A 56,425-nucleotide genomic window follows, 5' to 3' on the forward strand; every position below is an offset into this window, starting at 1 on the left:
AACAGCAGCAGCATGGAAGGCAGTGACAGAGGGCTGGGGAGGAAGAACAGTTGTACCTTGGTAGGGGGAGGTGGCAGCCTTTTCCCTACTTCCCTCCCCAACCAAACACTTTGCTTCTTAGGGCAAGGACCACCCCATCTCATTGATCACTTGTCCTGTGCCTATCTCAAGGGAGGCAACAGACAGGGACTCATGTTTGGATCTTCCCTTGGCATGGACTTGCTCTTGGCCACTCACCTTTCCCTACAAGCCCCATAAGGTCAAAGCCCTTCATGGCTAGCAGAAGAGCAGGGGGTATGGAGTTGGAAGCTCTAGGTTGGAACTGTAACTGCCAGTAACTTGATGTGTGACTTCGGACACTTCCCTTGGCCTCTCTGAACCTCACTTTTTTTTTGAAAGACAAAGCAGGATAATAACAATTTCCTATCTCACAGGGTTGCTGCGAAGATCGAATGAGATGACTAGTGGATTCAACAGGGACAGGGAGGCCTGACACCCAGTCGGTGAGCAGGGAGTAACCGTTCATTCATCCGCCTCCCTGGGTTCCCCACACTGCAGAAAACCAGAGACAAGTCAGCAGCACAGTGGAGCTTTCCATGGGAGACAGAGCATTTAATGAGAGCAAGAGCTGGACGGTGTGGTCAGGAATCATCCCACCCAAGGAACCAGACACATACTCGGTCCTTGATGGGGTTTCCTGAGGCTCTCATACTTTCTCCTGCCCTGGAAAATGCCATCCAGGAGCCCGTCTCTTTGCTACTGCCCCTCTTCCAGAGCAGCCCAAGAAGGAAATAAAATGGACTTGCGGGGAAAAGAAGGTGCTTGTCTCTCATGTCCGTCTCTTACAGGGGGGTTCTGAAGATTCCCACAGCCACTCTGGAGTTGTTGCCCCACTTTGGGGTCTTTGTCCAAGTAACTTCAAGTAGATTGGCCCACAGGCAGGGGTTGTTTGCTGAGAGACAAGCAATCCTGTTGTCACCAGCCATGGCTGTGAAGACCAGTCAACAAAGGAAAGGCTTTCCCCAGAGGAGCTCAAACTCTGGCATGGAAGACTCTGAAGTGGCGTAGCCAGTGGAAATTAACAGCTGTGTCCACTCTGGGCCTCAGGTGGGGAGGACCTAGATAGCCCACTGTGGCCCCCAGAGCACCATCACTGCCCATACTTGGAGTGTGATCCTAGCTATTTGGGGACGGCAGGGGAAGCATCTCCCAGAAAAGATGACCTGCCTGGGAGAAAAGGGGGACCCCCAGAGAGTGCCAGCCAGGGCAACTCGGCAAATGCTGGCCCAGACAACAGGGGACCAAGGAGTTGAAGGAGGCTCACTGGAGAGGTGGGACGGGGTCCAGTCGATTAAAACAGAACAAGGTGACAAAGGGAGTAGGTCGGCCTGTGTTGCGCTGTGGGTGGGAAGCCAGGTGTCATCCTGAAGTTAGCAACTCAGATTCCTCATCCTTTGGTGGTGGCCACACGAGGAGTTCCCAGAGGCTCCAGAAAGTTCTGATTCCCACTCTCGCAGCGGGAGGTTGCGCAAGACCAGGCGTTCTGTCCCTGGCTGGGGTGTCCCTTTCAGAGTGACAGAGATGATCTGAGGCTGCTCAAGGAGAGCCGGAAGGGGCATGGGCAAGGGTGGGTGGTTGTCTTACCTCTCAACCAGGGGGTCTGATTCCCATTTAAACTACCTAGGACGAAGCGAGTGAAAACCAGAGCCCCGTGTGGGGGATGCTTGAGGCAGAGCGGGTACAGGAGCCTGCATCTGATCCCTCAGCTACCTGCCCTCCCTCACAGAGATAATGGCAAGGCTTGGGAAAGATGGGTCCAGCACGCCACTGAGGGGTTCCCTTCATTTCTGAGCCTGCCCTCCAGCTGCCCATGACCATCTCTGCATCCGAGCCTGGAAGAAGAGGTGGCCCATTGGCTGGGTTTTGGTGGTGTGTGGACATCATCGGGTCGCTTTGGGGTGTGAATCCCAAAACTCTGTACAAGGTGTGCCAGAAGGTTCGGTAGTCCTGAGGAGGGCGAGGGCTGTGTGCGTGGTCTTGTGGCTCTTCCTAAGTCTCAATATGTGTCACATTAGCCCAGTCAGGGAAATGATCCAAGTCAAATATGGCCCGTCCCCAGGTGTTGACAGCCAAAAACACACAGAAGACTCCAATTATGTTCATTACGACTCCTGTTTTCACCTGGAAAAGAGACAGTGTCAGAGCCAGCACCCTGAGGCCTCCTGGGAACTAGCGCTCTCAAAGAGGAGGACAAAGCGTCGGCTCACTGGACCTCAGTGTCCCCGTGCCATGCTCTGTCCCTGGCTGGGGTATCCCGACCCCCAGGACAGAGCGACTTCATGTCCCCCAGGTATCCTCAGTGCTCAAGGCATCCCTGGGAAGTAGGCAGAACAGATGGGTTCTCTATGCCCGTGAGCATTTGGAAAATGACCTCAGAGAGGTGACAGGAGGCAACAGCTTAGGCCATTCAGGGAAACGGTGACAGAGCCCAGTGTGTGAGTCCAGGTTCATTGCTCACCCCAGTGCCTTAACCATCCTACAAGGACGTGCCAGCTTCCCCATGGACCTCCTCAGGCTCTTTCTGATGCCCGCTCTGCAATCTTCCCTCATGATCACTAACCGTTGCTTCACTAGCCCGTTATAGATATTTTACCGGGGACTGCAATCAAGTTTGCAGTTCATGGTTTCTGGGACCCACCCTATTTATGAAAACGCTCCTTGGAGTCCCCGAGATACCCAGCCGAGGTTCTGAGATAACGAACATCAAATGTCCAAGGGACATTTCTGGCCTCCTGGGCTCATACACTTGCCCCTTTCCCAGCCCAGAGCTGCAAAGCTGCCCTTCTCCCAGCAAAGGTGACAGAGCCAAGCCAGGCATGAAGAGTTCTTTCGCTGACTACATTTGTTTCCAAGGCATCATCTACTCCCAAGTAGTGGTCTCTCTCTTCCTCTCCCTGCTTCTGCCTCTTCAGACACCCCTACCAATCTCTGTGACTGTCACTAGCATCCCTTGCTGCCTAAGCCTGCCCTGCCTATCTTCATGGTTCTTGCTAATTTGTCAAGTCCATCCTTGGCCATGTGAGTCCCTCAGCCCCATCTTCACCCCTTCCAAGGACTCCCCTGGTGCCTGCATTGGCTTCTCCAGGTGGGAGAGTCTATAACCCACCTCAGAGAAAGAACAGTGTGTGAGGCTTGAGATCATCTCAAAAAAAGAAGAAAAGCTCCCTTCTAAATGTCAGCAACGGCTACGGGTCTGGATGCTCCGCGGTATTCCCAAATCACGTGACATCGTTTCGAAACTCTGTCATTCATAAATGGGGCATCCCTTATGACAACAGCATTATAGTCCGATGGGAGTAAATAAAAACAGCTGTTACCATGTCAGCAACCTTGAGGTGCCCGTAGGTGAACACGATGGCATTCGGAGGGGTGGCCACAGGCAACATGAAGGCAAAGGAGGCGCTCAGGGTACAGGGCAGCATGACGTACAGAGGATTGAGGCCGATGGAGCGAGACTGCGGAAAAACACAGCACTGCAACATCACCGTAGAGAACACAGAAGCTCTTGGGGATGCGTTTCTGAAAGGGATTCTCTGAATGTGCCGGGTACGTTTGAACCTCTGGGCCTCTGTCTTGATTCCTCTCCCTTTTGCCACGTCTCTAGCAGATAATTCCACCTACAGAGCACTGAAGGCTGCGCTTAGAGGTTACCTGCCCTGGAAGCCCTTACCCCCTCAATTCATTCCACATGTATTTCTTGGGCACCTACTATGTGCCAGAGACCATGCTGAGTACTTAGACTGTGCTCAACCTTACAGTGCCACGTGCACTTGTCTGTCTGTCCTGCCACAGACTGAGACAGCCTAGAGGCCAGGGACCACATCTTCTCTCCTGCATATAAATCTGTGGATGTGTGTGTTTTTATACATGCGTGGGGTCATTTTGCACATGGAATTTGGTAGCCCACCTTTTAAATTCTACACTTTAAAATTTAGCCACATCTAACAGCACCTATCAGAGAGTAGGCACTCATTAAATAGTTGCTGAGTGTGTGAAAGAATGATGTAATTCCTAAAATCTATCAAATCAATCATGTATCATGCAGATTTACATGCACATGAGGGCAGACACATGCAAACATGTTTGTTGCAACAATGTAATGGCAAAACGCAGCAAGCCAACTCAATGGTCATTAATAGCGGGATGATTAAATAAAATATGACACATACAAATGATGGAATAGTATGCAGCTGTAAAGAATTGGATTGGTTTTTTGTGTCAATAAGGAAAGATCTCCAAGACCGATGGTTAGATTTTTTAAAAATTAAGATGTATGTCCAGGCGCAGTGGCTCATGCCTGTAATCCCAGCACTTTGGGAGGCCGAGGTGGGCGGATCACCTGAAGTCAGGAGTTCGAGACCAGCCTGACCAACGTGCTGAAACCCCATCTCGACTAAAAATACAAAAATTAGCCCGGCAAGGTGGCGGGTGCCTGTAATCTCAGCTACTCGGGAAGCTGAGGCAGGAGAATCGCTTGAACCCAGGAGGTGGAGGTTGCAGTGAGCTGAGATCACACCATTGTACTCCAGCCTGGGTGACAAGAGTGAAACTCTGTCTCAAAAAAATAAATAAATAAAATAAAAATAAGATGTGTAATGACTATAGAATGATACCTTTTATTTAAAAAGAATGTGTGTATGTGTGTGTGTGTGTGTATAATATCCAGAAAGATACCTGAGAAATTAATAACAGAGGTCATCTCTAGGGAAAAGGCTAGAGGATTAAGGTCTGTATACATCTTTGCATTATTAGACATTTTTAGCCATATATCATCTGCAATTTAAAAAATCTATACTATGAGCATGTTCCCATTTTATTACCCTTTGAAACTGATTTTTAATGGCCTGATAGTGTTACATTACATGAATATATGATAATTTATTTCAGCAAACCCCCTTTTACTATGGATATATTTGTATAATAATTCTGTCATACATCATCATAACATATGTTGGTAGGGATCTCTGATTACTTTCCTAAGAGATATTCCCAGACACGAAATTGCTGAGTCAACGGGTCTGAGCAGGTTTAATGTTTTGGTTCCCCGACCATCCTCATTTTCCTGGCTGTGGGTACCTCATGGTGTCTGCACCCCACACTCCTCTGCAGCCCAGCCCAACGACCATCACCTTTTCCTTTCTCATAGGTGGGCGTGAGACAGGAGTGTGATGGGCCTTAGAGGTAGCTGGGGGAAATTTTACTTGGGGTTCCTGGTTCTAGCAAAGCTTGTTTTCAAAGAGCCTGTTAGGGCCTGCATTTTCCTGGTTGGGGCCCTCGGTGCTCCCAGTTAGGGCTGGAGATGACAAAGCCAGGGTCTGTGCTAGGAGAGAGGAGGCATCACCACCACGTGCCTTGCCTAGCATCAAAGGTGCTCCTCCTACCGCGCATCTGTTTGGACAGTCTGCTTAGGAGAAGAGGAGACAGACCACTTCGTTATTTTTAACGCTTTCACCTCCTTGCTATTTTTAACACTTTCATCTTCACTTGGAAGAGAAAAAAAAAAAAAACCACTTAGGTTTGCTTTTTATACACGCAGACACCCAGGCAGCTGAACGGAAATTCACCACCTTCCATCCTGTGTCCAGGCCCTCTGGAAATCTGTCTCCCAATTCCAGAATAATGACAGCCTCTCCCATGCTCATTGTGTAGTCTACAGAGGCTTTTCACAGCCCTCATCTTACGTGGCCATCAGCACAGCTCTCAGAGGAGAGAACTGAAGGGCCATGTTCAGAGATCCCACATCTTGAACTCGGGTCTTCTGACTGCGAGACCAGGGATCTTTCCATACTACCCTGAAGCGGGTGTGTCTTTGCAATGGATGACAGAAGGAAATGCAAAAAAAAAAAAAAAAAAAAAAAGCCACTGATTTTCCTATAAGCTCTCCTTTCTTCTCAATCCCAACCCAAAAACATGCTTGTCCATAGAACAGAATGCTTTAGCCTGGTACTCAGCAGCTTTTCCCACAACCAACAGCTGCCCCTCTCAATTCTCCAGGATCCCTTATCCCTCTGCTCACCAAGCAAGGTGACTCTTCCAGGAGTCCTCGGTCATGTGCACCATTGCCTTTACTTGTGCTGCTCCATCTTCCCAGAATTCTCTCTCCCCTCCTACCTACTCCCAAGTCCCCACTCCTCCAAGGCCTCTTCCTGGGGGTTTCCAGCCAGTGGTGCTCCCGGTCTGCAGTCCTCCCGCCCACCTGTGCTACATGCTCAGAGACCATGGCACTGGCCTGCTCCTCCTTAGCCCAAGTCCTGTCTCCCCAGCTTGAAAAACAATCCAGTTAGATTTATAAAATAAACTTGAGCACTTGGTCCATGGTTGGTGCTTTGGTCAGCACGAGGGGTACAAAGAGGAGTGGCAAAGCAGCAGAGGCCTCAGGGGCAGAGGCATCCAGGGTGCACAAATCCATGTCACAGCCAGACCCAGGTCTCCAAAGCCTGGTCTGACTCTGGCCTGGATATCGCTGCCTCGTCAGGGACCCACAACATGGCCATGGGTTGGCGGCTTCCTGTGAAGTGGAAGGGCCCCTCCCCACCATCAGGTTACTTACCATGGAGGCAAAGATGGGCAGGAACAAGGTGGTGGTGGCCACGTTGCTTGTGCACTCAGTGAACACAGCAACAAGCAAGGATAAGATCAAGGTGATGGCTGCTGCGGGCACTGCATGCAAGGGCTCCATCTGCTTCCCCATCCACACGGACAGCCCCGAGGCCTGGGAAGCACCAGGAGGGCAGTCATCTGAGGGCTCCCAGCTTGCAGTTCCTTCAGGGCCAGAGCAAGCTTGGTCCGTCCTCCCCTCCCCACCCTGTTTCTCTACACCTCATAGATGACCTCATCCATTCCCACCATTTTCATTCCCATCCTCACTCTGCTGTCTCCTAAATCTGTATTTCCAGCCAGCTGGCCTACTATGTGGATTTACATACCCCGACGCCTTCTGGAAGTGTCCACCCAGATGTCCCAAGAGCACAATAGACTCAAATGCTCCACCCGGCATTCATCCTCCATAGACCGGAATCTGCTTCTTTCTCTGGGCCTCCCAGTCTGGTGAAGGGACTCACCATCCACCAGCCATCCAGCCCAGTAGGCTGGGAGTCATGCTGCTGGTCTCTGTTCCCCTCCTTCCTTAAACCTAGTCAGTCACCAAGTCACCCAAATGTCTCACATCCATCTCCTCCTCAGCCCTCCACAGTTTTGGAAGCTCAGAAGAATGATTTCAGCCAGAAATTGAGGGTTTAGATTTAGGGCTTTAGGCTGAGAAGAGATTGTCCAGGGAGAGAATGAAGTGTGAAAAGAGGAGAGGCCAAGGACAGAGCCTGGGCAGACGCTCTTATTTCGGGGAGAACAGAGGAGAAGTCAGCAATGAAGGCTGAGCAGGAAGAGTCCGAGTCCGAAGTAAAGCTGGAGACTGTGCTGAGCTGGGGGCCAGAGGAGGAGAGAAAGTCCACAGAGTCCAAAGTTCTGAGCTTGAGTGAGATGAAGGCTGCAGAGTCTCCGCTAGCTCTCCTCCAAGCCCTGCCCATCCCAGGCCCCCACTCCAGACATCAGAGTGATTTCCTCAAGTGCAGATCTGACCAACTCACCCCCTGGCCTCAGTCCTTCAGTGGCTGTCTACTGCCTTCACAATCAAGTCCACACCCCCCTATCTTGGGGCCCTCAGAGAAGTGGTTTCTGGTAGCCTCACCAGCCTCCTCTTCTACTTCTCCTCAGCTAAATACCTCACATTTTTCCCTCACCTGTGTGCCACTTCCTGAAATGCCTTTCCACATATGTGCCCCTCCCTAGTCTGTTAAGTCTGTCACTAACAGGGACCATATCTCAATCTCCTCTGTAATCTCTGTGCCTGGCCTAACACTAGAGACATAATAGGAATGTTGGATGGATGGACGGATGGATGGATGGATGGATGGATGGATGGATAGATGGGTGGATGGATGGATGGTTGAATGAGTGGATGGATGGATGGATGGATGGATAGATGGGTGGATGGATGGATGGTTGAATGGGTGGATGGACAGATAGATGGGTGGATGGAGGGATGGATGGATGGATGGATGGATGGATGGATGGATAGATGGGTGGATGGATGGATGGTTGAATGAGTGGATGGATGGATAGATGGATGGATGGATGGACAGATGGATGGATGGATGGTTGGATGGATGGATGGATGGATGAACACATGAATAGATGCATGGATGAATGGATGGAGAGGTGACTAGATAGATGGATTTGTTCACCCCCACAAAAACTTAGCACCCACTAGGCACCAGGCTGTGTCCTAGATATTGAAGAAACAGCAATAACAAGACCAAGTCTGTCTATTACACTCCTGGATGGCTGGGTGGATAGATGGTTGGTTGGAGGACAGCAGCAGCAAGCTGGCTCATCTCTCCTTCTGGTTCATTTCTATCCCCAGGAGGGATAGAAGGAGGTAAAGAAAGTTATATTTTTGTGTATTTTCCAACATGTTCTTCTCTTCCTATGCTGCTACATACTTAGCTAAAGAAAAATTTTGAAGTAGCTACCATGTTAACAAAGAGTTCAGCCAGTAGAAGGACCAAAGGTAGTAGCAAACAATATTGACAAGGACTGGAAAGAAAGATTTCCCTCAGACAAATCAAAGCAGAGATTATGGTGATCAAACCCCAGAGGGTACCTGACAGTGTCCTCTGCCTCTCTTGGCTAACCACGGTCACTCATTCCCTCATTCCTGCAATCGCTCAAAGGTTACTTTCTGTCTTCCAGGCCCTATGTGTGGTGTAGAGTTCCTAGATTACAAGACAGAGCCCATGTCCTCAAAGAACGTGCGATTGTACGAAGGATGTAGGCATAGAAACACACAAGCCCATGGACGGAAGGGAGGAGAAACGCCACCCTCTTGACCAAGAAGAGGGCTCTGGGCAGCCTGTGGCTGGAGAAGTTACCTCGGATCCTTTAGCCAGAGCAAATCCGCCCCCTAGTAGCAGCACGATGCCCCAGGGCACTTTCTCCTGGGTTACCTTCCAGTCCAGCAGGGGAGGGGGATAAAATGGAGTTTTCCTTTCTGGGAAGAAAAATAAACACACACACACACGCACACACACACACACCCCAGAGCATCATTAGGAGACAAAAGAAATCTAATCAAGGGGGAATAAAGCCGTTAAGGACAATGAGGTATCATCTCCTACCTATAAATTAGCTAAAGTTTACAATAATATATACATTGCTGGTGAGGATATGGTGAAACTATTACACACTTTCCTAATAGCATCATAAATTGGTATAACCTTTTTGAGAAGCAATTTGGCCATACATTTTAAGGGCCATTAAGACTTTATATTCTATCACCCCAGCAATGTTACTCCTAGAAGTTTATCCTAAAGAAAAAATACCCTTAAACGAAAAGCTATAGAGAAGAAAACATTAATTTATGGAAATAAATTCAAAACAGCCAAAATGTTCTATAACAGCAGAATGATTGCAACCCCTCAGTGCAATATAATGCCATTATTAGAGAAAATATATTTGAAGACTGTAGCAACAGTAGGCAATGTTTATAGTGTAATATCAATCAAAAGCGGAAGAAGAAACAACAAAGAAATAGGATTCAAATGGTGTGTGTTTTGATTATAATGTAATAGATAGGCATATTAGCAAAGACTGAGAGGAAGAGAGAAAACAAAAAATTGCTGAATGGAAATCAGTGTTATGGAAAATTTGAAACATTTTCGGTTCCTGTTGTAATATAGATAAAATTTCAAATGTTAAATTCAAATGTTAAAAAGCAAAAAAGAGATTTTGCACTAAATAATACCACCGGTAGCTTGAAAGCCACTGTCTCCCAGGCTTTATCTGGGAGGCACTGTCTCCTTCTAGGGCCCAGGGAATCCCATAATGACCCTTTGCTTCTAGGGCTCCAGTCCCGATGACTGGGCCATCAGAACAGGAGACTTACCTTCCTCAGTCTGGTTGCAGAAGTTAAACTTGGGCTTCTGTGAAGGCACAATGAATAGCAGGGTGGCCACAAAGATGGCCACAGTGGCATCGGAGACATACCTAGGTGGAGAAGAGCACAGTTCAGGTGCTGCAGAGACAGTCACTCAACAAACCCATCCGAACTCTGGCAGTTCTGTGTCCAAATGCTCCTATGCAAAGAAACAGGCTCACATAGCCCTAAAAGTCAAGGTTAAGAGTGGTGGCTGGGCGCAGTGGCTCACACCTGTAATCCCAGCACTTTGGGAGGCTGAGGCTGGTGGATCACGAGGTCAGGAGTTCAAGACCAGCCTGGCCAACATAGTGAAACCCCGTCTCTACTAAAAATACAAAAAAGTAGCAGGATGTGGTGACGGGCGCCTGTAATTCCAGCTACTCGGGAGGCTGAGGCAGGAGAATTGCCAGGAGGCGGAGGTTGCTGTGAGTCGAGATCATGCTATTGCATTCCAGCCTGGGTGACAGTGTGAGACTCTGTCTCAAAAAAAAATAAATAAAAAGATAAGAGTGATGTGGTAGACTGAATCCTGACTGGAAATCAAAATGCCCATACTCTTGACCACCAACTTTGGGTGATTCTAAGCAGCCTAATTCCCCCTCTCAGCATGTATTCTCCATAGGTGTATTTCAGGACCTCTTCTTGACCAGGTTCTCCAGAATTCTGGGTTCACCAGGATGACCACGAAGACTTTGGTGCTGACCCAAGCCTACCTTCCAAACGAAATGGCCATCATAGGCAGCATCTCCCTGCCCACATCTTCTGCCTTTTCTAGGATGTACATGTTTCTCATCCTTTCTTACATTCTGACAATGTCTTAGCCAGGAAAGAAACCACATGTACCCCCTTTGCCAAGTCTCTGTCTATGAAGCTCCCTAGATGTGTGTCTTTGAAGGGATTTGACCAGATGTGAAGATAAGAAAGGGAAGATGGCAGAGCAGAGATTTGGAAACCAGAGCTCTGGGAGCCCTACTCCCAGTCCAAGAAATCTCTCACATCACAGCTCTGGACACCCCTGCCTGGCCAAGGATTTTCTGCTCAGCCTACTCAGGGAGGAGAGGATATCACAGGAACACATTTGGGGTCTTATTGTGAAGCTTGGTCAGAAAACAAAAATAAGTCATGAAACCACAAAGTGCTCTCTGAAACCCAGCTCCCAAAAAAGGAGAAGTCTTGACCAAGCAAGAGTGCCTGGGCCACATTCCTCTTGCCACCTGTAGCCGAGAACAGCAGCATTTAGGCATCAGTGCACTAAGCCAGTGATGTGGGTTTTTAAAAAAATTTTATTTTTGTTTATTTATTTTTTTGAGACAGAGTCTGTCTGTGTCGCCCAGGCTGGAGTGCAATGCCATGATCTCGGCTCACTGCAACCTCCGCCTCCTGGGTTCAAGCGATTCTCTTGCCTCAGCCTCCTGAGTAGCTGGGACTACAGGCACCTGCCACCACGCCTGGCTAATTTTTTGTATTTTTAGTAGAGATGGGATATCACCTTGTTAGCCAGGATGGTCTCGATCTCCTGACCTCAGGTGACCCACCCACCTCGGCCTCCCAAAGTGCTGGGATTACAGGTGTGAGCCACCGCGCCTGGCCCTAAGCCAGTGATTTCTATTGAATCAAAGACTTACTTTGTCTCACCCTCCACCCAGGCGACAGTCAGCCAGCCGGGCATGAAGCCGGGGTCTCGGGAGAACCACAGGACGACCAGCAGGAAGAAGCAGATCAGGACGTTGATCTCCGCGAAGGACAAGGGCCCCAGCTTCCGGTATTCCTCCTGCAGCACCTTGAGGGCAGCCTTCTCGTTTTTCTTGCTCTCTAGCCCGCAGCCCCAGGACTTTTTAAAACTGAAGAATGCAAAGATGAGAGAAGGGCAGGGCAGACTGGTTGGCTCAGGTGCTGGTCAGATGGAGCCTAAATGTTCTACAGCAGAATGTAGCAAAAAGACATAATGCTGTCCTCATCGGCTATGGGGCCTGGAGAAAGGTCCTTCCTGCCTCTTTCCTCCTCCCGTTCCTCCATCCCAGAATATAGTAGGGAAAAGTCTCTGTAGAGAGCCTAGAGGGCCTTGGCAGGTGCCCAGCCACCTGGAGACTGGCTGCTCCAGGGTCACTTGGGGGAAGGCCATAAGAAGTTCCAGAGCCTGTGCAAGGTGGGATCAGGGCTCCCTCACACGCTCCCCAAGTCTTCCTCCTTCCACCTCAGCCTAGAGCGGCCTTCGATGGTGTTGGGATGCCAACCGCCATCACCAAGGTGGCTCAGGGAGAGGCAGGGAGTGAGTATGAACCCTGGCAGACAGGGCTAGTCAGGGGCAGAATGGTCCTTGTGTTCCCTGGAGCTGGAGGTGCAGGATTAGGGATCCAGGAGACCCTGGGGTTAGCAGCAGGCATGGCTAGGGCAGGAAGGAAGCCAGCCCAGGATGGGTGCCCCCATCCTGGATGGGACCCTTGGGACCAGTATCCATTGTCCAGGGTGCCCTGCAGGGCCTTCCCTAAGGTGGTGTTGGCATGAGGAGGCAGGGAGGAGAGGAGGTTCTTGGAGGAGGTGTAGAGGGGAGCTCAGCTGTGGACAGGGGATAACTGGGGCCACTGTGCACAGGACAAAGGCCTTAAGGTATGCTGAAGAGTCCATTCACACATTCCAGTTCCAGCCACTGTTGGTTTGAAGGGGTGGGCAAGACCAGGAGTATTGTCCTGGAGAGCCCTCCCTTGTGAGAGCCCTCCCTTGTGAGAGCCCTCCTGGGGGCCCTGAGACATAATCAGAGGAAGGCAGGGATTGATGGAATAGGATCTCATTCCTGGAGCCAGTGCTGGATGTGAACAGCCTTGGAGAGTGTGAGGGCCAAGTGTTGGTGTGATGGTGGCTTGGCCTGGTACATGGGGGCACCAGGACATCAGGTCACAGCTTTCTGGGGGTGCTCAGGGGTCAGAAAAGGAGGCAACACTGATGGGATCTCAGGTCTGCACCGTTGGCTATCATTTCCCTGCCGGGCAAGGGGGCAAGGCTGTGTGTCCTGAGGGCCACCCGCTAGGGACACTCTCCCGACATCGGGCATGGGGATGGCTCCGCTGTGTAAGACGTGGCCTCTCTGCGGTCACGCCCTTGGCTTGGTAAAGTTTGTGCTCTACTAAGCACCTATCTGCTGCCACCTGTCGTCCTAGAGATTCTGGGGCTCAGCCAGGGGCTTCAGGTTTCCAGCATAAGGGGTGACCTTGGTATTACTAGTGGCCCAGGAGCCAGAGCCTGCATTTGGTGCTGGCGGCTCATCCCCAGCACCACAGTAGCTGCAGATTCAGGGGCTGCATGGAGTATGTAGCCGTCCAGTGCTGGTGCCCCACAGTGGTACCGCTAAGCCTTCAGAGTTTCTCGTGCTAAGCAGCTTTGCTCTCATCTCTGGGTTAATTTCATCTGCTGATGACTAGGCTGGCATGAGATGCAAGTAAATTGGTCCAGTTGGCCTGTGAGGGGCCTAGGTCAGGGTCAGGGGGTGGGGACCACAGCGTCCTGCAGCAGAACAGCCTTCACCATGATGCACCATGGTAAACTTGGACTGAATGTGCTGCAGAGCCAAGAAGAGGGGAAAGATCCTTGAGCTTTGCATGCCTCCGCCCTGGCAGGGGTCCCAAAGAACCCTCATCACTATTACAGGAGGTGAGCCTGGTTGGGACAGTTACATATAACCAGTAATAATATCCCATGTAGTTCTTGGGGGACCTGGAGTGGGGTCTGGCCCTTTTGGCTACATATAGCCTACGAGGCTACACGAGGCTCCTCAGCAAGATAGTTTTTCTGGATTAGGCTAGAGGCCGAGACCTTAACCCCGTTCTCCACGATCGTTCAGATGAAGAACTCAAGTGAGGGCAGAGCCGACAGTGGAGCTGCTTCCTGCAGCTGAGACAGGTGCTCCCTGGGCTCAGGTGGGGAGGCCCATGAGGCCACAAAGGCAGGCAGGGACTACCAGGTCCTAGTTTGTGGCAGGACGTGGCCTGGGCCAGAGCACTGCTCCCATTACTCAAACCGAATGTAAAAGCTGTCCTCTACCTTCCAGATCTGGAACCAAAACAAAGCTCCTGTGAACCACCACGGCCAGCCACACTGTGTGCATCCAAACCAGAGTGGCCCGTCGGGAAGGGGTGGGACTGGACTGCAGCCACACACCCCACCATGAGCATGCTCAGAAGACCCCTGTGCAGACACTCTCAGGCTCCCCTGCCAGTTAACGAGAGCTGAGAAAGGCCGTGCCAGGCTGGGTGGACTCAGCTTCAGGTTCTTGGCTGCGAGTCTCCAGGGGCCTGACATCCACCTCTGGCCAGACAAGAAGCGGATGGTGCCCTTTTGGCCCCAGCGCCATGCTGTCTCCCTCCTCTTTCTCAGCAGGCCTTGGGGTTCTAGGGCAACCTCGGGCCCCAACTAGTGCTTGTGACACCTGGTCATGCTTAGGTCTGGAGGCAACTAAGGGCAGCAACCCTCAGCCTCCCCAAAAGCAGATGCCATGTGCAGTGGAAGCCAAAATGCCTGGGTTTAAGTCTCAGTCCCCCTGCTTCCCTGTGACACACCCCTGTGTCGACTACATAACCTCTCCATGCCTCAGCGGCCTTGTCTGTAAATTGGGAATAATAATAATAGTGCTGACCTCACAGGTTGTTGTGAAAATTAAGTTTAAGAGTGCTTGGGCCAGGCGAGGTGGCTCACATCTGTAATGCCAGCAATTTGGGAGGCCAAGGAGGGCAGATCACCTGAGGTTAGGAGTTCAAGACCAGCCTGGTCAACATGGCAAAACCCCGTCTCTACTAAAAAATACAAAAATTAGCCAGGCGTGGTGGTGGGTTCCTGTAATTCCAGCTACTTGGGTGGCTGAGGCAGGGGGAATTGCTTGAACCCAGGAGGTGGAGGTTGCAGCGAGCTGAGATTGCACCACTGCACTCCAGCCTGGGCGACAGAGCAAGACTCTGTCTCAAAAAAAAAGAAAAGAAAGAAAAAGAGCACTCGAAATTGTGTCTGGTACATAATGAGCACTCAATAAATGTTGGTCATTATTATTTCTATTGCCCCATGAGAAGACACACATGGTCACCTGCAGCGGGTCCAGGACCATCTCCTGAGCGACCTGTTCGATGGATGCGAGCAAATGAACAGGACTTTGGCCCTGGTGCAGATGCAAGAGGCAGGGCAAAGACAGCTACTGTCAAAGTCAAACTGGGTGGCCAGGCAGCCATGAAAACAGTTTCCCCTGTCCCGTCCATGGGCAGGACAGAGTGGGGTTTGGGCAATGATCATTAATATTGTTATTCTTACTATCATTATTATGATTGTTTTGAATGTGTATAGCAACTTTTTTTTTTTTTTTTTTTTTTTTTTTTTTGAGACAGAGTCTTGCTCTGTCGCCCAGGCTGGAGTGCAGTGGCATGATCTTGGCTCACTGCAACCTCCACCTCCCGGCTTCAAGCAATTCTCCTGCCTCAGCGTCCCGAGTAGCTGGGGTTACAGGCGTGCACCACCACGCCCAGCTAACTTTTGTATTTTTAGTAGAGACAGGGTTTCACCATGTTGGCCAGGCTGGTCTTGAGCTCCTGACCTCAGGTGATCCGCCCGCCTCGGCCTCCCAAAGTGCTGGGATTACAGGCGTGGGCTACCACGCCCAGCTAATTTTTGTATTTTTAGTAGAGACGGGGTTTCACCATGTTGGCCAGGCTGGTTACAAACTCCTGACCTCAGGCGATCTGCCCACCTCGGCCTCCCAAAATGTTGGGATTACAGGTGTGAGCCATCGCGCCCGGCCTGTATAGCAACTTTTTAATAGGAGTTTTCAGAACAGTTCCTCCTTCAGAAGAAAACTTAGGAAAATTCCCTATTTTCCCCGTGAAATCACGGGTTTCCGTGGGCACTTCTGCCTCGCAGCTTTGGAGTCTCTTCCCTCTGGTCACACATTCCCCTGGTTTGACTTGACTCAAACTCCCTGTAGACGGAGGCACAGAGCACATGCACTTAACTCAGAGCTGAGTACTTTCCATCCTGCTGTGGTCTCATCACCTTTGCACCACAGATAAATTTGTGTGTTTTAGAAAAACAATAACTTTTCTTTTTAGCTATTTGTCAGCCACGGGTCATGGTTTCTGTCCAAAGTCTGGCTGCCATCAAAGGTGACCCCTGATGAACCTGCTTGTGTGCTAGGAACAGGAAGGTAAACTTTCTAGGACCTGTACACTACTGGGAACATCAGACGTACTCCGTAAATGTCTGGGTTTGGATGGATTCGGTTGTAATCACTCCTGGTTTTACTCGACTTAAACTTCCCGTGCATTGAGGCACAGAGCATATGCGCTTAGCTCAGAGCTAAGTCACAGGTTTGCCGTGACCTGGCCTGATGAACCCACATGGCCAAGAGGAAGCTCACCCAGCAATGTCGAACTGGCACGTGGGGATCAGCTTATCTTTAATTGCTTTAACCTGCCTGCTCTTGTTCCCTGTGCTGGGAGCTGTGTGGGGTGTCTGGCATCAGAGTGGCTCTGGAGGAATTCAAAGTCACTGGAACCCAAACGCAGATACTAAAGGACAGGACTGTGATATGCCCAGGGGCCACTCAGAGATGGAATGGGGGTTGGAGGGAAAGTCAGGGAAGCAGCATTTGAGCTAGCCTCGAAGGCTGAGGAGGTGGGAAGGTAGAGAATGGCATTCCAGGAAGACGGGACCACGTGTGCGCAAAGCTCAGCCAGCAGCCTGGGGTGGAAGGAACAGGAGGGCAGACTAGCAGGAGACGGGGCTGGAGAAAGATCAGGGTCAGACGCGGAGGACTTTGTAAACCCGCCTATTGAGTCTGAAGGCTCTTCTGCAGCTTGGAGGCATAATTAGGTATAATGAGGCCGTGAGCGGCTCAAACTTACTTGAATCTCATGTAAGCAAACTGGAGCCACAGCCAGGCGAACAGCAGCATCACCAGCATATTGGGAAAGGCAAATGCAAACCAGGAGGCAAAGTTCACGAGGTCCTTGCTGTCGGGAAACAACCTGCAAGGAGACACCGGTCCCCACCTCAGATGCTGAGCCGTGGCAAGCCAGCCTGGCCCTGTGCGTGGGGGTGGAGCAGCAGCTGGGCCCTGAGCGGCGGGCCTGTGTGGGGGCCATGTCCTCCTGGGGTCTAGCCTGTGGCCGGCGCAGTGGCTCACACCGGTAATTCCAGGACTCTGGGAGGCCGAGGTAGGTGGATCATAAGGTCAGGAGTTTGAGACTAGCCTGGCCAACATGGTGAAACCCTGTCTCCACTAATAATACAAAAATTACCCAGGCGTGGTGGCGGGCGCCTGTAATCCCAGCTACTCGGGAGGCTGAAGCAGGAGAATCGCTTGAACCCGGGAGGCAGAGGTTGCAGTGAGCCAAGATCGAGCCACTGCACTCCAGCCTGGGCAACAAAGCGAGACTCTGTCTCAAAAAAAAAAAAAAAAAGAAAGAAAAAGAAAAGAAAAATACACCTTTTATACACATGCGTGTAATTTGACTGATAGCTCTGGGGATCCACAGAGCCCTCAGCAATCTCATCCTGTGGGTTTCTGCAAAGGATGGTCCCCTGACTTAGCAAAGCAAATCTCAAAAGCTTCCCAGAGTGGAGGCTGGAGGAGGGCCACTTCCGCCGCAGGCCCCATCTCCCATCCCTGGGGCTCTGCTAGCCCCAGGGGCTGCCTCTTTTAGCTCAAGAATGTCAAAGCAGACGCAGAGCTTTCCCCACTCAGCCCAGACAGGCTGCTCTTCCCAAAGAAAGTTACTGGAGAACTGTAAGGATATCATTACAGAAAACACTCCCGAAATTAAAACAAACGGGTTGTTGAACCTCAAGTTTCTGCCCAGCCAGGCTCCAGACCTGTCCTTTCCACCTCTCAGCTCCTGCACCCACTGCCCTCCCCACCCCTGTCCAGGCTCCTGTCTACAAAGGATGGCACCACCTTGTTTTTGTTCCTGCCCACTCCAATTAGTACATACCTCAATTAATACGTTTATTTACCAGACGTGCCTGGAAGCCCCAGGCACCTTGCCACCCTCAACAGACCATGACTACCCCGTGGCAGGGTCCAGGTTCCTCTCCCTCTTGTGATCCCAGCCCCCCCCAGCAGGAGGCCAGGTACAGAAATGGGGTCCTCATGGCCTGCATCCCTTTGTGGCCAAGGCTGGAAAGTTCCACACCACCCCATGGTTCACCTGTACACCTCACAAGGGGACCTGTCACCTCAAAGGCAGTCAGTGGGACTATAAGGAGGCAGTGAGGCAGTGAATGACCCAACCCCAGCCCTTCATACCATCTGTAGACCTCAGATATCACGGCACCATCACCATTGGCCACCAAAGGCAGTGAGCCAAGGGAGTGGTGGGGAGTCTTTTAGAGGTGTCTGTTTTCTACAAGTTTCAACAAAGGACCCAGCATCTGGAAGTACATTGTCATCTGCCATGCCTTTAGCTCAGCGTTCAATCCACACTCTCTCCCTGAGCCAGAATCCCTGAGCCCAGGGCAGGTGGTGGCTCTTGCGTCATAGCAGAAAGCAGACTTGGATGTTGGCTCCCCTGGCATCAGTAGGGGTGCCAGGACACAGAGGCTGGATGGGGCCACATCTTTCCACCCCTGCCAGGCTCCCAGGCCAGGTCTGGCTGCCCCAAGCTCCAGGACTCTGCAGAGGAGCAGAGAGAGATGGGCAGGTCCCTCCAGCCCTGGTACCCACTTTGTAGTCCCCAGAAGGTGTGACCAAGGACTCACTCGTTCATCTGGCCCAGGAGCACCACGTTGGGTCCCGTCCCGGTCAGGGTGGCAGTTCCCCCGATGCTGGCCGCGTAGCAGATGCACAGGGTCATGGCCTTGCACAACCTATTCCAGTCTTCGTCCTCCTGCTGCCCCAGAGCGGGGCCTTCAAAAACCACTTGGCTCCCTGTGGTGGGCACAGCGCTGTCAGCTGAGCCGGTCTTGGGGGCTGCCTGCCCAGGCCCGGCTCCTGACTCTGCTGCCGACCTGAGGATTGGGAGATCCCAGCTCTGCTGATTTAGCTGCCCCACTGGGCTCCATAAGAGTTGTTGGCAGGGATGTGCCCCATTCCTCTCTGTAAGCCCCAGGACCTTGCCCTGGGTCTGGCAATCAGGCCGTCAGCCACAGACCCTGAGTCTACTGCTCTGGGCTGGGGATGGTAAGGGGACATGGCAGACGGCATGGCAGATGCTGTCTTGCCTCCCTCAGCTTGGCACCTAGCAGAGAAGCAAGCATGGGACACCAAGTCCAAGACCTATGGGAGCAGAGAGCGGAAGGATTTGAGCTGCTCGAGGAGGTCAGAGAAGGCCTCCTTGAGGATGAGCATGAGTAGCAAGGAGTGAGGGGCACCCGTAAGTGCTCGCAAGATGCCCGAATGAATAATCAGGTGAACGCACTGATTTCTGCAACTGATGGGAACCGAGGGTGGGACTTTGTTCAAAGCTCTATTAAAGGATCTAACTTTTATGCAATAATCCCCTTCCTAAAACTTACGACAACAGTAGTTTCTATTTTTTTTTTTTCTCTGTGCGTGTTTAAAGGAGGGTTCCAGGAAGCAGACAGGGAGAAGGGGGTGGCCAAAGCATGTGCCAGCAGAGGGAGGGGAAGGCTGCTGTTGTGGCCTGGCAGTGCCCTGGCCAGGGGCTCACCTGGCAGCTCACTGGCCTTGCCCTTGTCCACCAGCTCCAGGCCGGCCTCGGTGGCTGCGCTCGTGGCTTCCATCTGCTGCAATATGGCCTCCACAATGGGCACCATCATGGCCGTGGTTGCCGTGTTACTGATCCACATGGACAGGAAGGCGGTGACGCCCATAAAGCCCAGCATCAACCTGCAGAGGAGGGGCAGGGAGGAAAGCCAGAGAATCCCCACCCCACCCCCATACTTCCTAGGAAGCAGCTGGGGACTGGGTCCACCCCTGCAGGGATGCACAGGTGTTGAGGCCAATTCAAGATCGGATATTTGAATAGGGATGACAGTTTGAGAGCCTCCCCTCCCTCCCTCCTTCCCTTCTTTGCCTCCTCCATTCCTCTCTCCCTCCCGCCTCTCCCACACACATTCCTGATGTCTACTCTGCTTGCTTCTGGGGTTACCAAGAGGCCTCAGATCCAGTCGTGGTTCTAAGGAGCACCCCTGCCCCACCATCTAGCAGGGGAAGCCCAGGCAACCAGATGGTGCCAACTCAATATGAGCTTGCCCTGGGGTATGCCGGAATACCCCTACGTGCAGGCAGCCCCAGCTTCCCACTTCTGGCTAGGAAATTCCCACCCACTCCCAAACCCTGCCTCACCTCTCAGAAGTTCAGAAGGGCTAAGCAGAGTAGGGGTAAGGTGAGCTGGGGAGGGAGCTTGGGAAAGTGTGACTCTTCTCCCGCTGCCACTCCGTCCCCACCATCTCCCCTCCGCCCCCGCATATACACTTTGACCCCTCCATGCTGCAGTGGAACTGATCACACAAACAGTATTCAGAAAATACACTCCCTTTGCTTATAACCCCTGCTCCCTTCTCTGCCGTCTATCAGGAAGACTCCTCATGGTCCTTCAGAGCCTGCCCAAGCAACGTCCCTCGCCCGGGACCGCCCTCTCAGTGTGCGCCAGGTGGGGCTGGTCTGGCCATTCTCAATCCTCCCGCTTACTCTCATCATCGCTGTGCTGGGTTCAAAGCACCGGTTTCCACGTCTGCTCTCTCCTTAGGCTGTGAGTAGGGCAGGGCCTGACTCTGCTCTGTGGCTCCACACGCCCCAGCTAGGGGCAGAAGGAGCTTGACTACTCTCAGCCTGCGGGCCCTGTTGCAGCCAGGCTCCTCCTCAGGGCTCCTAGTTCACCCGGGGGTAGGAGCAGGGGCAGGGGTAGGAGCCTGAAGGGACCTAGAAGCTGTTCTGCACCAGGGCCCAAGCTGCTGTCCTCATAGGCGGACATTATGGACCCATAAAAAAAAAAAAAAAGCCTGGGACCCAGGCTAGGAGGAGGGGGAGAGTTTGCATGAATGGAGTTGTCTTAGAAGAACCACGGCTTCTACATGCTATTTCAAGGCACCAAGGGTGCCTCACATACAGGTGACCCGCAGGACAGCCAGTGCCTTGGACAACTGGAGACCGTGCTCAGAGGAGCCGGGTGGCAGGAAGGAGAGAGAAGCATGTATGAACTTGGGTTTGGAAGTAGAAGCTCTCCAACGTGCTCCAGAATGAACCCCACTGGAGTGGCCTCCCACCCAAGCTGGCCACTCAAGGGGGCCAAGAAAAAGAATTCTGAGGGCCCCGAGGTCCACTTTCCTGGGGTCTCTCGTTTCTAGAAAATACGACGGCTTTCGATTTGACGCTAAACCAGTCACTAGAAGGAATCAATGCCAGGATGTGTAACAGAGATCAGAGAGCCACAAAGCCCCCTGCTCAGGGGAGTCTGAGGCACCCAGGGAGCCCCGGGCATGGGTCGCCCGCAGGGCAGGCCAGTGTCTGTGTGTGCTCGGGGTCTAGCGCAGCCCCCGGCACGGGGGCGCCTCAGGAGGAATTTACCGTGAACTGACCAGGAGCTGACTCCCAAGGGCTGGGCCTGGGACATGGCATCATTAAGGGGACACATTGCCTCAAAAGGAAGATGTGCCCTGAGTTTCTGATTAGAGAGGACACAGACCTTATCAGAGAACCTGGGTCCAATCCCCGTGTGTCCATGAGCAAATCACTTTACCCCTCTCTGCCTCCAATTCCTCATCCACAGAATGTGGGCGGTAAGAAGAATCCTCAGCTGTCAGAGTTGTGAGAATTAAATGAGGCAATGAATAAGCTTCTGGCATCATGCCTGGGGCCTTGTAGACACTCAATATACGCATTATGATCATGATTGATTATGGCTATGATTATGGTTATATTGACTCCATGGCTTGGCTGGAAATGGCCAGCTAGATTGGCAGGGGAGATCTTGAAAATGGAGAGAGAAGCTGGGGTACTGAGTGATGTCAGGGAGATAAATTAAGAAGCTTCTTTGCAGTGGAAATAGATGCTCCAGCTTGGAGAGAGGACCTTTCTGTTTCCCCATGAGCTGGGTGGTTGAGCCACTTCTGGCCTGCTTCCCCTACCCCATCAGACACAGCTTGATCCAGCCTCTATCCAATTTGTTCCCTGTGGAACCCTGCAGCTAGCTGCCTCCCCCAGGAAGCCTTCCAAGCCTGCAAGGACTCTTGCTGACCCACCTCCTCTGGATTCAGAGGACCCTTACTTACTGCTGCTCACCGTGTGCCACCACCACGCGTGCATCTGGTCTCTCCAGCTAAAGCTACAATGCGTCCCACCCAGCCAAGTCCAGGTAAGCCCATGGCCAGCCCTCACCAGTGGGCGGCCCGGTCTGTGCCACCCTCCACCCCCTTGCAGCCCTGGGGCTCATGCAGAGCCACGTGGCAAGAGAGAGAAGGCGTAATTACTGTGCAGGCTTGGCCCCCACCCAGAGGAGCGTGCGCAGGGCTATCCTCTTGTGCAGGTTCCAGCGCTCCACAGCCACGGCCACGATGAGGCCGCCCAGGAACAGCATGTTGGTGTCCTTCATGTACTGGACACACACCTGGAGCGTGGCACGAAGGCCCCATCAGGGCTGCCCCTTGCCACACACTAGAGCCACCCAAGTCCCAGATGCTGACTTCAGGGACCGCTTGGAGTGGGGATGCAGGCCCGAGTGGTGTCTCCCTGCCAGGGAGAACCCACAATGGAGGTTTTCCGGTCACCCCCAGGCCTGTGCGGCTCACAGAGAGGACCACAGAAAAAGACAAGGGGAGAACCAGGAAGTCACCAGGATCCCCTCGGTCTGCTTACCTGCTTGGAGTCCAGAATCTGGAAGAGTGGGAAAAGCAAGACAGGCATGAGAGAGGTGACAGCCAGAGGGATGACTTCTGTGCACCAGTAAATGGCCATGAGGATGATGACGTAGGCGCACCTGACAAACTGAAGAGACAGTCCTGAGGCTTCGGCATGTGGCCGCCTCACTCTCCCCACCCCCGGAACCCTCCGGACGGCAGCTGGCGTGGATTGTCAAGACACAGGGGCGATCTCAGAGGGAATCCACTCAAAGTCATCCTGTTCCCCCAGCCCTAGTCAGCACAGCTTTCCGGGGTCAGGCTGGGGAGGCAGGCATAGGATCTATCCTCAAAGGACTCCTGCCCCATTCCCACCCCTCGTCCCTGCCTCCCTCCTTTCCAGAGGTGTGGTTCTAGGCACGTTCTTTGATCTTCTCAAACCTTGGATTAGCTACCTCTCAAAAGAAAAGATCAAGAATAGGACAAGGAAGAAAAGGGAAAAGGAGGAGAAGGAGGAGGAAGGGATAGAAGAAAGAGAGGAAGGGGGACAGAGGAGGAAGAAAAGAAAGGAAGAAGAGGAGAAGGAAGAGAAGATTAAAATATCTGTTACTTTGGTTTTTTTTTTTAAGATGGAGTTTTGCTCTTGCCACCTAAGAGGCCATTATTCTAAGAGAAGTGACTCAGGAATGGAAAGCCAAATACTGCATGTTCTCACTTATAAGTGGGAGCTAAACTATGGGTACCCAAAGGTATATAGCGTGGTAGAATGGATACTGGAGACTTAGAAGCAGGGAGGGTGGGAGGGGAGTGAGGGATTGAAAAACTACATATTGGGCACCACATACACTACTTGGGTGATGGGTGCACTAAAATCTCAGACTTCACCACTATACAATTCATCCATGTAACCAAAAACTACATGTACCCCTAAAGCTATTGAAATAAAAATAATAATTATTATATAATAAAACTAGCCACCTCCCTAGGTTGTTTTATCTTTCATTGGCTTTTTTTTTTTTTTTTTTTAATGAGACAGAGTTTCAATCCTATTGCCCAGGCTGGAGTGCAACAGCACGATTTCAGCTCACTGCAACCTCCACCTCCCGGGTTCAAGCGATTCTCCTGCCTCAGCCTCTGGAGTTGGCATTACAGACGTGCGCCACCACACCAGGCTAATTTTTGTATTTTTAGTAGAGACGGGGTTTTGCCATGTTGGTCAGGCTGATCTTGAACTCTTGACCTCATGATCCGCCCACCTCAGTCTCCCAAAGTGCTGGGATTACAGGCGTGAGCCACTACGCCCAACCTCAGAGTTCCTTCTTAGATGTCTCCCTGCACCCCCTCCACAGTCTGGTTTGCGCCCTTCTTCTAAGTACCCTCCCCAGCCATTAGCATATGGGGTTGTCACTGTTTCCTCAACTGTCCTTCTACCACCACAACCAGTGCGTGACTTGAGAGCACAAACAGCACAGTGAGTCCTCACTTAACATCGTTGATTGGTTTTTGGAAACTGCAATGTGTAAGCGAAACAACGTAAGCCAATATTCCCATAGGCAAATTGCTAGAAACAACAGTTAAATTTCTATAGCATATTTCTGGTCACAAAAACATCACGGAGATCCTAAATAAGGACCAAAACACTTCCAATATTAAACACGGAAAGGAATGTGAGCTATACATATGCTTAAGAAACATTAATAGAAACAAGTTAGATAATTATCCAGTTACGGCAGGTCAGGGTCTTGGGTGGCCAGAGCCTGTCCTGGCAGCTCAGGGTACAAGGTAGATACCAGCCCTGGATAAGATGCCATCCCATTGCAGAATGCACAATGAACGCACACCCACACTCATTCAGATGGGGAGCCTGCAGACACTCTAATTCACCTAACGTGCACAGGTTTGGGATGTGGAAGGAAACCACAGTAGCTGGAGAAAACCAATGCAGACAACGAGGATAACGTGCAAACTCCACACAGACAGTGGCCCCAGCTGGCAATCATTTTCTTTTCTTTCTCTCTCGCTCTTTTTTTTTTTTTTTTTTTTTTTTGAGACAGGGTCTCGCTTTGTTGTCCAGGCGGGAGTGCTGTGGCACAATCACAGCTCACTGCAGCCTCCACCTCCTGGGCTCAAGGGATCCTTCCTTTTCCCTCCTCCTCCCATCAACATTATAATGAAATGATGTTGAATGAATCGACATTATTCAAGAACCTGCTGTATTTGTAGATCACTGTCCTCGGCATCCAGAACAGGTTTAACACTTACGATATCTTTACAAATGCTTATTTATTTATTTATTTATTTATTTATTTATTTATTTATTTTTGAGACAGAGTCTTGCTCTGTCCCCAGGCTGGAGTGCAGTGGTGCGATCTAGGCTCACTGCAGCCTCTGCCTCCTGGGTTCAAGCAATTCTCCTGCCTCAGTCTCCTGAGTAACTGGGATTACAGACAAGTGCCATCACGCCCTGCTAATTTTTGTATTTTTAGTAGAGACGGGATTTCACCATGTTGGCCAGGATGGTCTCCATCTCCTAGCCTGATTATCCACCTGTCTTGGCCTCCCAAAGTGCTGGGATTACAGGTGTGAGCCACCGCGCCCGGCCATCTTTGCAAATGCTTATTAAAGGAATCAATAGCATTCATCTGAGTTTAACTCTGACAACGCTGCAGAAGAACAGATGCACCTGTACACAATCCCTGCTTCTCATCACCCAGAAGAGCGTATGGATTATTTGCACGAAACATTGCAGGAAGACTTAGAAATTCTTTGTCGGGGTTGTGTTATCAGCCACAAGAAATACATCTTTTTCAGCATCCCACAAGCAACCCAGGGCACCTCCCTACTGGCAAGGCAGGGTTACTCAGCCTCGGCACACTGACATTTTGGATTAAATGATTCTTTGTTGTGGGGGCTGTGTACTGCAGGATGCTTAGAGCACCGCTGGCTTCCACCTGTGAGATGCCAGTAAGACTGTCTCCATTTGGGACGGCAAAAAATGTCTCTGTACTTTGCCAAAGGTCCCCTGTTGTGGGGCAGGGTGAGGGCAGGAGAAAGGATCAATGCTGGTTGACAGCCACTGAACTAAAGGCGGAACAGCAGCGTCACTGGAAACCCAGGCTTTGACACCAGACAGATATGATTGGCGCCCGCTGTCAGCCACTGTCTGGCCTTTGGCAGCCACTAACTTCTTTGGGCCTTGGTGTCAGGGGTGTACCACTGGGCAGGCCATGAGAATGATCCCCTCCAGGGGCAGACAACGAGAGGGCGCATCGGAGAGAATTTTAAAACAATAATATTAGCTAAACATTAGTTTCCTTCTTACTATCATCAGGTGATAGCAATTCTAAACAATGTCGCTCATAAATTACTCCTCCTGCTCCCAATCCTGGCCCCTATCCCCTCTTGTTTCATGTCTTCATCTGCAAATCGTGGATTTAAAAGTCCTCGTTCTTCCCATATGGCGCACAAAGTCCTCGGTAACTTTTGATTCTCTAAACTTAGAAGCAGTAGGTGGCGTGCGTCACCAGTGTACACTGTGTGCTCCTGGAGGAGTCAAACAGACCAACTAGGAAAGAGGATGAGACACAAGGTTAACTGCCCCCTCACCTCCATGCCACTATTTGGAAGCCCACGAGGTGCCTCATCCCTGAAGTCAACAGGCTTGATCCCCCTAGTCTAGAATGCCTCCACAGTGTCAAGGGAGAGGGCAGGACGGGAAGCAGATGTTAGAAAAGTTTAACACTAACAAGTCAGGGTTTCCTGACACACCACTTAATGAAAAAATGCAGGCAAAACCTACTCTGTGTGTGTGTGTATTTGTGTGTGTGTGTGTGTGTGTGTGTGTGTGTTTGGGAAGAGAGAGAAGAGATTGATTGGTTTCTGGAAAGATGTTCATCAAAATATGAATAACTTATGGGATTTGAGGGTATTTTTATTTTTATTTTATACCTTACAGATTTGTTAAAAAAAAACTTTTACATTTTAATAAAATAAATGATACAATAAATTTATCATTTATTGTATTAAATTTTTTTAAATAAAAAAGGACCCAGAGAAAGGATAGAGAAAGTGGAGCAGAGATGAGACCAGGAGGGAGTCCAGGTAAAGACAGGAGAACTGGAGACAGCCGGCGAGAAGAGGGGCCTGGGTGTTGGGAGAGGGTGGCGTGCCCTGGGAGTCACCTCCTGGCAAGGACTGTGTTGCTCAGGCTGCCAAGGTCCTGCCAGCTTCTCACCAGCTTCCCAGCTGCCCTGCCTGTGCTGTGTACCCTCTGGGTTTCCTTGCACAATGGGGTGGCCGTGGAGGGTGGACGCATGGTGACCGAAACAGGCACAAAGGGAAAAAACAAGAAGACAAGGTCCAGGGTCCTCACCCAACCCCGTCAGAAGGAAAGCTCATGAAGGCAGCCTTTGGAAGGACTCTCCCTGGGTTCTTTGCTTCCCCTCCCTGGTCCTCATTCACAGGACAGCTTAATCTCTCTCTCTCTCTCTCTCTCACACACACACACACACACACACACACACACAGAGTTGCGGTTTCCAGTTCAGGGTGTGTGTGTGTGTGCTTGTGTGTTTTTGTGTGTGTTTGTGTGTTTTTGTGTGTGTTTGTGTGTCTGTGTGTGTTTTGTGTGTTTGTGTATGTTTGTGTGTGTTTGTGTGTTTTTGTGTGTTTTGTGTGTGCGTTTGTGTCTGTGTGTTTGTGTGTGTGTTTGCATGTCTGTGTTTGTGTGTTTTGTGTATTTGTGTGTGTTTTCTGTTTGTGTGTCTGTGTGTGTGTGTTTGTGTCTGTGTTTGTGTGTTTTGTGTGTTTGTGTGTCTGTGTGTTTGTGTGTTTTGTGTGTGTGTGTGTGTGTGTGTGTGTGTGTGTGAGTGGGGTCTCCTGGGGCAGGAAGGTCAGCCAAGCTACTATAATCATTTCCAGGGAAGGTCACTCCCTACCAGCAGAGGTGAAGTCGCAGCTCTCCTGCCTGGCTCCTTCGCCTGGACAATAACAGCCCCAAACTTCTTGCTACGGAGGAAGTGTGGCTGCTCACAGGTGGTGCGGCAACTGCAGAGCCTCCACAGTTGGATCTGCTGTCCTTGACCCATCCAGGGCCTGTGCTAGGCCCACCCAAGGGCTCCTCCCAGTCTCCCCCTCCCCCATCCTAGGAACCAACCTTAATCCCTTTTGATTCCCAAAGCCTTAAAGTGTCAGAACCAAACCGCCTAGCCCCATTGTACAGATGAGAACACCAAGGCCCAGAGAGCACAGGCACTTGGCTAAGGTCACGCAGATGAGAGAATGGTGGAAGTCCAGTTCTCTTGCAGGTTGGCTTCCTGACACCCCAGTGCATTCCCTTCCTCTAGAGCTCCCCCCAGAGCATCCCCTGAAGAGCTCCTCTGTTTCCCAAACCTGCCTGGGGAGGGGAGCGGGGGAGCTGGAGGTTTCCTGTCTGGGCTGAGAGTGAAAGGGCTGAAAGAAGGAACGAGGAAGGAGCAGCCAGCAGCCACAAAAGGCTTCAAAGGGCTCGGGCCTCTGCCAAACTGGCTGTGCACAGCCCAGTGGAGCCTGCCCCCACCCTGCGGCCAAGGCCATTCATTCTCTGTCTCCCTCATAGAAGCATTAGGAGACTAGGGCCTGGGAGGAAGCTTCCCTGCGACTCCAGGTCCTGCCACCCAAGGCGTGAGCTCTGGGAATGTGTCCCGCCTCCTGCTACAGCCCCAGCAGGCAGCAGGCAAAGCAGGCCAACCCCGACCTGCCTGCAGCCTGGGGCAGGATTAGGAATCAGATGTGGCGCTCCAGGTTGGAAGAAATGTGGATCACAGATAGAGACACTAAGGCCCAAGGAAGGACCAGAGAGTGGCAAAGACAGCGCAGGATCCACGTGGGTGATGATTTTTTTCCTGTAGGTCCCTCCTGACGGCGGAAGTCACCTACAGCTTGAAGTCTTCTTTGGCGAAGGGAAAAGACAGGAGAGAGAGAGGGAAAGGCAAGCTCCCAGGTTCCCTGTTGGCGCAGGTGGCATTCTGGGAGGAAACGGGGTTATGCACTGTGGGGAGATTGAATTCGGAGCCAGGGACTGAGCCTAAGGCTGGGATCTGTGTGACTGAGATCTGTGCTCACTTCGAGGTTTCTGTGCTTGCCTGGACGGCTCTTGCGCCCTGGGATCTGTAAACCCCAAGGGTGGTGCGCCCTGGGGTCGCCATGCCCCTCGGATTCTTTACAGGGCACCTCCCATCTGGCACCTGGAGCTCCTGAGTGCGCGCGCCCCGGGAGAGCTGTGCCCCCCGTGAAATCCGTGTGCTCCAGCTCAGGGCTCCCGGATTCGGTGCCCCTTAGTGGGCACCGGGCGCCCGGTGTCCGAAGGGCTGCCTGGAGGTGCAACTGACCTTGGCGGGCATCAGAATGACGAGTGGCAGCAGCAGGAGCGGGGTGACGAACAAGATCACGAAGGACTTGAACTTGGAGACATAGCTCAGCGCCGAGGCCATCGCGCGGGAGGGAGACTGGCGGGCGAGACGAGTGAGGGGCAGCTAGAAGCGCCGCGGGCTTAAGAAGGGGCCGCAGTCCCTGGGGATTGGGGAGGGGGCGGTGACAACTCCGCCCCGCACGGGGGCACCTCCCCACGGCCCTGGGGCGGGGCCACCCCTCGGGGTCGGTGGGACGCGCCTGCCCCCAGTTCTGCCACCCGGCGGCGGCGGGAGGCGTCTTTGGACTCTAACGCTTCGGGCCAGCCCTCTAGGGGCAGCCTGGGCCCTACCACCTCGCGCTCTCCAAGCCTCTGCTGCGCTACCCGGGCAGAGGTGCGTCCCGGGGCTGCCAAGCGGGGCGTGTTTAGGTCACTGGTGCTACCCGCTTTGGCGTGAGGCGCCCTCCCGCGTCCGCACCTGCTCTTTCCTGGGCTCTGAAGGGTCCCGGATGAAAATCTCTGCAGGCCTCTGGGTCTCTCAGGTCCATCTCCCCGATCTCCCTCTCCTTTCCATCTCCTTACTTCCGCCCCAACCATGTCTCTCCGGGAGGTGTCCCCGCACGCCCCGCGCCCTCTGCACCGCGGGCCTCGTTTCCCGGTCTCCCTGGCTTCCTCGCCACATACGCCCCGCTCTGGGTGCAGGACCCCCTTTCCCCGCTCGCACTCTCTGCCCCTGAGCTCCTGGGCGATCGCAGGGGGAGGCCAGGCCACTGTCCTCCGCGGTCCCAGGGGCTCTCGCGCTCCAGTGGACACTGCGCCCCGCGGACACCCGGCGGGCAGATGCGGACGCGCGTCTTGGAGGGGCCCCACCGAGCCCCAGCAGCCACAGCTGCCCACCCGACCCAGGTCAGAGGGAAGCGGAGGTCTAGAGAGGAAGGGACACAATTAAGGCGACACTGAGACAGTCGCCCATGTATTCAGCCCGCCAGGCAACAGACGGGTACTGAGCACCTCTTCTCCGCGACGCCCTGTTTTGGGCACTGCAGACACACGGATGCAAAGACATCCCCACCTCTGTGATTTTCTTCTTTCCTCTCTTCTGCCTGCCTCTCACTCTGCAGCTTCCCTTCGGGGAGCCTCTTCCATGCTGGTGGCTTAACCACAGCCTGCTCCTTAGTGATTACCATCCTGTGCCTTCAACCCAGCCATGATGCCAGAGTCCCAGATTTCCGTATGTCCAACCTTCCGCAGACTGGAGGTGTCTGGGGCTGAAAATTCAACACATCCTGAATCAAGCTCATGAGTTCCTTTCTGTGACCTGCATCCAAGGACATGCATTCCCCCAAGCCCATCAGTAATTGCCCTCCTCCTGTCCTCCTCTCTTTGTGATTCTCATTTATATAGCCCTAGGTTTTCCCGCCTTTCCTCTTGTCCCCAGGGCACTTCGCACAATTTGTACCTCTTATATTTATTGGTGTAACTTTTTTTTTTTACTTTTTATTTTTTTAAGTGTTATTTCATTTTTCATTGACAAATCATTGCATATATTTACAGGGTACCATGTGATTTTTCAATATATGTATAATTGTGGTGTGTTCAAATCAGGCTAATGAGCATATTTATCACTCAAATATTTATCATTTCTCTTGTTTTTGTTTTTTGTTTGTTTGTTTGAGGCAGAGTTTTGCTCTTGTCACCCAGGCTGGAGTGCAGTGGCCCGATCTTGGCTCACTACAACCTCTGCCTCCCAGGTTCAAGTGAATCTCCTGCCTCAGCCTCCCAAGTAGCTGGGATTACAGACATGCTCCACCATGCCTGGCTAATTTTTTGTATTTTTAGTAGAAACGGGGTTTTACCATGTTAGCCAGGCTGGTCTCGAACTCCTGACCTCAGGTGATCCACCCATCTCAGTCTCCCAAAGTACTAGGATTACAGGTGTGAGCCACCGCACCTGGCCCAAATATTTGTCATTTCTTTGCGGTGAGAATATTTAAAATATCTTGTAGCTATTTTAAAATACATGATACATTATTATGATGTATTTTCTATTTACTGTCTGTTTTATTCATCACCACCTGTCTAGCTAGTGCCTTTCCCAGTACCTAATCCAGGGTGTGCACTCAAACCTTTTTTTCTGGGATGCATGAATGACAGCAAGTAAACAACTTCGGTTCTTTTTTCGTTTTTTTAAATTTTACTTTAAGTTCTGGGATACATGTGCAGAATGTGCAGGTTTGTTACATAGGTATACATGTGCCATGGTGGTTTGCTGCACCCATCAACCCGACATCTAGGGTTTAAGTCCCGCATTAGGGGCTTTGTAGGTATTTGTCCTAATGCTCTCCCTCCCCTTGCCCCACACCCCCCAACAGGTCTCAGTGTGTGATGTTCCCCTCCCTGTGTCCATGTGTTCTCATTGTTCAACTCTCACTTATGACTGAGACCATACGGTGTCTGGTTTTCTGTTCCTGGATTAGTTTGCTGAGAATGATGGCTTCCAGCTTCATCCGTGTCCCTGCAAAGGACATGGGCTCATTATTTTTTATGGCTGCATAGTATTCCATGGTATATATGTGCCACATTTTCTTTATCCAGTCTATCATTGATGGACATTTGGGTTGGTTTTAAGTCTTTGCTATTGTAAATAGTGTGCATGTGTCTTTATAGTAGCATGATTTATAACCCTTTGGGTATATACCCAGTAATGACATTGCTGGGTCTAAATGATATTTCTGGTTCTAGATCCTTGAGCAATCGCCACACTGTCTTCCACAATGGTTGAACTAATTTACACTCCCACCAACAGTGTAAAAGTACAACTTCCGTTCTTAATACAACTGCTTCCAAGGCGATTCACCAGAGCATGGACTCTGAGGCTAGAGTGCCTGGGCTTATATCCTGCCCTAGCTCATCCTGGCTGTGTGCCTCAGACAAGTTACCCTCTCTGAGCTTATCCTGTCATAAATGGAGATAATAGCACCAACTTTGATTTTAAATGGCTGTTTTGGAGATTATATGAGTTCATGCTCAGAGAGTGCTTAACTCAGTGCGTTGGCATATAGTCAGCTGTTAGTAAATATCTGTTCTTGCAATTGTATGCAAAATACCCTGGTTGGTGGGGCCTTAGGAGAAGGATCCACCAACTGAGCCTAAAGTAATGAAGGAAGGTTTCATAGAGGAGGTGGCATTTGAGCTAAGACTTAATGGCTAAGTAATAATTTGCCAGGCAGCAGTGGAGGACAGTCAAAATTAGCACCAAATGAAAAAGAATGTTAAGATTGTTAAGAAAAATTCCAAGGTCAAAGTGCTACAAAAACAACAACAAAAAGTCAAATGAATGGAGAGATTATACCAAGTTCATGGATAGGGAGACCAAACATTGTAGGACTATCCATTTCTCTAAAATTAACCCATACATTCAATTCAATTCCAATTAAAATCCCAACAGGATTTTGGGTTAACAAGCCTAAGATTCAGTTTAAATAGCAGGTAAGCCAAGAATAATTAAGACACTTCTGGAAAAACATAGGGGAAATCGTTATTTAGACTTGAAGAATGACTAAGTTGTAATACTTGATGTAATCATTAACTGTTGGCATGAGGTTAGGAAAATAGTAGAATAGAGCCTAGAAATAGACCCATGGTTGCCTGGAAACTTTATTTACAACAGAGATTGCATGATCTACCCAATGTGTATTCTCAGTTGCTGGATCAATTAGTTTTTAGCAATACAGACATTTTTCTTTCACTAAGTATGCTACACACATATAGGAGAAGTTTGAGCATAATTTCTAATAATAAGGTTATTTCTGATTTTTTTTTTTTTTTTTTTTTTTTTTTGAGATGGAGTCTCGCTCTGTCACCCAGGCTGGAGTGCAGTGGTACAATCTCGACTCACTGCAACCTCTGCCTCCTGGATTCAAGCAATTCTTCTGCCTCAGCCTCCCAAGTAGCTGGGACTACAGGCACGTGCCACCATGGCTGGCTAATTTTTTTTTTGTATTTTTAGTAGAGATCATGTTTCACCATATTGGTCAGGCTAGTCTCGAATTCCTGACCTCGTGATCTGCCCACCTTGGCCCCCCAAAGTGCTGGGATTACAGGTGTGAGCCACTGTGCCCAGCTTATTTCCAATTTTTTAAATTTATGAGTCTTATTTAATTATTCCCAAGAGTTGAACATAAGAGTTCAATTTACGCACACAAATTTATTTACCAAAGGAAAGCCCTGCCTCTTGTCATACTCCTACTTCACAGATAACTTAAAATTTTAGCCACATACTACATTGCACTATAAAAAATGAAGTAATGAAAAAGAAAGTGCATCCAAATTTATATCTTGTATTGGTAACTTACCATAAAATGCATAAACTATATTAGGTCATGATAATTTTATCTTGCTGTAGCTACTTTTAGTAACCTGTTAAGGGAGGAGACCACCCCCTCATATTGTCTTATGCCCAATTTCCTCCTCCAAAGAAAAAAGAAGTAAAAAGTAAAAGGCAGAAATGAAATCCACAGGCAGACAGCCCAGCGCTGCGCCCTGGGCCCTGTAGTTAAAGATTGACCCCTGACCTAACTGGTTATGTTATCTATAGATTCCAGGCATTGTATAAATTCCTGTCCTGTTCTGTTTCATTCTGATTACCGGAGCATGCAGCCCCCAGTCACATACCCGCTGCTTGCTCAATCGATCACAACCCTCTCACGCAGACCCCCTTAGAATTGTGAGCCCTTAAAAGGGACAGGAATTGCTCACTCAGGGAGCTTGGCTCTTGAGATAGGAGTCTTGCCGATGCTCCCGGCCGAATAAACCCCTTCCTTCTTTAACTCAGTGTCTGAGGAGTTTTGTCTGCGGCTCGTCCTGCTACACTATCATCAGGTTGTGTTCTGAATTTCTCAGGTCTTACAACAGTATTTCTCAAAATATAAATCCAGACATTAGAATATGCTTCTTGAATACGAAAATAAATTATTCCCTGACTTAAAGTATGTTACTTACCTACATAAAACTATTTGGGAATATTTAGTTATAATGGTATATAGTACATAATTGTGTGATGCAACTTTTTCCCCACTTGAATCATTTAATATAATTTTAATCTTAAAACTGAGATAGTAAACATTTACTTTTTGGTATAAAAATTCTAAAATGTGGTGTGTTACATTAATTTGACCTCAGGTTCATTTTGCTGTTACCGGAGAAATGGCACCCTCTGTACTATTTTGTAACACCTCGTGAGTCAAACTATTTCAAAATAAAAAGCAGTTTTAATTCATGGCAAATAAAAAATATACCTCAGACTGATGAATCCAATTCTTTCCAACTTATTTTGATTTTAATTTTTTAATTATTTTACATTTATTTATTTTTGAGATGGAGCTTCGCTTTTTTGCCCAGGCTGGAGTGCAGTGGTGTGGTCTTGGCCCACTGCAATCTCCGCCTTCCAGTTTCAAGTGATTCTCCTGCCTCAGTCTCCCAAGTAGCTGGGATTACAGGCACCCGCCACCACCCCCAGCTAATTTTTGTATTTTTAGTAGAGATGGGGTTTCACCATGTTGGCCAGGCTGGTCTCGAACTCCTAATCTCGTGATCCACGAGCCTTGGCCTCCCAAAGTGCTGAGATTACATGCATGAGACACCACACCCAGCCCCTGCTCACATTTTATGACTGATGTGGGTAGCTAAGAAAATCGTGATACTAGGTAGGCTGGGTGCGGTGGATCACGCCTGTAATCCTAGCACTTTGGGAGGCCAAGGCGGGCGGATTGCCTGAGCTCAGGAGTTTGAGACCAGCCTGGGCAACAATGGTGAAACCCCATCTCCACTAAAATACAAAAAATTAGCCAGGCGTGGCAGCATGCACCTGTAGTCCCAGCTACTTGGGAGACTGAGGCAGGAGAATCGCTTGAACCCAGGAGGAGGAGGTTGCAGTGAGCTGAGATCACGCCACTGCACTCCAGCCTGGGCAACAGAGTGAGACTCCGTCTCCAAAACAAAACAAAAAGGAAAATTGTGATACTAGGCTAGGCACTGTGACTGGTGCCTGTAATCCCAGCACTTTGGGAGGCCAAGGCAGGCAGATCGCTTGAGTTCAGGAGTTTGAGACCAGCCTAGGCAACATGACGAGACCTCCATCTCTACTAAAAATACAAAAACTTAACCGGGTGTGGTGGGAGGGTCGCTTGAGCCCAGGGGGTGGAGGTTGCAATGAGCCGTGATCGCTCATTGTGATGAGATTGTGACATGCAGACAAGCCAAGAAGTGCAGTAGGTGATTAGGATTTTCTTAGATTTTGGATGCTTTCATTTGTATCTTACTTATTTAAACTTACTTAAATAAGTTTATTTACACTTACTTGGGTATGGTATGTATTTCTATGGACAGAGCTGCTCCATTGATCAGTAGAGTAGCCTTATCAGTTTTTTTCCACCCCACATTTTAACTTGGGAACACTGTTTTATTTATAAACAAGCTTTGATTGCTAAAAAGGCAGGTCCTGAATGTTGTCAATAGAAAAGAGTATTGGTCAGCGTTCCCTGGGTTAGACTTACAACTAACTATATTTTGGGGGGTGCCGCAAGTCAGCTGGGAGTCTATGGTTTGGCAACTCTGCTCCAGGCTGTAGGTAGATGGTGGGCGACTCCATGGTCCTCTCATTCCGTGCTGTGGAGGGGCTTCACCCAGATTGAGGAAGCAGAGGTTCTTGGGGACATGTTCTCATCACAGGAGCCAAGAGTGCTGGTGGGAATTTGCAGTACCTCTAAAACCTTCTGCTCAGGTACAGCACGCTCACCTCTTTCACCTTCTGCTAGCCAATGCAAGTCTCATGGCCAAGTCCAAAATCAATGGAGTTGGGGAAATATACTGTGTCTATAGGGAGGGGTGGCAAAAGTGGGGGGAATTAATCATTGTGAACAAATAATATAATCTACCACCCACAGTAAATATTATTAAGTCCAGTGTCTCTCTCTTTAAAGCGTGTGGAAATGGTATCAACTTACGTGAGTTAGAAGAGCTCAGTTCTATGAGTTATATAAATTCGAAGATGATTGGCACAGGGATGATAATTAACATATATATTCAAATTGGAAAATGAAATCAGACTCTTTTGGGGGGCCGGAATTTAGTCTGATTCAGGTGATTGACAGTCAAGACTAACTTTGCCAATTAGGGTTTACAAAGGATGCTTCCCATAACCAGCTGAGCTAAATTTGTAGCTCCGAGGTTTTGACAAAAGTATATTTAAAACACATGCTACCGGAAAATCATTTTATATCATGTTGGCCAACGTGTGTTGAAATTAACATTTTTATTACCCAAGAGCTTTCTGAGTATACTGAGTCTTAAAAGATGCTTCTCGGCCGGGCGCAGTGGCTCACGCCTGTAATCCCAGCACTTTGGGAGGCTGAGGCAGGCGGATCATGAGGTCAGGAGATTGAGACCATCCTGGCCAACATGATGAAACCCCGTCTCTACTAAAAATACAAAAAATTAGCCTGGCATGGTGATGGGCGCCTGTAGTCCCAGCTACTCAGGAGGCTGATGCAGGAGAATGGCGTGAACCTGGGAGGCATCACGAGAATGCCGTGAATTCAGGAGGCATCATGAGAATGGCGTGAACCTGGGAGGCATCGCGAGAATGCCATGAATCCAGGAGGCATCACGAGAATGGCGTGAATCCGGGAGGCATCGCGAGAATGGCGTGAACCCGGGAGGCATCGCGAGATTGGCGTGAACCTGGGAGGCATCGCGAGAATGGCGTGAACCCGGGAGGCATCCAGTCACTGTACTCCAGCCTGGGCGACAGAGCCAGACTCCATCTCAAAAACAAACAAAAAAAAGATGCTTCTCACAAGGATCACTTCAACACAGGAGTTCAAAGGTACCGTGAGCTATGATCATGCCACTGCTCTACAGCCTGGGAGACACAGCAAGACCCTGTCTCTAAAAAAAAGAAACAAAAGGAATATAGGGATAAATAAACCCCAAATTTAGTTTAGCTTTAATCTGTGGCCAGGGGGCATGTGATTAAAGAGTGTGATGCTTCGGCTGTATCTGAAGTGTTTTATTATTTGTAACTGGCTATGATACAGAGATATTTATCATATCATCCTTTATTCTTTTAAAAATATTTTAAAGATGGCATCATAAACATTTCTAACATTTTAAAAGGGACTCAACGTGCATTTAATACTAGAAATATATTCATGAGGTGCAACGTATAAGATAAAGAAAAAAAATATTTCCGACAGAATAAGGAGAGCTGATGTCCCACTTACTGAAAATGTAGTCCCCTCCAACACGATCGTTTTTTTTCCTGGAGGCAAAGGTTGTTAGGTTGGACACAGAGAGCAGCCCGGGATGGAAAGGCTGTACTGTGTGTTTTTTACTTACGCAAATTTCTTTTTATCACTGTGTGTATAAATGACGTCTGAATTAAAATGCAAACTTTGATCTCTTTCCAGATTGATGCTGGGTCCAAAGTTGTGTGTCACTGTAGTATTAGTAGCCTTGAATTCCACAGTTTCCTTCGGGCTGAGTGAGGTTTCACATTTTCTCCTTCACTCTCTTTAGTTCCTTTTTTTGCTGAATGGCATGCAATTCTTAAGTCCTTTCTCCCTCCTCCAGATGCATTCATCAATAGAAAAGATGAAAATATTTGTGTTGGGGGGATATCTTTCCATCAGTAAAATGTGTACTATTTATTTATTTATTTATTTATTTTTTTGAGACTGAGTCTCGCTCTGTCGCCAGGCTGGAGTGCAGTGATTTCGGCTCACTGCAACCTCCGCCTCCCGGGTTCAAGCGATTCTTCTGCCTCAGCCTCCCGAGTAGCTGGGACTACAGGCACCCGCCACCACACCCGGCTAATTTTTGTATTTTTACTAGAGACGAGGTTTCACCATATTGACCAGGATGATCTCCATCTCTTGACCTCGTGATCCGTCCACCTGGGCCTTCCAAAGTCCTGGGGTTACAGGCATGAGCCACCGCACCCGGCCAAATGTGTACATTTTTATGGCACGTTGCATATCATTGTTAAAGATGCCATATAAAATTTACCCTCTGAATTAAATTAGACGATGATTTCTTTTTTAAAGTTGTCAGAATCCCAAAGAAGACATCTGTGTTGGGAATGGAAGGAGAGGATTAGTATGAGGTATTTCAGAAAAAGACTCTGTAGGACAAATTTTTCCTCTCTACTGGAAGATTCTCAACAGTGTACACACATTTGGTAACGTCTATCTCAGCAAAACCCTCTCTTCCTTACACGCCGGTCCCTCACCTGTTTTTCTCCTGGCCTTGGTGGCAAAGCTCCTGGGAAGGGTTGTTTATACTCACTGTCTTCACTTTTTCTTTGCCCATTCTCCACTGAACCCATTCCAGTCAGGATTGTGTAACTCCATTCAGACCGTCTGTCAAGGTCAGCAGTCACCTCCAAATCACTGATCTCATGGCCACCTTTCAGTCTTTATCTCTCTCCCCGTTGGCAGCATCTGTTACTACGGAGCCTTCTGTCTTACAGCACTTTCTCGACTTGCCTCCCAGACACCACACTCCTTGGTTTTCCTTTCACCTTCTCAGTGACTTCTTCTCAGTCTCTTTTGCGAGTCAAGTTCTTCTGAAACTCCAAACACTGGAGTGTTCCAGGGTTCAGCTCTTCCCTGATTTCATCCAGTCTCATGGCTTTCAACACCATCACATGTAGACAGCTCCCAAATGGATGTTTCCAGGCCAGCCCCAGCCTCTCTCCTAACTCCACATTTGCGTCTCTGGCAGCCTACTTGACAACTCTACTTGAATTTCTAATGGGCATCTCACACATAACACATCCAAAATCACTCCAGAATACCATTCCCCAGCCTAAACTGGAATCTTTCCCATCTTAGCAAATAGAAAGTCCGTTTTTTTCCAATTGCTCAGGCCAAAAGCACTTGGATTGGGCCAGGAGTATACCTGTAATCCCAGCACTTTGAGAAGCCGAAGTGGGCGAATCACTTGAGGTCAGGAATTCAAAACCATCCTGGCCAACATGGCAAAACCCCATCTCTACTAAAAATACAAAAATTAGCTGGGTGTGGTGGCACGTGCCTGTAATCTCAACCACTTGGGAGGCTGAGGCAGGATAATTGCTTGAACCCGGGAGGCAGAGGTTGCAGTGAGCCAAGATCACGCCACTGCCCTCCAGCCTGCGTGACAGAGTGAGACTTTGTCTTCCCCTAAAAAAGCACTTGGATTATTCTTGACTTTCTTTCACACCCAGACTTCCAACCCAGTCCTCTGGGCTCTAACTTCTAAATATATCTATCATGCAATTATTCTCCTCACCTCCATGGGAGCCAACCTGATCTAGCCCTCATGCCTAGATTTCTAACTAATCTCCCTGCCTTCATACTTACCTCTGTTCAGTCTATTCTCAGAACAGCCCCCAGAGATAACCTTTTAAATCATAATTCCGATCATGTCACTTCTGTGCTCAAAACCCTCCACTGACTTTCCACCTCACTCACCATAAACTCAAGGCCTTCAAAATGGTCATGTGTGTATTAGTCCATTTTCGCATTGCTATAAAGAGATACCTGAGACTGGGTAATTTATAAAGAAAGGAGGTTTAAGTGGCTCACAGTTCTGCAGGCTGTCCAGGAAGCATGATGCTGGAATCTACTTGGCTTCTGGGGAGGCCTCAGAAAAATTTCACTCATGGTGAAAGGCAAAGCAGGAGCAAGCATCTTCAAATGGCTGGAGCAAGAGGAAGAGAGAGAGAGAGCAGGGGGAGGCACTACACACGTTTTGTTGTTGTTGTTGTTGTTGTTTGTTTTTTTAGATGCAGTCTCACTCCATCACCCAGGCTGGAGTGCAATGGCGCGATTTCGGCTCACTGCAACCTCTGCCTCCCAGGTTCAAGCGATTCTCCTGCCTCAGCCTCCCAAGTAGCTGGGATTACAGGCGCCTGCCACTATGCCCAGTAAAAGTGGACAAAGGATATGAACAGACACTCTCAAAAGAAGACATTTATGCAGCCAACAGACACATGAAAAAATGCTCATCATCACTGGTCATCAGAGAAATGCAAATCAAAGCCACAATGAGATACCAATGAGACACCAGATAGAATGGTGATCATTAAAAAGTCAGGAAACAACAGATGCTGGAGAGGATGTGGAGAAATAGGAAAGCTTTTACACTGTTGGTGGGCGTGTAAACTAGTTCAACCATTGTGGAAGACAGTGTGGCAATTCCTCAAGGATCTAGAACTAGAAATACCATTTGACGCAGCCATCCCGGTACTGGGTATATACCCAAAGGATTATAAATCATGCTACTATAAGACACCTGCACATGTATGTTTATTGTGGCACTATTCACAATAGCAAAGACTAGGAACCAACCCAGATGCCCATCAATGATAGACTGGATTAAGAAATGTGGCACATATACACCATGGAATACTATGCAGCCATAAAAAAGGATGAGTTCATGTCCTTGTAAGGACATGGATGAAGCTGGAAACTATCATTCTCAGCAAACTACCACAAGGACAGAAAACCAACACCACATGTTCTCACTCAGAGGTGGGAATTGAACAATGAGAACACTTGGGCACAGAGCGGGGAACATCACACCCCGGGGCTTGTCATGGAGAGGGGGGCAAGGGGAGGGATAGCATTAGGAGAAATACCTAATGTAAATGATGAGCTAATGGGTGCAGCAAACCAACATGGCACATGTATACATATGTAACAAACCTGCACGTTGTGCACATGTACCCTAGAACTTTAAAAAAAAAAAAAAAAAAAACCTTTTCTGCTCACCCCACACAAGTAGCAGTCCCAAGCATAATTCACAACTGCCTTTCATGCTTTGTTTATTTTCACCACGTGATAGAGCATAACTATTTTGTTTGAATCTTCTCTTCCCTAATAGAAGATAAGTTCTATTAGACCAGAGACCGTCTGTTCTGTTCAATGCCATAGCACCCATCACCTGGAATTTTCTCTTCCATGGTCGGTGCTCAACAAACACTTGTTGAACAAATGAAGGTGGGAAGAAGAGGGACAGGCTAGTGTGACTTCCAGGTTTCTGGCTTGGGTGGCGGGTGGCTGGTGATGTCATTTACGAAGATAGGGATATTTCAGCAGAATGGAGGTGGATGGAGGTGGGGAGGGCAAGCTAGTGAAGTTTTATTTTTGCCTGGTTGGATTGGAGTCATCTGCTGTCTGGAAGGCAGATAAGTAATTTAGATTTCAGGAGAGTGGTCCTGCTGGAAATGGAGAGTTGGAAGCCATCTGACAGTGATTTCCCCAGAGAGAAGATTTTACCCTGCAAAAAAAGAAAGGGCTCTGCCAGAACTCTGGGAGACACCAGACTTTAGCAAATGAAAGGAGGAAAAGATGCTGATGGAGAGGACAAAAAAGGTGCACCAATGGTAGAAGGAGGAAAACAAAGACAGAGGAAACCAATGGAAATCAAGGATTGGAAGGGCTTCAGGAAGGAGAACCAATGGACATCAAGGATTGGAAGGCATTCAGGAAGGAGAACCAATGGAAATCAAGGATTCAAAGGGATTCAGGAAGGAGGGAGGGGCCTACAGTGCTGACTGTTGAGTGCATGAGGACTGGGCAACAAGGTCATTGCAGATGGAGTGGAGTTCAGTAGCAGTGGAGGCAAAAGCCAGGTTGAAGCAGAGTAGGGAGAGAATGGGAAGCCATGCAAAGCAACACCAGCAAGATTAGACCGCTCCTTCCAGAAGTCTGACTGTGAGGAGAAAAGAAAAGCGAGGTATACTTGAAAGGACGAAAGGGTCAAAGGAGATTTTCTGTTTATTTGCTTTTTTAATGGGAGAGACATGCACACATTTATATGTGGGGGTGGGAGGAGAGAAGAGGCTATAGGAGGTAAAGAAAAGAAATAGGAATAGGAATGCTATGAAAGAAAGCTATGGAGGGCTGGATAGAATTGCCTTTGATGGGAAGAAGGAGATCGGGTAAGGGATGAGTCAGAATGCAGAAGTGCAGGTATCAGGGAAGATAGAGCTGTATCAGTAAATAAAGCCAAAAAGAAAGCAGAAGAAGCTGTGCATGTTACCACAAAACTAGTGACGGGACACTGGGACCTCTGCTGATGTTATACTCAGAAAATCCCAAAGCCTTGAGGACTGAGCTGGCCAACAGAAAGAAGCAGGAAGCCCAGACTCCACCTTCCCTTTCTTACAAATCTCTTGCAATGCATCTGATTGTCGAAATGCGAATCACAGCTGAAGCCCTGGCTGCAAAGAAAACTGCAATGTGGGAAAGTACACAGGAGGAGGGTAGAATGGATGTTGAGTCCCAGTGTTCCATATTCAGCCACCCATGTTTTATATATTGTTTTTTATATATAGACACATACACATACGCACACACATAAACAAATATATATGATAATGTATTTTTACATAAAATATAAAATTATAAAACAATGTATAAAACATATAAACATTCTAATAATATTTTTAAAATTTAAATATATAAAGATATTTTTACATATACAATTATTATGCATTATATGTTTTATACGTGTATATATATATATATTTTTTGAGAGACAAGGTCTCACTCTGTCACCCAGGCTGTAGTACAGTAATGTGGTCATAGCTCACTGCAGCCTTGAACTCCTGGGCTCAAGGGATCCTCTCTTCTTGGCCTCCCAAAATGCTGAGATTACAGGCGTGAGCCACCGTGTCAGGTCTATATTTATTTTTTATATGTAAATAAAAATAATATGTAAATATTTTATGTGTTTTATGTAAATTATTTTATGTAAATTATTTTATATGTAAATAAAAATTACATTTATATGTAAATAAAATTTTATTTGTATGTAAATAAAATTTTATTTATATGTAAATATAAATAAAAAATTTTTAATATAATTAAAATTTTTATATATAATATAATAAGTATAAAAATTATTTACATATAAATAAAAATTTTATTTATAGGTAAATAAAAATTTTATATGTAAATAAAAATAATTATAAAAATAAAAATTATGTAAATAAAAATAAAAATTTAGACACATATCATCTTTACTGAGATAAAATGCACATCTCATACAATTTATCCATTTAAAGTATACAATGAATGGTTTTTAGTATATTCACAGAACTGTGCAACCATCATCACGATCAATCTTAGAACATTTTTATCACCCCAAGAAGAAATCCTGGAGGTGGAGCAAGACGGCCAAATAGAAGCCTCCACCAATCATCCTCCCTCAATTGCCTCCCTTCTGGACAGCAAGTGACTCCAATTCAACCAGTCAAAAATGATATAGGTTCTGCTATATCATTTTGAATTCTGGCTTCTACCACCAGTGCTACTGAACTCCAGTCCATCAGCAATGACCTTGTTGCTCAGTCCTCATGCTCTTGACAGGTGGTGGTGCAAGATGGCTGAATAGAAGCCTCAACTGTCTACACACATAAAGCATCATTGCAAGAACCGAAAATCAGGTGAGTGATCACAGAACCTGGTTTTAACTTCATATCTCTGAAAGAGGCACTGAAGAGGGTAGGAAAGACAGTCTCAAGCTGTTGATGCTGTCCCTCCCCCATCCCCTGACAGTGGTCATGTGGTATAGAGAATTTGTGCATTTCAGCAAGGAAGAGTACAAGCTATTGTGGGACTTTGCATTGGAACTCGGTGCTACCTTATCACAGCAGAAAGCAACACTGGGCAGGACTCAGCCAACACCCACAGAAGGAGCATTTAGACCATCCCTAGCCAAAGGGGAATCATCCATCCCAGCAGTTGGAAGCTGAGTCCTGGTGAGCCTTGCCACTGCAGGCTAAAGTCCTCTGGGGTCCCAGATAAACTTGAAAGGCAGTCTAGGCCACAAGGACTGCAATTCCTAGGCAAGTCTTGGTGCTATGCTGGGCTCAGAGCCAGTGTCTTACCAGGGCATGAACCTTGTGAGATACCAGCCAGGGTGGCTAAGGGTGCTTATGCTACTCTTCCTCCAACCCCAGGCAGTGCAGCTCATAACTCCAAGAGAGACTCCTTTCTTCTGTTTGAGAAGAGGAGAGGGAAGATTAAAGACGGCTTTGTCTTGAATTTTGGATACCAGCTTAGCTACAGTAGGATAGGGTACTGGGCAGAGTCCAGAGGCCTGATTCCCGGCCCTAGGTCCTGGATGACATTTCTAGACATGCCTTGGGCCAGAAGAGAACACACTGCCTTGAAGGGAAGGACCCAATCCTGGCAGAATTCATCATCTGCTGACCAAAGAGCACTTGGGCCCTGAATAATCAACAGTGGTAGCCAGGTAGTACACACCATGGGCCTTGGATGCGACTCTGAGATGTGCTGGCTTCTGGTGTGACACAGCACATTACTAGCTATAGTGGCTATGGAGAGAGATTCCTTTTGCTTTTCTAAAGCAGAGTAAAATGGACTTTGTCTTGCAACATAGGTACCAGCTCAGCCAAGGTAGAGTAGAGCACCAAGCAGGCACTTAGGGTTCCTGATTCCAGGCTGGGCCCTTGGTTGGCATTCCTGGACCTGCCATGGGCCAGAAGGGAGCCCACTGCCCTGAAGCGTGAGACCCAGGCCTGGCAGCATTCACCACAAGCAGGCTGAAGAGCCCTTGGGCCTTGAGTGAACATTGGTGGTATCCCAGCAGTACCCCACCTTTGACCCTGTGGGCCTGTGGTGGTGGTGGCCATGGGGAGAGACTCCTCTGCTTGTGGAAAGGGAAGGGAAGAGTGGGAAGGATTTTGACTTGTGGCTTGGGTGCCAGCTCAGCCAGGTAAATTCAGCCAGCTCAGTACAACACCAGGTAAATTCCTAAAATTTCTGACTCCAGGTGCTGGCTTCTAGATATCATCTCTGGACCTGCCCAGGACTGGGGAGAACTTGCTGTCCTGAAAGGAAAGACATGAGTGGAGCTAGTTTTACTACCTGCTAATCGCACAGCTCTAGGACCTCAGCGAACATAGGTGGTATCCAGATAGTGATCACAGTGGGCCTTGACAAGACCCAGTGCTAGGCTGGCTTCAGGTCTAACCAAGTGCAGTTCCAGTGGTGGTGACAACAGAGGTGCTTGTGTCACTCCTGCCCCAGCTGCAGGCAGCTCAGCACGCAGAGATAAGCTCTTTATTCGGGAAAAAGTAAGGAGGAGAGCAAGAGCCTCTGCCGGTAACCCAGACGATTCTTCTGGATCTTATCAAAGACCACAATGTACATCCATTCTGCTATTAAGAGAGTCTGATGCTTTCTTGAGCATGACAGATGCATTTTTCAACTCCAGAATTTCTGCTTGATTCTTTTTAATTGTTTCAATCTCTTTGTTAGATGTATCTGGTAAAATTCTAAATTCCTTCTTTGTGTTATCTTAAATTTCATTGAGCTTCCTCAAGCTATTTTGGGGCACATGTTCTCAGGACCTCCTGAGGGCTGTGTCATGGAAAAAAAAAAAAAAAACCCAGCTATTTTGAATTATCTGTCTGAAAGGTCACATATTTCTCTCTCTCTGGGATTGGCCCCTGGTGTCTTATTTAGTTCATTTGGTGAGGTCACATTTTCCCAGATGTTGTTGATGCTTATAGATGTTCATTGGTGTCTGGGCATTGAAGAGTTAGGTATTTATTGTAGCCTGTGCAGACACAGCTTGTTTGTACCCATTCTTCTTGGGTAGGTTTTCCAAGAATTTGGAGGGACTTGGGTTTTCTGATCTAAAATTTTGGTCACTGCAACTGTATCTGCACTTGGGTTATCCCAAGCCCAGTAACACTGTGGCTTTTGCACGATTGGTCAAGCAGAAGAAAAAATCAGTGAGTTTGAAGACAGGCTATCTGAAAATTCATAGTTGAAGGAGTCAACAGACAAAAGAATGAAGCACACCAACGAGAATTAGAAAATAGGCTCAAAAGGGCAAATCTATGAGTTATAGGTATTAAAGAGGAAGTAGAGGTAGAAAGTTTATTCAAAAGGATAATAACAGAGAACTTCCCAAACATAGAGAAAGATATCAATATTCAAGTACAATAAGGTTATAGAAAAACCGAGCAGATTTAACCCACAAAAATGACTACCTCTAGGCATTTAATAGTCAAGCTCCCAAAGGTCAAGGGTAAAGAAAGGATCCTAAAAACAGCAAGAGAAAAAACACAAATAACATACAATGGAGCTTCAATACATCTGGCAGCAGACTTTTCAGTGGGAACCCTGCAGGCCAGAAGAGAATAGCATGGCATATTTAATGTGCTGAAGAAAAAAAAGATATGCTACCCTAGAATAGCATATCCAGTGCAAATATCCTTCAAGCATGAAAGGCAAATGAAGACTTTCCCAGACAAATAAAAACAGAGATTTCATTAACATCAGAGAGGTCTGAAGGAAATAAATGCTAAAGAGAATTCTTCAATCCAAAAGAAGAGGACACTGATGAGCAATAAGAAATCATCTGAAAGTACAGAACTCACTGGTAACGTTAAATACACAGAAAAACACAGAATATTATAACACTGTAATTGTGGTGTTTAAATTACTCGTATCTTAAGTAGAAAGACTAAAAGATGAACTAATCAAAAATAATAACTACAATAACTTTTTAAAGACAGTAAAATAAGATATAAATAGAAGCAACAAAGTTAAATAGTGGAGGATGAAGTTAAAATATAGAGTTTTTATTTGTTTTCTCTTTGCTTGCTTGTTTGTTTATGCAATCAGTATTAATTTGACATCAGTTTAAAATAATGGGTTATAATGTATTATTTGCAAGCCTCACGGTAACTTCAAACCAAAAGCCAAACAACAGATACACAAAAATTAAAGGTGAGAAATTAAAACATACCACCAGAGAAAATGACCTTCACTAAGGAGAACACAGGAAGGAAGAAAAGACCAGAAAGCAACCAGAAAACAAATAACAAAATGACAGAAGTAAGTCCTTACTTATCGATAATAACATTGAATGTAAACGGACTGAACTCTCCAATCAAAAGACATAGAGTGGCTGAATAGGTGAAAAAACAAGACCCAATAATCTGTTGCCCGCAAGAAACACACTTCACCTATAAAGACACACATAGACTGAAAATAAAGGAGTGGAAAAAGATATTCCTTACCAATGGAAACCAAAAAAGAGAAGGAGTAGCTATAACTATATCAAAATTATATTTTAAGACAAAAGCTGTAAAAAGAGACAAGGCCATTATATAACAATAAAGAGGTTAATTCAGCAAGATAATATAATGATTATAAAAATATATGCACCCAACACTGGAGGACCCGGATATATAAAGAAGATATTATTAGAATTAAAGAGAGAGATAGACTTAATAAAATAACAGCTGGAGACTTCAGTACTCCACTTCCAGCAGTGGACAGATCATCCAGAGAGAAAATCAATTAAAAAAAAAATTGGACTTAATCTGCACTATAGACCAAATGGACCTAATAGATATTTATAGAATATTTCATCCAATGGCTACAGAATACATATTCTTCTCCTTGGCACCATTCTCAAGGAGAGATATGTTAGGCTACAAAAAAAGCTTTAAAACACTCCAAAAGATTGAAATAATATGAAGTATCTTCTCTGACCATAATGAAATATAACTAGAAATCAATAAGAAGAAAAATTTTGGAAATTATAAAAACACACGGAAATTAAACAATATGCTCCTGAATGACCAGTGTGCCAATTAAGAGATTAAGAAGAAAATTGAAAAATTTATTTACAAAATGATAACAGGAACAATATGCCAAACCCTGTGGGATACAGTGAAAGCAGTACTAGGAGGAAAGTGTGTAGCTATAATAAGCACTTACATAAAAAAAGTAGACAAACTTCAAATAATCTAATGATGCTTCTTAAAAAACTAGAAAAGCAAGAGCAAACCAAATCCTAAATCTGTAGAAAAAAGAAATAATAAACATCGGAGTAGAAATAAATGAAATTGAAATGAAGAAAACAATATAAGGATCAATGAAATGAAAAGTTGGGTTTTTTTGAAAAGATAAAGTTGACAAAGCTTCAACCACACTAAGAAAAAAAATACAGAAGACCCAAATGAATAAAATCAGAGATTTAAAAAAGGAGTCATTACAACCAATACTGCAGAAATCCAAAGGATCATTAGGGGCTGTAATGAGCAATCGTATGCCAACAAATTGGAAAATCAATTAATAGAAGAAATTGATAAATTCCTAGACACATAAAACCTACCAAGATTGAACCATGAAAAAATCTAAAATCTGAACATAACCAATAACAATGAGTAATGAGCTCAAGGCCATGATAAAAAGTCTCCCAGCAAAGAAAAACCCAGGGCCTAGTCATTTCACTGCTGAATTCTACCAAACATTTAAAGAAGAACTAATACCAATCCTACTCAAACTATTCTGAAAGAGGAGAAAGGAAGTCTTCCAAACCCATTTTCCAAGACCAGTACTACCCTGATACCAAAACCAGACAAAGGCACATCAAAAAAAGAAACTACAGATGAATATCCCTGATGAACAATGATGGAAAAATCTTCAACAAAATACTAGCAAACTGAATTCAACAACACATTAAAGAGACCTTTCATCATGACCAGGTGGGATTTATCCCAGGGATGCAAGAATGGCTTTAACATATGCAAATCAATCAATGTGATACATCATATCAACAGAAAAAAGGACAAAAACATATGATCGTTTCAACTCATGCTGGAAAACTTTTGATAAAATTCAACATCCCTTCATGATAAAACCCCTAAAAACACGGGGTATAGAAGGAACATACCTCAACATAATAAAAGCTATATATAATAGACCTACAACTAGTGCCATATTGAATGGGGAAAAACTGAAAGCCTTTCCTCTAAGATCTGGAACACGACAAGGATGCCCACTTTACAACTGTTATACAACATGGTACTGGAAGTCCTAACAAGAGCAATCAGACAAGAGAAAGAAAGAAAGAACATACAAATTGGAAAGGAAGGAGTCAAGTTATCCTTGCTTGTAGATGAGGTGATCTTACGTTTGGAAAAACCTAAAGACTCCACCAAAAAATTACCAGAATTAATAAACAAATTCAGTAAGGTGCAGCATGCAAATTCATCATATAAAAATCAATAGCATTTCTATATATTAGTAGTGAACAATCTGAAAAAGATATCAAGAAAGTAATTCTCTTTACAGTAGCTACAAGTAAAATTAAATACCTAGGAATCAACCAAAGAAGTGAAGGATCTCAACAATGAAAACTACAAAACCCTGGTGAAAGAAATGGAAAGGACACCAAAAAATGGAAAGTTATTCCATGTTCAAGGATTGGAAGAATCAATATCGTTAAACTTTCTGTAGTATCCAAAGTGATCTACAGATTCAATGCAATCCCTATCAAAAATACCAATCACATTCTTCTCAGGAATAGAAAAAAAAATTCTGAAATTTATATAACCCAGAATAGCCAAAGCTATCCTGAACAGAATAACAAAAGTGAAGAAATCGCATTACCTGACTTCAAATTATACTACAGAAATGTAGTCACCTCACCAAAACAGCATAGTACCAGCATAAAAATAGACATATAGACTAATGGAACAGCATAGAGAACCCAGAAACAAATATATACATCTACAGTGAACTCATTTTTGACTAAGGTGCCAAAAACACACATGGGAAAAAGACATCCTCTTCAATAAATGGTACTGAGAAAACTGAATATCCATATGCAAAAGAATGAAACTAGATGCCTATCTCTTGCCATATATAAAAATCAAATAAAATGCATTAAATACTTAAATCTAAGATCTCAAACTATGAAACTACTAAAAGATAACATTGGGGAAACTCTCCAGGACCTTGAAGTGGGCAAAGCGTTCTTGAGAAGTACCCCCACAAGCACAGGAAACCAGAGCAAAAATGAACAAGTACGATCACATCAAGTTAAAAACTTCTTCACAGCAAAGGAAGCAATCAGCAAAGTCAAGATACAACCCACAGAAATATTTGCAAACTGGCCAGGCGCAGTGGCTCATGGCTCTAATCCTGGCATTTTGGGAGGCCAAGGTGGGCAGATCATGAGGTCAGGAGTTCAAGATCACCCTGGCCAATATGGTGAAACCCCATCTCTACTAAAGATACAAAAAAATGAGCCAGGAGTGGTGATGTGTGCCTGTAATCCCAGCTGAGGCAGGAGAATCGCTTGAACCTGGGAGGCAGAGGTTGCAGTGAGCCGAGATTGCACCATTGCACTCCAGCCTGGGTGACAGGGTGAGACTTGGTCTCAAAAAAAAAAAAAGAAAAGAAAAGAAAAGAAAAAGAAAAGAAAATATTTGCAAGCTATCCATCTGACAAGGGATTAATAACCAGAATAGATAAGGAACTAAAAAAACTCTATAGGAAAAAAATCCAATAATCCAATTTTAAAATGAGCAAAATATCTGAATAGACATTTCTCAAAAGAAGACATACAGATGGCAAACAGGTGTATGAAAAGATGCTCAATATCACTGATCATTAGAGAAATGCAAATTAAAACTAAAATGAGATATCATCTCACCGCAGATAAAATAGCCCTTATCCAAGACAGGCAATAATGAATGCTGGCAAGGATGTGGAGAAAAGGAAACCCTCATACACTGTTGGTGGGAGTTTAAATTAGTACAACCACTAAGGATAACTGTTTGGAGGTTCCTCAAAAAACTAAAAATAGGTTAGCATATGACCCAGCAATCTCCCTGCTAGGTGTATACCCCAAAGAAAGGAAATCAGTATTATCAAAGAGATGTCTGCACTCCCATGTTTATTGCAGCACTGTTCAAATAGCCAAGATTGGAAGCAGCCTGAGTGTCTATCAACAGATGAATGGTTAAAGAAAATGTAAGATATATACATAATGGAGTCCTATTCAGGTATAAAAAAGAGTGATATCCTGTCATTTGCAACAACATAGATGGAACCGGAGGTAATTTTGTCAAGTGAAATAAGTCAGGTACACAAAGACAAACTTCACGTCTTCTCACTTATTTGTGGGAGTTAGAAATGAAAACAATTGAACTCATGGAGATGGAGAGTAGAAGGATGGCTACCAGAGCTTAGGGAGAGTAGTGGGTGATGGCTCCAAAAAGCTCCTAGAATGGATAAATGAATTCAGCAAAGTTTCAGGATGCAAAATGAATGTATACAAATTAGTGCACCAACAGTGACCAAGCTGAGAGTCAAATAAAGAACTCAACCCCTTTTACAATAGCTGCAAAAAATAAAATACTTAGGAATATACCTAACCAAGGAAGTGGAAGACCTCTACAAGGAAAACTATAAAACACTGCAGAAACAAGTCATAGACAACACAAATGAGTGGAAACACATCTCAAGCTCATGGATAGGTAGAATCAATATTGCAAAAATGACTGTACTGCCAAAAGCAATCTACAAATTCAATGCAATTCTCATCAAAATACCACCATAATTCTTCACAGAACTAGAAAAAAAAAATTCTAAACTTCATATGGAACCAAAAAAGAGCCCACATAGCCAAAGCAAGACTAAATAAAAAAGAACGAATCTGGATGCATCACATTACCTGATTTCAAACTACACTGTAAGGCCATAGTCACCCAAACAGCATGGTACTGGTGTAAAAATAGGCACATAGACCAATGGAACACAGTAGAGAACCCAGAAATAAACTCAAACACTCACAGCCAACAGGTCTTCAACAAAGCAAACAAAAACATAAAGTGGGGAAAGGACGCCCTATTCAACAAATAGTGCTGGGATAATTGGCAAGCCAGATGTAGGAGAATAAAACTGGATCCTCATCTCTCACCTGATACAAAAATCAACTGAGGATAGGCTGGGCATGGTGGCTCATGCCTGTAATCCCAGCACTTTGGGAGGCTGAGGCGGGTGGATCATGAGGTCAGGAGATCGAGACCATCCTGGCTAACACGGTGAAACCCCATCTCTACTAAAAATACAAAAAATTAGCCGGGCGTGGTGGAAGGCACCTGTAGTCCCAGCTACTTGGAAGGCTGAGGCAGGAGAATGGCGTGAACCCAGGAGATGGAGCTTGCAGTGAGCTGAGATTGCGCCATTGCACTCCAGCCTGGGCGACAGGACGAGACTCCATCTCAAAAAAAAAAAAAAAAAACCAAGAGTATAATTGGGTTGTTTGTAACAGAAAGTATAAATACTTGAGGTGATGGATACGCAATCCCAATGGGAATATTATGCCTTGCATGCCTATATCGCAATATCTTACATATTTCATAAATATATATATTTATATATATATTTAAGCATTGGATCTGTAAATTGCTTTGGGCAGTATGGCCATTTTAATGACACTGATTCTTCCTATCCATGAGCATGGAATGCCTTTCCATTTGTGTCATCTCTGGTTTCTTTTAGCAGTGTGTTGTAATTCTCATCGTAGAGATGTTTTACCTCCCTAGTTAGCTGTATTCCTAGGTATTTTATTCTCTTTGTGGCAACTGTGAAAGGGATTGCCTCCAGTCCCTAGTAACCTTGGACTCTCTAGATCCTGAAGGCAATAATGCCTAAGGCTGTGAAAAAGCAAAGATGGTGGCCTGTCCCTCCCCCTGGGAGCTCTATTCCAGGGAGGTGTAATGCTGCTACCAGTAACTGGCTGGAGTTCCAAGCTAGTGGGCCTTATCTTGCAAGGTGCCATGGAAGCAGGGCCTACAGATGGTCAATGCTCAGCCCCCTGGATTTAGCTCCTTTTCTAGGGGTAGAACCTCCCACTTCATTAGAGTTGCAGCTGCTTTTGCCAGGAAGTCCAGTTATCTAAAGTTCCAGGGGCTCCATGTATGCCTGAGTGGCTGCTCTGCCAAAATTCCACGTAGCTCTGCATGTCAGAATGCAGACCATGGTGGAGTGGGTTCATGAAGGGATCTCCTGATCTGAGAGTTGCAAAAATATATGGGGGACACATGGATCTCTGGGGTTGTTCACTCACTCATGGAGGCTCCCCTGGCTCTGTGTCACTCCTGGGCAGGCGATTGTCCTGCCTTGCTTTTCTCCATTCTCTGTGGATTAAGTTGTTTTCCTGATGAATCCCAATAATTATACCTGGATGACTCAGTTGAAGGTGCTGTATTTACTCACCCTTTCTATTTGTCTCCATGAGAGTGGCGCACATTAGCTGCTTCTAGTCAGCCATCTTGACCATCCTTCTCCCTGACTGCCTTTCTTTTGGGTATATACCTAGCAGTGGGATTGCTGGATCATATGGTAACTCTATTTTTAGTTTTCTGAGGAGCCTCCAAACTGTTCTCCACTATTAGTACAATAGTAATTGTACTAATTTACATTCCTATAAACAGTATGAAGGTTTCCTTTTCTCCACATCCTTGCCAGCATTTGTTATAGCCTGTCTTTTGGATAAAAGCTATTATAACTGAGGTGAGATGATATCTCATTGTAGTTTTGATTTGCATTTCCTTGATGATCAATGATATTGAGCACCTTTTCAAATGCCTGTTTGCCATTTGTATGTCTTCTTTTTGAGAAATTTCTACTCAGATCTTTTGCCCACGTTGAAATTGGATTACTAGATTTTTTTCCTATAGAGTTAGTTGAGCTTCTTAAATATTCTGGTAATTAATCCCTTGTCAGATGGGTAATTTTCAATTATTTTCTCCCATTCTTTCCATGGGTTGTCTTTTCACTTTGTTCACTGTTTCCTTTGCTGTGGAGAAGCTTTTTAACTTGATATGATCCCATCTGTCTATGTTTGCTTAGGTTGCCTGTGCTTGAGGGGTATTGTTCAAGAAATCTTTACCCAGTCCAATGTCCTGGAGAGTTTCCCCAATGTTTTCTTGTAGTAGTTTCACAGTTTGAGGTCTTAGATTGACATCTTTAGTCCATTTTGATTTGATTTTCAGGTACGGCAAGAGATAGTGATCTAGTTTCATTCTTCTGTACATGGATATCCAGTTTTCCCAGGACCATTTATTGAAGAGACTGCCATTTTCCCAAAGTGTGTTCTTGGCATCTTTGTTGAAAATGAGTTCACTGTGGGTGTGTGGATTTGTTTCTAGGTTCTGTATTCTGTTCCATAGGTCTACGTGTCTGTTTTTATGCCAGTATCACGCTGTTTTGGTGACTATAGCTCTGTAGTATAATTTGAAGTCAGGTAATGTGATTCTTCCAGTTTTATTCTTCTCAGGTAGCTTTGGCTATTCTGGGTCTTTTGTAGTTCCATATATATAAATTTAAGATTGTTTGTTCTAATTCTGTGAAGAATGCCATTGGTTTGGGTTTGGTTTTTTTTTTTTTTTTTTTTTTTTTTTTTTTTTTGAGATGGAGTCTCGCTTTATCGCCCAGGCTGGAGTGCAGTGGCCGGATCTCAGCTCACTGCAAGCTCTGCCTCCCGGGTTCACGCCATTCTCCTGCCTCAGCCTCCCAAGTAGCTGGGACTACAGGCACCTGCCACCTCGCCTGGCTAGTTTTTTGTATTTTTTAGTAGAGATGGGGTTTCACCGTGTTAGCCAGGATGGTCTCGATCTCCTGACCTCGTGATCTGCCCGTCTCAGCCTCCCAAAGTGCTGGGATTACAGACTTGAGCCACCACGCCCGGCCGTCGTTGGTATTTTGATAAGGTTTGCACTGAATCGGTAGATGACTTTGGGTAGTATGGACAGTTTAACAATATTGATTCTGTCAGTCCATGAACATGAAATATTTTTCCATTTTTGGTGTCCTCTTCGATTTCCTGCATCAATGTTTTATAGTTTTCATTGTAGACATCTTTCACTTCTTTGGTTAATTCCTAGGTATTTAATTTTATTTGTAGCTTTGTACACAGGATTACTTTCTTGATTTCTTTTTCAGATTGTTTGCTGTTGGCATATAGTTCACCAGGGATACAGCAGTAAACAAAATAGGCAAAAATGTTTTTCCTCGTGGAACTATATTCTAGTTGAGAAAAATAGATAAAAAGCAAATCAAATATATAGTATTATGAAGAAAAACTAAAGCATGGAAGCAGAATACAGAATATAATGGAATTGGGCAGAAATGTTAGATTGGTTGCTTTGGAAAGGCTTTACTGAGAAGGTGTCTTTTGAGAAAAGACCTGAAAGAAGTGAAGAAACTGTGTCCACACGGATTCCTGGGTAATAGACTTCCCAGTGAATGGCTAATGCAGCTGGCTTCTGTAGTGGAAGCATGCATGGCTAGTTCCTGAAACAGCAAGGAGACAAGTGTGGCTGCAGTGGAGTCAGCATGGTGGGTAAGAATGAGATATGAATGAGAAAGACAACAGGTGAGAGAAGGTTATGTAGGACCCTGTAGATTATAGTAAGGGCTTTGGCTTTTACTTTGTGTAAGCTGGAAAACTGTTGGAGGATTTTGAGCAGAGACCTGACATGTTCTGACTTACATTTTAAGTGGATCACTGTGGCTGCCGTACTGAGAACAGACTTTGGGGGGCAAGAGAAGAAGCATGGCTAGAGTTTTTTGTTATTATTGTTATTGTTTAATTTTACTTTAAGCTCTGGGATACATGTGCAGAATGTGCAGGTTTATTACATAGGTATACATGTGCCATGGTGATTTGCTGCACCTATCAACCTGACATCTAGGTTTTAAGCCCCATATGCATTAGGTACTTGTCCTAACGCTCTCTCTCCCCTTGCCCCCCCCCACCCCCAACAGGCCCCGGTGTGTGATGTTCCCCTCCCTGTGCACATGTGTTCTCATTGTTCAATTTCCACTTATGAGTGAGAACAGAAGCATGGATAGAGTTTGAAGATCACTACAACAATCGAGGTGAGAGATAAGGGTGGCTTTGACTAAGGTGGTAACAATGGAGATGACAAAAGATCAGGTTCTCAGTATATCTTGAAAGCAAGCCAACAGGGTTTGCTGAGAGACTAGATGTGGGATGTGAGAGAAGAAGCAAGGATGTCTCCAATATTTTTGGCCTGAGCAACTGGGAAAAAAAGATGCCATGAACCCACTTGGGGAATATCAGAAGACAGCTTTGGATATGTTGAATTAGCTAGCCTATTGGATATCAAAGTACAGATGTCAAGTTGGCATTTGGAGAGGAAGGATTTTGCCCCACAAAACCTTGGAAGGCTTAGAAACTGGGGGCACTGATTTCCATGGACAGTAGGGGTGAGAGTAGGGGCTGAAAACTGTGTGACTGGTAGAAAAATCTGCAAATATATAAGTTAGACCTCAGGTTCCCTATTCCAATACTAGCGAGTTCATTTTTGAAGA

General features: G+C 46.9%; 1 protein-coding gene and 1 long non-coding RNA gene across 2 annotated transcripts; both read right to left on the bottom strand.

Annotated features, from left to right (window-relative positions):
- Positions 1 to 504: 504 nt before the first annotated feature.
- Positions 505 to 29,326, bottom strand: LOC105472893 (solute carrier family 13 member 5). Its single transcript, XM_011726474.2, has 12 exons — positions 29,170 to 29,326; positions 22,821 to 22,949; positions 22,436 to 22,572; positions 19,675 to 19,853; positions 18,764 to 18,932; positions 16,909 to 17,031; positions 11,659 to 11,874; positions 10,001 to 10,101; positions 8,988 to 9,106; positions 6,611 to 6,772; positions 3,378 to 3,515; positions 505 to 2,181 (listed from the first exon to the last, which is right to left on the bottom strand). The coding sequence occupies exons 1-12, from the start codon at positions 29,269 to 29,271 to the stop codon at positions 2,050 to 2,052; spliced, it is 1,707 nt and encodes a 568-aa protein (XP_011724776.1). The 5' UTR covers positions 29,272 to 29,326; the 3' UTR covers positions 505 to 2,049.
- Positions 29,327 to 31,138: 1,812 nt separating this feature from the next.
- On the bottom strand, positions 31,139 to 42,958 carry LOC139359431 (uncharacterized). Its single transcript, XR_011615347.1, has 3 exons — positions 37,472 to 42,958; positions 35,744 to 37,136; positions 31,139 to 31,704 (listed from the first exon to the last, which is right to left on the bottom strand). It is a non-coding gene; the product is annotated as an uncharacterized lncRNA (long non-coding RNA).
- Between the last annotated feature and the right edge of the window lie 13,467 nt (positions 42,959 to 56,425).

The sequence above is a fragment of the Macaca nemestrina genome, chromosome 17 (assembly GCF_043159975.1).
Source record: "Macaca nemestrina isolate mMacNem1 chromosome 17, mMacNem.hap1, whole genome shotgun sequence".
Lineage (NCBI taxonomy): Eukaryota > Metazoa > Chordata > Mammalia > Primates > Cercopithecidae > Macaca > Macaca nemestrina.

Coding starts and splice junctions, on each gene's coding strand:
- LOC105472893 (XM_011726474.2), bottom strand. CDS start 29,271: ATGGCCTCGGCGCTGAGCTATGTCTCCAAGTTCAAGTCCTTCGTGATC. Junction 22,573..22,820: donor AGATTCTGGACTCCAAGCAG/GTAAGCAGACCG, acceptor GCCACGCTCCAG/GTGTGTGTCCAGTACATGAA. Junction 2,182..3,377: donor ACCTCAAGGTTGCTGACATG/GTAACAGCTGTT, acceptor TCTCTTTTCCAG/GTGAAAACAGGAGTCGTAAT.